The sequence below is a fragment of the Poromitra crassiceps genome (assembly GCF_964638095.1).
Source record: "Poromitra crassiceps genome assembly, chromosome: 13".
Classification (NCBI taxonomy): Eukaryota; Metazoa; Chordata; class Actinopteri; order Beryciformes; family Melamphaidae; genus Poromitra; species Poromitra crassiceps.
Genome location: NC_139644.1, coordinates 18,602,791 through 18,668,904, shown reverse-complemented (window position 1 = coordinate 18,668,904; position 66,114 = coordinate 18,602,791). Strand labels below are relative to the sequence as shown.

The 66,114-nt window shown below is 42.9% G+C and overlaps 4 protein-coding genes across 5 annotated transcripts in view; 2 read left to right on the top strand and 2 right to left on the bottom strand.

The window, feature by feature from the left end:
* The first annotated feature begins 20,923 nt into the window (after positions 1 to 20,923).
* Positions 20,924 to 36,053, top strand: adgre5a (adhesion G protein-coupled receptor E5a). Of its 2 annotated transcripts, XM_083649817.1 has the most exons (19): positions 20,924 to 21,280; positions 24,015 to 24,110; positions 24,815 to 24,982; positions 25,089 to 25,238; positions 26,117 to 26,260; positions 26,674 to 26,784; positions 26,935 to 27,065; positions 27,194 to 27,298; positions 27,557 to 27,710; positions 29,915 to 30,037; positions 30,591 to 30,751; positions 30,883 to 31,050; positions 31,495 to 31,689; positions 32,301 to 32,518; positions 32,639 to 32,705; positions 32,791 to 32,888; positions 32,981 to 33,149; positions 33,266 to 33,361; positions 34,925 to 36,053. In XM_083649817.1, the coding sequence occupies exons 1-19, from the start codon at positions 21,250 to 21,252 to the stop codon at positions 34,967 to 34,969; spliced, it is 2,430 nt and encodes an 809-aa protein (XP_083505943.1). In that variant the 5' UTR covers positions 20,924 to 21,249; the 3' UTR covers positions 34,970 to 36,053. The 2 variants fall into 2 exon arrangements, with proteins under 2 accessions (XP_083505943.1, XP_083505944.1); XM_083649818.1 differs by lacking the exons at positions 25,089 to 25,238; positions 26,117 to 26,260; positions 26,674 to 26,784 and having other exon boundaries at positions 27,022 to 27,065.
* Positions 36,054 to 41,906: 5,853 nt separating this feature from the next.
* Positions 41,907 to 51,217, top strand: slc27a1a (solute carrier family 27 member 1a). The gene is made up of 13 exons (XM_083649820.1): positions 41,907 to 42,319; positions 42,646 to 42,813; positions 42,913 to 43,307; positions 44,273 to 44,440; positions 45,352 to 45,421; positions 45,573 to 45,664; positions 46,213 to 46,322; positions 46,447 to 46,656; positions 46,741 to 46,867; positions 46,970 to 47,107; positions 47,564 to 47,728; positions 49,843 to 49,989; positions 50,116 to 51,217. The coding sequence occupies exons 2-13, from the start codon at positions 42,647 to 42,649 to the stop codon at positions 50,271 to 50,273; spliced, it is 1,947 nt and encodes a 648-aa protein (XP_083505946.1). The 5' UTR covers positions 41,907 to 42,319; position 42,646; the 3' UTR covers positions 50,274 to 51,217.
* Positions 51,218 to 51,389: 172 nt separating this feature from the next.
* Positions 51,390 to 54,281, bottom strand: trim35-13 (tripartite motif containing 35-13; the record flags this gene model as incomplete). Its single annotated transcript, XM_083649823.1, has 6 exons — positions 51,390 to 51,988; positions 52,082 to 52,200; positions 52,323 to 52,345; positions 52,452 to 52,682; positions 52,773 to 52,868; positions 53,889 to 54,281. 6 exons carry the CDS (start codon positions 54,279 to 54,281, stop codon positions 51,447 to 51,449), a joined length of 1,404 nt encoding a protein of 467 aa, XP_083505949.1. The 3' UTR covers positions 51,390 to 51,446.
* Positions 54,282 to 65,164: 10,883 nt separating this feature from the next.
* vac14 (vac14 homolog) overlaps positions 65,165 to 66,114 on the bottom strand; it is a 4,082-nt gene continuing 3,132 nt past the window's right edge. The window contains exon 1 of the mRNA XM_083649819.1: positions 65,165 to 66,114. This exon is cut by the window's right edge and continues 3,132 nt beyond it. The gene's annotated coding sequence lies outside the window, so the exon portion shown is untranslated.

Here is a 66,114-nt window from a genome sequence, read left to right as displayed (position 1 = left end):
CTGTGACAAGAGGACAGAGATTAACATTTGTCATAATGCAGTAGCTTTAAATTCATTTCTAGGAGCCACATTCTGCTCTTCTCACCGTTTTGAAAAGTTTTTAGAAATCTCGAATTGTTCCCTAAGTTGGATGATAATAGCCAAGCTAATTAGAAGCTGGCTTCAATTAAGCATTAAGCAACAAGATAATCTCAGCCATTTCTCCAACCTATAATTTGACCGCAGATATTCATTTATGTGACAAATGGTATTCATTTTCCCACATACATAAATATTCATCTCTGCAGCCTCATGGAAATGGTGTTTTTCCAGCATAATGGTTTTCATGACGTTGAGCTTGGTGCGTGATGGCGCTGCAGTGCATCCTGCTGGCTGAGGGGCAGCACAACACTGTGGGCTGGACTGGGACTCGGCAAAGACGGGCAAACATGAAGATGATGGACTGTGTGGATTGGAACGCGCAGAAAACGACAAACTGTGAAACACGCACTCATGGAATGTAACTGTTACACGCTGCTAACATGCTGCTGTATTAAGCCTGCAGGGCACAAAGACTGTCTCAATGAAGAGCTGCTGAATCCCACTGAGAATCAGGCAAAGACTGTGAAAGCACTGCTTAGATTCATCACCGCCACAGGATCACTCCTGTAGAAATAGAAACAATAAGAACAGCTATTCCCGACCTGTGAGAGGCAGCAATGTGCCGCAAGGCATCCAGTCTGCAGGAAAGAAGAAGAAGAAGAAGAAGAAGAAGAAGAAGAAGAAGAAGAAGAAGAAGAAGAAGAAGAAGAAGAAGAAGAAGAAGAAGAAGAAGTGGTGTGCTTACCCCTTGTTCCATTTGCTTAGTCACTTCGTCACTTCACTACGTTCAGAGTATTGTAAGTCATATACATTGCAATCATTTATGTAATAAGAGATCATTTATGTTGCTATGCCAAGTCATTTGCATCTGTATATGACACCAATTTAAATCTTGTATTTGATTTCTGCTTTTCTTTCTGTAGAACCACACATAACAATAGGCCTAGTTGTAACGGAAAGAAAAGAGAACAGTAAATAATGGTTCACTAACGTAGTGGACATTGTCTTGTGGTGTTCTTGCCGGACATGCTGTAGTGTAGTGGATGCCAGTCAGCATCAGAGATCATTTTATAATCTAGAAGTCACACTTCAAAACACAGTCAGTGTTTCTTGATCATGTCTATAGTTGAACAGGCTGTGGGCCTATAGTCTATTTCAACACAGGAAATAAATCAGATAGGCCTGGCTTCCTCCTGCCTGTCCCTGACTCGTTCCTCTGCAGCTGCTGAACTGGGCCTAATGTTAACCTGGACATGAATGGCACAAATCAATTTCTAATAATACTCCACTACAGGGAAATATTGTACTTTCTACTCCACTACATTTATTTCACAGCTTTGGTTAGGCTACTTTTCAGATGAATTTTTGACATAAAATAATGTACTTTAATATTCTAACTGTTGTTTAAATTCTCTGCTTTTTTTCTTATTTGTTATGTACTTTGTGTGAAAGGTGCTATATAAATAAAGTGTGGTGTTATGACGATGATGATGATGATGATGATTATTATTATTACTATGGTATTATTATTATTATTGTGTTCCCTGTCTTACCAAGTGTCTCTGTTTGATTATGTCAGAGCTAAAGAGGCAGGAAGAGATCTGGTGGAGGAGGAGAGCAAGAGAGAAAGATGAATTCTTCAGAAGAGGTGACAAAATTTCAATCTGTCGGTAAAATTAACCTGTTATATTCATGTGTGTGTGTGTGTGTGTGTGTGTGTGTATAAATATATGTATATGTATGTATGTATGTATGTATGCATGTATATATATATATATACACATATACTAGGATCCCCGTCCTGCAGCTCGCCGAGCTGGCCCTGCAGGCCTCGCCCACAGCTCGGCTGCTGCGTGGCCTCGCCTGCCCTGTGTGTGTGTGTGTGTGTGTGTGTGTGTGTGTGTGTGTGTGTGTGTGTTGCTCACAAAATGTGATATATATATATAACGAGATATATGTTTGTATGCTAGCATATGTTTTCACATCATAAAATACTTGTCAGAGATAGTAATTACTTTATATTCTTTAGATCTTTCTCTATGAAACAGAAAAACACCAACAGACCAAAACGCCACCACTGTCTGCTGTGTGGGAAATCTTTCAGTGGGTCAGGTCAACTAACAACTCATCAACGTATTCACACTGGAGAAAAGCCCAACACCTGCGACCAGTGTGGAAGCAGCTTCAGTCAGTCACATCACCTAACAAAGCATCAACGTATTCACACTGGAGTGAAGCCATACTCCTGTGGCCAAAGTGGAAGCAGCTTCAGTCAGTCAAGTTCCCTAACAAATCATCAACATATTCACAGTGGAGAGAAGCCATACTGGTGTGAACAATGTGGAAGCAGCTTCAGTCAGTCACATCACCTAACAACACATCAACGCATTCACACTGGAGAGAAGCCATACTGGTGTGAACAATGTGGGAGCAGGTTCAGGCGCTCAAGTGAGCTAATACAACATCAACGCATTCACACTGGAGAGAAGCCATACTGGTGTGAACTATGTCCAAAAAGGTTCAGTAAGTCAAGTGCCCTAACAAGACATCAACGCATTCACATTGCAAAAAAGCAATACTCCTGTGACCAATGTGGGGGCAGCTTCAGTCGCTCAAGTGACCTATCAGTACATAAACGCATTCACAGCCAAGTGGTGTAGCCTCAACGTCCGTTCTATTTGACACCTAACAAGACATGAACGCATTCACAGTGGAGAGAAGCCAACCAAACAACAATTACACCCATTAGATCATTATAACAGGCATTGAAAGTAATGGATAAGAAACACCATCGCCAAATTCTACAGAAACACAAGCTACTACGTTTTGACAGTTTTGTAGACTTTTCATTTAGAAAACTTATTTTCAAGTGTGTAAACAACCTTGCCCCAGATATATTCTGTCAATTTGGTAAGCAAGCAAGCTGTTGCAATATTTTATTTTTCCTTGGAATACAAAGCATTTAAGTGGTAACCTTTGGTGCATATTGTTTATGGATAATATTCTTACATTATCCAACTGTGTTTGTGTTGCTTTGACCCTTATAAGTTGTTTTAGACGCTTTCAATCAACTTTCTAACTGCTATTTTGCCATCACGGGATGCTGCCCTGTGACCGATGTAGCAGATATCTTCCAAGTGTAATTGCTGTTATTTTGAATGTTTAGGAAGCTGATGTGCAGACACAAAGGCCAGACGACAACTTGTGTGTGTGTGTGTTGTCTTCTGCAGTTATGCATTTTCATGTTACATGTTATAATTTGGGTTATTTCTGTTTATCATCCCACCCCACGCACCATTTTATTTTGCCGACAGGGGGATGGTGTTCTTACTTTTGTATAATGTTTTTCATGGTTCAATTTAAGCTTTGAAGACGAACAGTTTAAAACCGTTGTGAGAATTTAGGAAGAAGAAAAAAAGAAATCCTCCTGTATTATGTAAATAGCTCTTAGTGAAATATTTCCTGTATTAGAAATATTGTTAGCCTGTGTAAATACTCTTATAGCTCTTGGTAATGTAAATATATACTGTACTGTAAGGGGGGGAGAACAAAACACTGTGCTTTCTTACAAGGATGCAATTTGGCGGGTGGGGGGGGTGCGGGGTACAGGCGGGACAAGTATTGGACCCACCCCTGCATAATTTATATTAAAACTTACCCTCAAAACACTTTTTTCAGCTTTTAACCAATATGTATGACTTTGGGGGTGGTGTGTGAAGAATTCTGGTCAAAATTTCCACATTTGAGACCAAACTGTTACCATTGTACCATTTGTATCATTTTCAGCAGCATAATTCCCTCTATGGGTTGAACACTGCTTTTTCTTGTGCCCTCAAATGAATGGGATATTTGGTACATCCTGACATCCCGGTGGGTTTAGCACACGCCCCACTCATGTGAAAAATTGTTTTTTTCCCCATTGATTATTACTGTAGTTCACGCGGCGCGAGCCCTTTAAGACCAATGCATCTCTGGGTAATGCCTACTGTGGCTAATATTAGCTGCTAGTTAGTTATGTTATATGGCAGTAAAATGCCACTGAATGACCAAATTGATATAACTTTTAACCATTTTGAGTAACACTGTTTCCATACAGATCACCAGCGTTAGTTTGTTGTTTATAACGTGGCTATATTCATAACGTTTTATATCTCGGATGCGTTATTTCGAATCCCACATAGGTTACACCAAAACCCACATAAGTTATGCCTCGAATCCCACATAGGTTATGCTAAAACCACCACCGCAAAGCGTGTGGGTTTCAGGCCGAAACAGTCTCGAGCCACTAACGTCATCTTTAGAGCACAATATTCCTGGAATGCAAGTTTAACTAAACAGTTACATGTCCTCTGCATTCTACATAAAATTAAGATATTACGGGTTGTTTTATTTTGTATGTTACATACTTATTGGCCAAGATATGTTAGTTTATGGGGGATGGAATTCTGCCAGGTAAGGAGGGGAGTGTGGGCGGCCATCTTGCCTGCGGGGTTTTCGGATCGAGTGGAGAGCCGTTTTGCCGGAAATCTGGGGGGGTAAGTCCCGCTTTAAGAAAAAAAAAGAATAAAGAATACGGCAGGCACTAGGACCATGCAGCCACTCAAGCTTCCAGCGACCGCCCTATAAGCAGCAGAGGAAGTGGCCCATTGGTTCATTTTCTATACGGAGTGACACTGGGCTGGTCGGTCACATCTCTTACTATGCCCAGCCCTCCCCCTCTGTGTCTGGGCTGGCCCAATCACATCTCTCACTCGGCTCGGTCCAACCGGTCCATTTGACCAGCTGCTTCTCTATGCCTTGAAAGATGCTCTTTTACTTTTGTACTTTTTCCCAGCTCAGCCACTCCCCCCCCCACCACTCTGGGGAGAATTGTAGACTGGCACATGCCTCCTCCGATACACGTGCAGTCGCCGCTTCTTTTCACCTGACAGCGAGGAGTTTCACCAGCAGAACGTAGCACGCGGGAGAATCCACTATTCCCCCAGTTCCACCCCCACTCCCCGAACAGGCGCTCCAACCGAGCAGAGGAGGCACTAGTGCAGCGAGCAGGACACATAGCCTTAATCCAGCTTCCCACCTGCAGACATGGCCAATTGTGCCTGTATGGACGTCCGACCAAGCCAGAGGGTAATACGGGGGCTCGAACCTGGGACCCTCGTGCTGGTATGGGCAGGGAATCTAGCCTTTGATTTTTTTTTAGTCACCCGGCATTGTTATCCCATGACTAAACTACAGTACAGTGAACTGCTGTCACTAAGATGAGCTGCCTACTTAGATAAAACATACAGATCTACTACAGTGCTGTTGTTGTTTCTATGGCTGGACAGAGAGGAGCCTTCAGGCAAACTCCAACAAATCTTCTGACTAATGTTTATGTCCGGATGAATTAGTCTCTGTTAAATACAAACAAGTGCTTATCAGTGCTTATACAGTGCTTATCAGTGCTTTGCACATCGGCTGTTGTGATGAGGGAGACAAACGGTACAAAGCTGTATTTTGTCCTCAATATAAGAACATCACGAAATCTTCATGTCTCAATTTTAAAGTGCTTACACTAGCACATTTCACAAACAGCTCCCAAACCGGTGCCAGGGATTTTAATGTAATCCCTTCACATATTAGAAGTACATTTCTGGTCAGAATGGTTACTTGGCACTCCTTTAAATTGTGTTAGTAATTCACATAAGCTTGAAAACTAATAGTCTTCAAAGTGAGGTTTTGTAGTGCAACTACATAATGGAAAAGATTCACCTATACACCTAAAACTTTAGCTTCAATAAATGTATAAACAAATCGATCCAATATTATGTGTGGAAGGGTGATACGTTTTTGACATTGCTACAATTTCTGGACCATTCCACCTTATAGCATTGTTTTGGCTATGACTTGTACTTCAAAAGTACCTCAGGTTTTCATGCCGTAAGCAGAATCTAAGCCAAAGCGCTCTAGTGGCACTGAGGTCTTTTGGCTAATGACCCCTGAAAAACAATGGCTGCAGCTTTGTGATTTCCCAATGCATACGTGCACACACAAGATTCACTTTGGGAGCTGATGATATGAAGCTATAAACGATATTGAGGATACTGCAATTCAAGAAATATCTTACTGTTAACATGTACAATGAAGGGTTTGACCGTGGCGTGTGCATGTTTACTCTGTACCTCCTCTCTCTCTCGACTCTTGTGGCCTACAAATATACAGTACTGTGTGGTCTTGTGATGAAATGCTGAAATCATCCAATTCATATTAGTTGCATACAGCACCAAGTAGGCTACATTTCCCTCAACATCTCATTAACTTAGTGATGTTGAATGGTTGTGGAGGGGCTCACCTTAAGACAAATGGGCTATCTTAGAGGTTTGTTGCTGACAATACTGAACACTTAAATACACATTAACCACAGACATCAGCACTCGGCATTGTGCAATGGCTGTGCTGCTGGTGGATCACTTCATCTGCAAATACAGTGCTTCTTTGCAAACCTCCCTATCATATTAGTATATACTAATGGCTATATAATTAATTTTATATAAAAAAAATTTATAGGTCAAGGACATTGACTTTTTCTACTTCTCATGTTGTAATGCTAACATTTGTTTTATATATATATAACATTTTGATCTACAAATCCATAGTTTCAGGTCGGTATCATCCCAATTTTGAACAGCTTCCCTTCCCCAGTATAGAGATGTGTACACGTCTGCTTCCTGCTATGAGGTGGTCTGATGTAACTGCGGGGGAAGAAGGTGACGCTGGCACCGCACTTCCTCTTCCAGTTGAAGAACTTGTGTTTGGCCAGAGTCTGAGGCCGGGAGAAGACAAGTCAGCCACATGGGGAAAGGGACAAACTTCTAGTTTTCTCTATAAGGCCCGAGCACCACAGAGACAGAGTCAAACCTCAGAGGCGTATAGACTTTCTGTAGCACTCCTAGTGGATGGAGTTCTCAAAGGCCAGGGAGAATTTGCTAACTCATTACCGCCCCATCTGGCGGAGTCAGGTTAAGAATTTGCAGCTGGCCACTATCATTCTCTTGCATTCGCTGACTTGGCAGTACAGTGGAATGGACTCCCGTCCCGTGTGGATGAAGATAAGCCAGCATAGAAAATTAGCAAGGGCTCGGGGCAAAATCACCGTAAAAAAAATAATCTAAAACTGTCCATGGAATTGGAATGACAGGCGCTTTTAAATGCCCCCCTAAAATAAAGTTAACTTTCTGTATTTTAACGTTACTCTGTCTTTTCAAAGGGTGTCCGGATTTTGGCCTGTATTTGAAAAGTGCGGTCTACCCTGATGAAGGCTCTGCGGAGCTGAAATGCGTAGGTCCCTGTTTTAACTTGGTTAGCCATGCCACAATAAAGGTGTTTTAATTATTACTTCTGAAACAGTTGCTGCCTTGGATTTTTTCAAGTTCTCCTGCTCTCCACTCCTTTTTTTCTTTTTTGTTACCTCGGCAAGGATCCCACTTGAACTTTTACTCATGCTTCTCTGCAGCCTCACCAAAGAGCACCTGTTTCAGTGATTTGACCAAGGGCCCACGCAGCGCTTCCTCTTCCATTCTCTCAATTAATGCTTGGATAAGAGTTGTTGAATATTGGTCTGTGCAGCAATAGAGGAACTAAGGTATTTCCCAACATTTGAGGAAATTGCCCTGGAAATGATCCAAAATGCCCTTGAAACGTATTTCACAAGGACAAAAAAAGAGCCCTTGTTTAAAAAAAAAGTTAATATCCTACCCTGAGATGAGCATGTGCAGATCCTTGTAGTACCAGTCTCTCTCATCTTCCCAGGCTCCAGTCGCTAACAATCCAGCAGACCTGTTTGTTTTTGTGAGGGCCAAAAGCCATCCTCTCTCTGGTCCTCCTGATGATGGCACTGTATGGCAGGCTGATACCTACATCTTGTCTGTAATTCAGTCTGAGATTGAACTGATTATTCAGACCAGAGAGTGTCTTTGTGTTGGAGGCCGATTCCAAATTCATCCACACATTTCTTAGAAGGTGGCTGTGGGGGCCTTGGGGCAAATTAAGACAAGTCCAGTTCAATCTCTGTGTGGTGGACGAGGAGGGCATCTGCCACATCAAACAGCTCAGTGTTAGCAGTCAGGTGACAGGCTTTGAGTGTTGACTCACAGGAGTTCAGGTCAAAGGGTTGTCCAAAGGGCCAGCCAGTGCCAGTGCCATATCAGCACTGTGACCTCTTCTTGCTCAGTCCTCAGTTGGTCGGTGAGGCCTCCGAGCCAATTTGATGCTGATATGCAAAGCAGCCAGGAAGGCCAGCAGGAGAAGCCAAGTGAAGCAGCAATGCAAATACCTCAGGCTGCAACCTTGATGGAGCCCACACCATCCATCCACCCTAGGAAAGACAGAAAGATCACACCAGTTTAGATACTTGGTTTAGTTGATGATTCCAATGTCTACAGGAGAACCCCAACTGATACATAACAAGTTAACAATTACCATCAAAGATTACGGTAAGGGTATGAATAGGTTGATGATTAACATGCATATTAGCGGTGGTGTTTTGGTTCATTATTATTAGTCATTACAAACGATTTATTAGCAACTTATTCTGCACTATTTTATTCTACAAGTATATCCCATACACTATGGGGGTTTCCCTCAATAGCATCCTAATTAGTGCGCATAGCAGTGAGTAAGGAAGTTGTTGCAAATGACTGTAATTGGGCTTTTAGCAGGCTATGCTTTGCTCAGTATGGGGCTTATGGTGCTAGTATCACATAATTATTGAGAGAATTATAATGAAATATTACACTTTGTTGCTGAATCGCTCCCTTGCAAGTCAACAAAGCCCGGGAAGAGTGCAAAAGGAAGCAGTGTAAATTATAGGTTTCCATATGCGATCACAACAAATGATTATTAGCGGTTTACAAAGACTTTCACAAGAGCCTAATTCAAGTGATAAAGCCACTTGAATTAGAGTGTGTATCTACCATTACTGTAATCATACTTGTGAGGCAGATTTCACAGTCTGTTATCAAGTAGAATGATTACAATTATTATAGCAGTATTTTTGCATGAGGGTGCATTGGTTCTACAAAGATCTTACTGCAAAGAGAGAGCACATGGGCACCCTGCTCAGTTCCTTTATATTAAAGTATAGAATGATCCTCCAGTCCATTATTTTTTATTCTATATAAATAACTTAAAGCAGCCGCCTCATGCAATCTTTTTTTTTTATATCCTGACGATTCTGTTTTATTGGTAGCACATAAAGATAAGACAGTGGTTGAGAACCCTCAGTGAGGAACTTTAAAATGTAAGTACGTAGATCCTATTAGATCATAGATTATCCAGACGCACTCTTTTGGGTTCTAAAATAAAATTAGCAAGGGCATCAAAGTCGGAGAGTTGCATATAACTGCTAAAGGCAATGTGAATTATCTTGGCTCCATTCTAGACAGGTTTTTTTTTATCAGGTGAAAATGTGGCTTTAAAAGCCCTCACCAAGATAAATCGAAGAATTCAGTTGCTAGCCAGAAAAACGTGTCTGGACAGCTCAATTCTTCACACGGTATAGCTGGAGCTCTAGTTCAAAGTCATTTTGATGACGCTGCCATTTCCTGGTATACCGGATAGTCACACCACCTCATAAACAACAAACTACTAAATAAATTGATAGGGGTTATATTAAAGGTTCATTCACGTATTGTAGCCAACACATCTTGATCTTACACATTTCAAAAAGCTTAACTGGTTGACAGTGGTGGTGGTGGGGTGGGGGGACATCTGCAGGGCCCCTATCGTTGCATCGGCGCAGTTTCTAGGCCGAGCGGCAGGCGCAGATCAAAGCAGTGGGCGTGGAAAGGCGCACTTGATATCGTCGTGCTGGCGCTAGATGCAGCCCAAAGCATTACAACCACGCCTTTTAGGCGTAAAATTATGCACCGTCATGCTCATTGGATAAGTGCAATAAACGAATCGCACGCTTGCCTTTTTAGCTCCAATTCCAGTGATCCCGCAAAACCAGACGAAAGCCAAACGCTCTGCCCCCCCCCCCCCTCCCTTCATCCAGCCTGTCTGTCTGCATTATAGGCTATTATTCCATATTATTATGCTTCTCAAACCAATCTAACTGCAGTTTCAATACTGCAAGCATGTAAATACGCTACACTATAGCAAGATCAAAGTGAAAATAATGTTCTATGCATCAGCTAGAAAAATATAGCCTATTAGATTGGTGAAAGTTTGTCCAGAAAGATATAATTTTCTCTCGCCTGCTGCAGGAAGGATGATGCACATAAATATACCCTACATTATGTCAAGTCATTGCATAAATGTGTTTTTATTGTAAAACTAAATGTGAAATAGGGCCAAGTTATTGGAGGAACATCACAGTATAGCAGATGCCATTAGAAGCGCGTTCCGAAGCGCGTTCCGCTGTTACTTCTCTAAATCACGTTAACTCGACAAGGGGTATATATATGCCCAGGAGGACATATATGTTTCACATAGGGTGGTGTTTTCATTTCGAGGTTTTATTTGGTCCAATATTGAAATGTTGACAATGGCAGGCTGTGTTACCATTACACATTAATTTAGAACTACCTTTTATATCTATTTTGGCTCATTTGGTGGCTATTTAGTAGCGAAATGAAGAAACACAATGCATGCTGGGAACTCAGAGAGAGAGAGAGAGAAGGGTGACAGAGAAGAAGCAGTGAAGGCAAAGAATAGGCCTGCTTTTCAAAAGCGCAAAGCGCTAAATGTAGGCCAGCTCCCAAGATATAACTAGGCTGGTATTTAGCGCCGACACGCCCACTTTGGGACTGCGCCACGCCCATTCGGCCTAAAGCGCATTTGGCAGCCTAAAGCCTATTGCTATCTTGCCGAAACAGGCGCAAGGCACGTTTTTTTGCGGTTAAGGCCCGTAATAGCGCCGATGGCCTGTGGGAGAATAGAGCCCCGGTGCTCACTTACACTTAGCCTACAAAATCGTTCAAAATAATGTAGCAAAGTACTTAATTATCACCTTTTCCATTCAATAGCCCAAACAGCAAAAACACATTTCTCTACAGTGCAGCAGTAGGTCGACGGTGGAAGAATCTGCCCACGAATTGAAATTGAGTTCATACAGAGCACGTTTAAAGTGGCCATAAAGAAATGGTTACAAAATACAATGTAGCATACCGCTATTCAATTATTCTAACTTTCTTATGAGCAAGAAAAGGTGAGCATGTGGACATATCTAGCCTGCCGCCTGCTATTTAAATGTTGATTGTATTGTCTTTGCTTGCTGTCTTGTTGTTTTGCTTGTACAGTACCTTGTGGTGCGTTAAGTAGGGATGGGTAATGTAAGTGTTACACTAAAGCAGTGGTTCTCAAATGGGGGTCCGGGGACCCCCACTTTTTCCCAGCACGTTACCGTGGAAACAATTAAGCTTAGCCCAAAATCACAAATCAGAATGATGGGGTCCCCGGTATATTTTCTATCTTGTAAGGGGTCCTTGGCTGAAAAACATTTGAGAACCTCTGCACTAAAGGACCGCAAAGGAAATCAGCCTTCAGCCTTCATTGTGTTTTCATGTGATTTTTAATGGAGCCTTGCCTATGTGACTACAGTGCAGCATTTATACTACAGTATAGGTGTTCTTTAATAATCAAATACATTTGTTCATCATTCAATCAACTTTTCTATCAAGTCAGAACATCTAAAGCAGGTTAATTCCCTCGCGATAAGTGAAATAAACCTATTATGGCGTTGCATCTGCTGTACACTCCGAACAAATTGAATGATGTCTCGATTTTTAATCCCAGACCTTCTTACCTTGATTCTAGAATCTAGATCTTCTTCCACTGATAGAGTTTTGAGAAATAGAGGAAAATGATCTAACCTGGCCACTTTTCTTTCTTTCAATTCCCACCTGTCAACTCCTTGATGGAAGAGCAGCTCAGTATGACTGCTGAGGGACCTGCATGTCTTTAACCTTCGTGCCTTTGAGAGAGGCAATGACCTCTCACATAAGATGTGATTCACTACACTCACTGAGGTGCTGTTAGGTGAGATATTAAAAACAAATCCACAGAAAATAGTATTTGTACCATCCACTGTGTGATAATTTCATACTAATCCAGATTAATATGATCCAAATGTATCAAATTAACTTCTAAGCTAGGATGCTCAGGTTTAGAGAGTATTGCAGTATATTTCTGTTGACATTAAATCAGGGTTTGATCATTTGGCCTGGAGCGGCCCTCTGGCTTTGGAAACATGTAAACTGGCATCTTGCTCGAATGGCTGCAGTCAGCATCTTTCAAAGTTTGCCTTAAACTGGTTGAATTTGCTGAGTTAGCTGTTAATTTCCAACCCAATAACATGAGGTAAAATTGTTGTTCCACAATATTCTACCTGATGGTAATAATGTGACACTCATCCTACACACTGTCTACAGAGAAAATGGCTGAAGTGATTAACAGTGAAGATTTAGGGCCATTTATAAGCATCGAAAAATAATGTGATATAGATATATAATGTACAGTATCCCATAGGGAGTAATATACAGTGACTGGTGCAATATTATCCAATCACTGGACAACCAATGTAATTTCCAGTTTAGATTTTAGGAGGATGCCTTTGGTTAATGGTGTAATACCCCATTTCCTCCACTAGATGCTAATATTTCACTATGACAAAAACTTCATAGTAAGTCAGCAGCACTCCTTTTTAATTTGACACCATCTCAAGTGAAATGTGTATTGCTTTGAGACATTTTAGATTATTTTTATTTAGGTTATTGGCACAACTACAATCATTCTCCATTATTTACAGAAAGAAATTATAAAAATGTTTTTGACTTTATTTTCTAAAAATTATCCTATAATTAATAATAATATAATTATATAATATAATTATCCTATCCTATTGCTAGAAATAAACAACAGCAAAACATAAACTTCACTCCGATGGATTGCTGAGACTGAGAATATGGAGGAAATTGTCTCCAGCCAGACACTAAAAATCTGTCATGACAATGTTAAAAGAATTCTTAATATGTTTCTAGCAAAGCAATGGAAAGTCCCGAGCAAGTGTGAAAAATGTTGCACCTGCATGTTACTTGGAAGGACTTCTTTCTATTCACACTTTCTATTCACACAAAGTGCACACTTGTCATCGCTTCCTCTGTAACCAATTCAGCCTCCTATAAAGGTTCAACTTCCCCTCATTTTGCATGTAGCAAAAATGTCCTCAGACTGTATCGGCACAGTTTCTCTATACTGTAAGCTTGTGAACAAATATGTTCTCATGGTTTTGATAGGGAAATGTCCTTTTGCACATATTGTGACCAAATTTAGCACATGGGGCAGAGTAGGCTACAGTGCATTCAAATTGATTGTGTGTGTGTGTGTGTGTGTGTGTGTGTGTGTGTGTGTGTGTGTGTGTGTGTGTGTGTGTGTGTGTGTGTGTGTGTGTGTGTGTGTGTGTGTGTGTGTGTGTGTGTGTGTGTGTCTGTGTGTATCTGTCAATCAGCGCGTTATCTATTTGAATCTGTCGTCTATACAAGCGTGCCAACTCTCTGGCCCCGTGCCATTTACATACAGTACACACACACACACACAACACACATACACATATATATAATTTATTTATTTATTTACTTATTTTTATTTTTACATTTTTCTTATTCTTATTAGATTTGATGTTGACACCTGGCTTCAGTACTCTTTCAATTTGCATGGTGATTCATTATGAATAGGGGCTGGACATCAGTTGACATCTGCACCAAGAGAAATTCTCTGTGTATGTGATTGTGCTTCTGATTCTAAACCAGTGTTGTTTCAACAGTGATAGGCCCTTTTTCACGTTCCGTTTCTCAATGCTTCTGCATGACTTGCCCGCTCCGTCCTTCACTAACTCCCTCCACAACCTGCCCCAAATGTTTCATTTGTTGCATTATGCATCTGCTATAGGCTAACCATTACAATTTTGTTGTTTTATGTTATTTTTGTTGAATTTGTATAAAAAGAAACTTGACAATTTGAAACTTTACAACTGTTGCAACACTGGAATTTCCCTTTGGGGATAAAATAAAGTACTCTATCTATCTATCTATCTATCTATCTATCTATCTATCTATCTATCTATCTATCTATATATCTATTGCCACAGGAAGTTGTAATACAGTGTTTAGCTGTTGCCATGTCATAGCAACAGCTAAACACGGCGGTTTACGTCTAATTCACTCCACAGTCTATCAACAAATTCTCATTGATTGAAAAGCACTAATGAATGGCAATTGATATTATGACCTCTTGCCCTCCAAAGGAATATAATAATCCTGTCTGGGCTGAGATGCCAGGAGGAGATGTGGTTCAGTCAATTAGGTTTAAAGTGGAAAATTACACTTTATTTCCAATCTGGGCTCGGAAATGAAAACAAGGAAACAGAGGAGATGAACGGGAAACTGAAAAGAGGCTCACACAGCAGCGCTTCACTAAAAGTACTTCTATAGTTTCCGAAAGAAAAACATGTAGGAGAGATGCAGCAAATGGACATTTGAAATTTGACATTTCACGTTTACTTTATTATGATGTACTTTATATTATGATTTAGTCCATCTCGCTCCAGCCACAGCAAAATAAGAGCTACACAACAGGACCTAAAAGGTACTTTTTCCTCCATGCGTCATGTGGTTTGTGAGCTTCAAAGGCCAGCAGCTTCAACAGCTAAGCACCCACAGCAAGAATTTCACACACGGCGCAGTAAAATATAAAAAGAGACTTCCCAGTGTGTGCAGTCCTGGTTGTTTTAGACATTTTTCAAACAGCATGTTAAATAACACTGGTGGATCTTGTAAGCTCATATTATGGTAAGTCAGTTATTGCTTAGAAAACGTAAAGTCCAAACGTCTGCTTTTTATTATGCTATTCTTATTTTGTTGTGAAGCAACCGTGTGGTTACCATCAGAGGATGTGGTTATGAACATGGGTTGGGCTAAATTTATCTGCTCTATAAAGGCAGAGTAAGTAAGACTACGCACTCGCAGTACGACTATGTAGGCAAAGTAGGTACAATAAGTGGGGCAACGATGTTTCTGTGTTGTCACAATATAAATGAATGTTTGAGTTAATTAATAAAGTTCCAGAATTTTAAGGGTTGCATTCAAATTCATGAGATTATCCACATCTGAAATCATGTCACTTCACATAGAATATGATTGCTGCTGGCATAAACTAGAAATTAGATTAGAAAAGTCTTAATAAATACAATAATCTGGAAGTCATCAGAATAAATTGTATTGGCCAAGTAAGTCTGCATATGCAAGGACTTTGACTTGGTGGTGGGTTGCTTCCATACGTCACATTAAACTTAACACAACCCAAAATGAATGAAAAATTATATAAAACATTTTAAAGGAGAAATGTAGGTAATAGGTCCCACAAAACAGCAACATTTTTTGTATCATTAAATATGTGTTCATGAACATCAGGCAACACCTTTCTTTGAAAATGGAAAGAGTATTTTCAATATTTAGATTTAGCATTTTGAAATGACGCCCTTCATATTGAGGTTCACTTCAATGCATGTCACCACAGGGGTAAAGCAGGACCTCCTCCAAGGCCAATCTGCAGTTTATAGTACAGCCATTTATGGTGGTTGCGACCGATCATGATCATATATTCCATCGTTGGTGGCAACGATATAATGTTTATATTTCCGGCGACGCGCGATATCGCATAATAATAATAATAATAATAATACATTTATTTTATATAGTCGCTTTACAGAATACATGGGTCAAACATAAAACATAACAGAGACATACATAAAACACAGACAAACAACAAAAGGAAAGGAAGGGGGGGGGGGGTTGCGGGGGGGGGGGGGGGGGGGTTGGCCATAGCAACCAGAGAGCAGCGGCATGGTGGAGGCCCCAAGCCACAGCTAGCAGAGCAGGGTTGGTGGATGGTGAAAAGCCCCAGGCCACAGCTAGCAGAGCAGGGTTGGTGGATGGTGAAAAGCCCCAGGCCACAGCTAGCAGAGCTGGATGGTGGATGGTGAAAAGCCCCAGGCCACAGCTAGCAGAGCTGGATGATAGATGGTAAAAGCCCAGGCCCAGGCTGAAGCTAGCAGATGATGGTCTGCAGCCTGCTACAGGCTTAGGCTGGATCCAGTGCAGCAGAAAGAGTAGGCCGGGGTAGAGAGAATCTACCAAAATATCAAGGATTACAAACACCATCCATAGCTTTTGGTTGTTTGTCAGTTGCTGTTGCAATAAAAGTCAGGTAATGCAACAAGTTAAAACTTGCAAAAATTAAAAACATAGAATAATGGTTTAAAAAGGTTGGAGAGTCAGGAGCCCAGAACACATGCTGTCTCACTCTCACCTTCCATCGCATCTTTGCGATGATGGTTGCGCCCATCGCCAGGACTTCCTTTGGATTGAACTTTGACCTCATCGCTGGCTCAAGAAAGTACTGCTAGCTCTTGTTTTTCGCCTAGTATCGCCTAGTATTTATACTTTTTATGAGCGACAGCGTCCAAAATCAGTGTCCAGCAGTATTGGAACGTAACGTGACGTTCAGCGATGCTCCTCAGGCGATCATGAATCGCTGTACTCTAAACTGCCATTAACCCTGACCCACCCACCTCCCCCTAGCCACTCCCCCTAGCCACCTCCCGTCGAATCCCGACCGTCCTATCCTTCGCTATGGCCCCGTTTCCCTAGCGCCGCCTCCTTCCCCAAATCAGATCCACACCAAAATGTAATGGGTTCTTCCTTGGCCTTGCTACACCGTTCCACCAAGTTTCATGAAAAGCCGCCCAGTAGTTTTTCTGTAATCCTGCGAACAAACAAAAGACAAAAGACACCGAAAACAGACAAACAGTACTGAAAACATAACCTCCTTGGTGGGAGTAGTGAGAGGCATGTGTTTTGCGCTGGCCAGTGTAAACCTGACGCTGGTATTATTTTAGTCCTTTACCTCATGTCATTCATCAAGACCCGGAGCTTCGACCAGACTACCAGGTCTCCAGCCATGACCTCTGCGCTCAGGGGTTGTCAGGAAGTTGTTGAGACAGCTGGGCCACACTGAGGTCCCTCCTCATTGTTTGAGTATTCAGAAAGAAATCGAATGAAAACAAACAGCCAACACAAAACATCCAAAACTATATACATGTACAGTATATCTGTTTGGGCAGGAAGAGGCCTGGGGGAGATAACAGGATAAGCCCTGGATGCCTGCCAGGCTAGCTTTCTGTCTATTGGCTGACCTGGAAATCACTCTAAAGAGCTGGGTACTATAACACACCGTGGTGAAACACTCATCTTTCAAAATAGTTATTCTTTGTTACTCCCTTCTCAAAAATTCCTTATTACAAATATATCTGGAGTGAAATGATGAACTATGAGAGGAAAGAGAGAAGTAACATTGCGCGTTTCATTTGTGATACTGAACACCTGGCGTACATTGGATTTAGATTATGTATTTGGCACTTTTCATGCCGGACTGTAGTAAACCATAGAAGGTTGTATAATGCTACACAGCGAAAAGTCCCCATACTGTGTCACCATATTTCCGCTTTTTGCTCTTTGCACGGTACAAGATGGTGATAGATAGAGAGAGAGAGAGAGAGAGAGAGAGAGAGAGAGAGCGCACACAGCTGTGTTCGGAATGGTTCACTCATTCACTCACTCAATATTCCCCATGTAGAGTTTATCATACTGTGAACTATATGGGGCATGATCAAATAGAGTTTCGGACACTACCTCACTCTTGGTAAACTCGACCGCATTGCATTGTGGACTATAGTGAATCGAATTAACAGTTGAGAATTGGGACACTAGTAAAAAAACAATGCAACACACTATATAGTCCACTATTTCTGTAATACGGACCGGTTTCGAACAGGGCTCAGGTTTCATGTTATTGTTCATCCCCACCTATTAAAATAACTGTCCTTTGAACACTTTGTTAGTCACAGGAATAATGTTGTGTCATCTCCCAATGTCTGCCCTCTGTCTGAGCTGCACTGGACTGTATGAAATAAAATGTTACAATAGCGTTCGTCACCAACCGATGACCTCTACATTACATTTGACAGTTCATTTAGATAGACAGAAAGCTCAAAGTGTTGAATAAAAGCGACTTCCCTGGCACAACAGGGAACGCTTCCTGTTCAAACAGCCACTCCCGACAGTTCATATTTAGCCTGCTGCAGTGTGACAGTTACTCAGTTCGTGCTCAGTCATCAAAAACGATCAAATCAGTAAAGCAGAAGACAGCGCTCCATCCATGAAGAGACACTTCAAGGCTTCCCTTCACTTGATTTGAATCCAGGGTAGAAAGAAAGAAAGAAAGAACAAATTAAATGAATGAATAAAATCATTTAGCAAACATGCTGACAGGCTATTAACAGCCTAATTAACTGACAGCTTTCATCAGAGCAGCTGACTGGATTTTGACTGCCAGGATTTTGTTAGGTGATGCCTGTGTCAATAATACCACTCAAGGCCTAGTCTAGTCATGTTTACTTATATAGCCCTTTATCACAAGCACGTCTCAAAGGCCATACATTCATCACTATGTACCATACTATGTATCATAAATAATATATGAAGACAACAGATTGTCCTACTGTGGAATACAGAGAGTTATATGGCGGTGATGATGGGCTTATTCAGCATTGTGGGAACTTGTTTGGCAATGGCTTGAATGTAACGGATGTTCTGTATGTAACAGCTACATATTATAGCTCATTCCATTAAAAGAGCTATAAATAAGAGCTAAATAAGCGTTTCGTGGATGCGATATTACATGTTAGCTAATATGACACATTGCATGTTTCATTTATATGTCTTTCTTCTTTTTTTGATAATTTTTTGGGGCATTTTGCCTTCATTAGATAGGACAATAGGCAGACAGGAAAGGTGGGGAGAGAGAGAGAGGGGATGACATGCGGCATAGGACTACGCCGGATTCGAACCCGGGTCGGCCGCCTGAAGGACGAAAGCCTTTACGCGCTCTACCAGTGAGCCACCGGGAAGGGGATGTACATTTCTTGTAAGTGTATGCATGCTACATCATATGCCATACCACTGCACACACACACACCGCAAACACACACACACCCACCCACACACACACACACACAAACACACACCGCAAACACACACACCACACACACACACACACACACACACACACACACACACACACACACACACACACACACACACACACACCTACGTGTGACTTCTGGACTGTGGGAGGAAACCACAGCAGCCAGTGACGCAGGCAATAATACTTCACCACAGTGTGCCTGCCTCTGTAACACCAGTCCCCAATGCCTGTCACCATGTTCCCAGACCAAACACAGCACCAAGACCACCTCATTGTTCTAAAAAGTGCAGAATGGCCTACTTCAATAATAACTAACTCTACCCGCCAATGACGACCCCGGCGTTGGACAAAAGCCGCGGCAACATTTCACGGGCAGACCAGAAAATGACCTTGCAAGAAAAGTTGATGAAAACACAACAATTGTTTTGTTCTGTGAGGTGCTGCTGCTGTTGCAAACAACGTACAGCATATCAATGCTTCATCACATGCTTCAGAACCGGGTCCAGCTAGTGTGTCCAGGTGCATTGTGGGTTGCACCCATATGTGACCCAAGCACAGTGATAACTACAAAAGGTGAGGAGAAGAAGAAGAAAAGAACATTCTGTCTCTAATGCACTGTAGCTGTCAGCAGTTGTATTTCCTTTCACTTCCCTCTAGTATAGCGTCTTTTCAACGTTGCACAATATTATGCTATAGCTCTCATAGCCCAGGAGGATTTGTGGTTATATAGCCCAGCTGTAAGCAGTAAATACATGATTACATATTTAAACAATGCATCAACAAAGCTGTAAAAGTCCAAAGTATGCACCAGTGCAGTCCATTATGTGATCATGCTTTATTTTTGTCATATTCCCCAGAAAACTTTGAAACCCTATGTAGCCTCATTTTAGCCTGACGTCTTTAAATATTTAATGTCGTCTATTAAACGGCTAATGAGTGTCAAATTGCTCAGTCATGGCATCCGTTGTAGAATTTCTGAAGAAAGCAACAAGAAGAAGATAGCCTAATAACCACAACCTGCGTCATTATATGTGCTATCTTCTGTAGTTCCCCGTGTCTGGTTTTTCAGCAAACTAACAGCAATCTAATCTTAAAATTAATCTAATCTCTAATCTTTCTGTGCTTGCTCAAGCTCACATATCCCCGAAATAATCAGTCAATCAGTCAGTTTATGTCTCAACTCACTTTTGAAAAACCAACTCACTCTCAGAAGACTTAATTTATACATCGATGTGAGAGCGGAGAGAAAATCTATTTTCTCCATAGACCAACGGAGGTGTGAATATATTTATAAGCCCTGCATGTGGGCTTTCCAAATGAAGCTTAACATTGTTACCATTGTTATATTGTTATGGGCAGAAGCAGTCAAAGGGGAGTAAGTCAATGAAGCCATATACATGTCATCATCATCATCAGACAGCGCTCTCTAAAACAATGGCCTCTGTGTGTGTGTGTGTGTGTGTGTGTGCGTGCATGCGTGTGTGTGAGTGTGCGTGCGTGCGTGTGTGTGTGTGTGTGTGCGTGCGTGTGTGTGTGTGTGTGCGCATGCGTGCATGTGTGAGTGTGCATGTGTGTCTGTGTGCGTGCGTGCGTGCGTGTGTGTGTGCGCGCGTGCGTGTGTGTGTGTGTGTGTGTATGTGTGTGTGTACACCGCCATCACCACTACCCCTTAGAGGCGTGACTCAGAGAGAGAGTGAAACCCTGGCCCACACCATACAGCATGTCAGTTACAGACAGAGATTCAAAAAGCCAGAGAGGGAGAGAGAGGCAGGGAGTGTGGGAGAGCTCCAGGCATGAGATGAGAGCGCCCGTTTGGGGTTTTTGTTGATCTTTTATTTTGGTGATATATCAGCACTTTGCTACGTCTCCCACTCAGTGAGTCGAACTTGACCGGTGGATGCAGATGCCATTCCTTCCTTCACGGGGTCTCACTGCAGTGAAAACATCTGGGAAAACTTTTGGGGTGAAAAAGAACTCGACAAGGAAAGAAGAGAGCAGCGGGATCTACATAGTTTGAAAGCATTGAACGTTTTAGGCTCTGGTGTTTTTGTGTTTTTAACTGATCGGGACAGCGGGTCTCTCGTCACCATGACGGCCAGAGGGAACCTCGTGATGCTGGGTGAGTCACATCTGCCATCCATTTACACAGAAGCCCCGACGACACTGTGGAAAAACCTCTGTGCTGACAGGGGGGGGGGGGGGGGTAGTCTGCGGTTGGAGCTTAATTGGGTAGAGATCTGTTGCTCTTGGTCAACACGGCACGCTTAAGACATTTAGACGGAAATGTTACAAAATCAGGGGAAAATGTACAGTATGGAACTTTTTTGTATTCAATTAAATGATATGTCAGTTCAGAAGCATACTGTATCATCATATTAGTGACACATGATCTCTGATCTGTCTCACTGAAGTCTTAGCGGAGAATGGCTTCTCTCTTCCTCTATTTCTCCCTCAATCTCTGAATATGTTCGTACGCATTTACTATCTGACCATTTTAGCAAACAATATGAAAACCACAATTCACAAACAGCTCACGTATGTATGTACGTGTACGGTTAGTTTTAAGTCACTTTCCAGTGAGACCAAAATCCACCAGCAATCTTGGGAAAAGTCACAGTTGGGGGGGGTGGGGGAGTCACAATTCAGAATTCAGCTTTCCCTTTACAGGCACTTGGAGGCTGGAGCCTGAGTGAGGGAAGGAATGAGAATAAATTGTGAGCAAAAAGAACCAGAGTGATGCTGAACACAGCAGCTTTTCTCCACAGAGGACCTCTGTTCCTCTGCCTTTGAAGAGATATTTTTACACCATGAGCTCATCTCACAGCTCATCACCCGCTTTGCCTGACGCCGGGCTGATAGTGTCTGCAATAACACACACACACACACACGCACACACACACACACACGCGCGCGCACGCACGCACGCACGCACGCACGCACGCACACACACACACACACACACACACACACACACACACACACACACACACACACACACACACACACACACACAGATACACACACACATTTGTACAGCTATCTTAGTGAGGACATTCATTGACATGATGCTTTCCAACTAACTATCACAACTAAATGTCACCCTTACTCTAGCCTAACGCTAAACCCAATTCTAACCTAAAGCTTAAAAGCCAAGTCTTAACCTTCAAACAGCCCTTTGAAGGTGTGTGAGGAAGTGAGGACTGGCCAAAATGTCCTCACTATAAAACTCAAAATGGTTCTCACGAAGATACAAGAACACGCACGCCACGCACGTCTGCCTTCAGACAAAGAAACATTGACTGTGTGTTGCCATGCAATCACAACAAGGTGACAACACCGAGAGATTCGTACTACTGTGATGAGTAAAAACACTCCACAATGGTCATGGTGATTTGACGAGAGTGATTATGGTCGTTCTGCCGCTGGTTCTGCATTTTGCTCAGTCTACTCTACAGCATGATGCCAGCTGTCCACAGGGACAGAAGTTATCTGAAAAGTCTTTGGAGAGGGAGGCCACTGGAAAGTTCCTGTCACACTCACAGATGCAGTGGAACTGAACAGAACCAGTTCTGCCTCAACAACAGTGCTTAATTCAAACACCTGAATTAATTATTAGCTATTTATTTTAAGAATCAAAACGGATTCAACGTAAATACAGAGAAGAGGTGGAAAAAAGTGTAACCTGAGTCCCTCTTCCCGTTATCTGCCCATCTGGTGTCACTTAAGAGAACTACAGCAGCAGACTGCCTCTGTATAGCCTCACAGCAGCCTGAGGCTTAGAGAACCACAGCAGCAGACTGCCTCTGTATAGCCTCACAGCAGCCTGATGCTTAGAGAACCACAGCAGCAGACTGTCTCTGTATAGCCTCACAGCAGCCTGAGGCTTAGAGAACCACAGCAGCAGACTGTCTCTGTATAGCCTCACAGCAGCCTGAGGCTTAGAGAACCACAGCAGCAGACTGTCTCTGTATAGCCTCACAGCCTGAAGCTAGGAGGTATATTGTCTGCTTGTGCCATGCCAGCTGATGCTGCTTCCTCTGAGGAAGCAGAGTTCTCTGGACACCAGCGTACAGCTCGGGGGGGAAGCAGAGCTCTCTGGACACCAGCGTACAGCTCGGGGGGGGAAGCAGAGCTCTCTGGACACCAGCGTACAGCTCGGGGGGGAAGCAGAGCTCTCTGGACACCAGTGTACAGCTCGGGGGGGAAGCAGAGCTCTCTGGACACCAGTGTACAGCTCAGGGGGGGAAGCAGAGCTCTCTGGACACCAGTGTACAGCTCGGGGGGGGGAAGCAGAGCTCTCTGGACACCAGCGTACAGCTCAGGGGGGGAAGCAGAGCTCTCTGGACACCAGCGTACAGCTCAGGGGGGGAAGCAGAGCTCTCTGGACACCAGCGTACAGCTCAGGGGGGGAAGCAGAGCTCTCTGGACACCAGCGTACAGCTCAGGGGGGGAAGCAGAGCTCTCTGGACACCAGCGTACAGCTCAGGGGGGGAAGCAGAGCTCTCTGGACACCAGCGTACAGCTCAGGGGGGGAAGCAGAGCTCTCTGGACACCAGCGTACAGCTCGGGGGGGAAGCAGAGCTCTCTGGACACCAGCGTACAGCTCGGGGGGGAATACTGGGCGAGACCTGTGTGTGCAGATGCTGTAGGAACAATGTGAGGAAATGAGGACAGAGAATGAGGGCATTTAGCTGTTTCTGCAGGGCTTTGTTTCTGCAGGGCTTTGTTCAAACGTGCAACATGTCTGATGTCATTCACATGGTCAAATTGATGCTTTAATGTGTCTGTATGTATCTTGACTGAAATATGAAATGCTACAACTGTAGACTGACAGGCTGCTGCTTGCCTTGCAGCTCTCCACCTGTCCCTGGCCATGGTGTCGTCTAACACAACCTCGTCATCCTGCCCTCAAGGATATGAAACGACGGTGGAAAACGAAGGCTGTGTTGGTATGAAAAATAAACTGCTTTCATTCTAACCTGGGATATCTTACTCATGGCAAAGCAGGCATGTTGTGGGAGTATACTGTAGTTGTTGGTGTTGTTGTTGTTGTTGTTGGTGGTGGTGGGTGGTGATGGCTTTCATGAAATATTCATCTTTGGATTCAGAGGTTTATAATGGCATGAATTGTTTTGTTTGCATTATTAATGATTGACAAGACGATTTTCACCAAACTCTTTCTGATGTGAAATTTAAATGAGCTCAGTTTAATGGTGCTTGGTCACATTTAGATTTAGATTGATCTCCAAGGCTTTTTTTGTAAAGAACCCCCCCCCCCCCCCTCCACCCACCCCAAGGCCTCAGTGGGGAAAATACCAAAAAAAAGGGGGAACGAAAAATCAACGGTATTGTTACAAGAAGTATAGTCGACATACATGTACAGTACGTACATTATTTAAGTGTTAGAATAGGAACATTAAACATTATACATCAATGAATCCAACTGGCTATGTAATCGTGTAAGAATAAATTTTATCAAGAGAGGGATTATGTTCAACAAATTCTATAAAAGGGGCCCAGGTTTTGATATATTTATCTCGGGATGTCGGGAGTTACTTTGATTATTCTCCAAAGTATTTTCATTCAAACATTCATTTCTGTGTTGCTTGCTTACTTTCTTTCCACATCCCTCTTTCTGTGCTTTTGGTCTTAGATGTTGATGAATGTGCTTTTGAGGACTATGGTGAGGATAACCCATGTGGGGAGAATACAGTCTGTAAAAACACGGTGGGCAGCTTCTACTGCAAGTGTGAAGACGGTTCCATATCATCATCATTAGAGAGTGTGACTTTTTCAGCCGTCAAACCTGCAACATGTCAAGGTAACTGACCGTGTCGTTTTGCATCACTGCCTGCAGAGACTGTTCAATACATTTGATCTGTGTTTCTTCCAAATATGAAATGCTCCTCCTTATCTTTTGCATTAAGATATCAATGAGTGCATTTCCGGAGACATCTGTGGACCTAATGCCGGGTGTCACAACACAATCCCAGGCTACTCCTGCATTTGTGAAGCTGGCTTCAGGTCCAGTAATGGAAAAGAGAAATTTCGCAGGAGTGACAATGTTACATGTAAAGGTAAGACGCCCACTCAAACAGCCTCACTATAAGCAGCACATGTGGTGGTGAGCTTGATTCACTAGTGATGGTTCTTTCCAAGAGCAGCAGTGACATGTTGTTTGTGATCTTGATATGTGTTCAAAGAAGATGCATTATTAATGATTGACAAGATGATTTTCACCAAACTTTTTCTGATGTGAAATTTAAATGAGCTCAGTTTAATGGTGCTTGGTCACATTTAGATTTAGATTGATCACCAAGGATTTTTTTTTGTAAAGAACCCCCCCCACCCCCACCCCAAGGCCTCAGTGGGGAAAAGACCCCAAAAAAGGGGGAACGAAAAAATAATGGTATTGTTGTTGCAACAATTATAGTCGACATACATGTACAGTACATCAGTACATTATTTAAGTGTTAGAATAGGAACATTAAACATTATACATCAATGAATCCAACTGGCTATGTAATCGTGTAAGAATAAATTTTATCAAGAGAGGGATTATGTTCAACAAATTCTATAAAAGGGGCCCAGGTTTTGATATATTTATCTCGATGTCGGGAGTTACTTCGATTATTCTCCAAAGTATTTTCATTCAAACATTAATTTCTGTGTTGCTTGCTTACTTTCTTTCCACATCCCTCTTTCTGTGCTTTTGATCTTAGATGTTGATGAATGTGCTTTTGATGAGGACCATGGTGAGCCTAACCCATGTGGGAAGAATACAGTCTGTAAAAACACAGTGGGCAGCTTCTACTGCAAGTGTCAAGATGGTTACAAATCATCATTAGGGAATGTGACTTTTTCAGCCGGCACATCTGCAACATGTCTGTCTCTGTGTGGTTTCCTCTCTCAGACACACTCATCTACACTAAATGTCGTTCTCCTCCTCGTATAGATATCGATGAATGTGAAGAAAACCGCTGTGGGCAGAATGCTACGTGCAACAACACCATGGGCAGTTACTACTGCGTCTGCAACAACGGCTTTGGATTGAAATCTGGCAATTCTACTTTCTCGGGGAAGCCGGAGCAATGTGAAGGTAAGACGCCCACTCAAACAGCCTCACTATAAGCAGCACGTGTGGTGGTGAGCTTGATTCACTAGTGAAGGTTCTTTCCAAGAGCAGCAGTGACATGTTGTTTGTGATCTTGATGTGTTCAAAGAAGATGAACATCATGGGGGGGGGGGGGGGGGGGGGGGGGGGTTGAGCTGATCCATGAGATGTTGGGACCCAACACAGGACCAAGTAAAATTTCTTACTACGAAAATGACTATTTTTGCCATGTAGTTTAGTGCCAATGCACTCACAGGATTTTATGAGTGGTAAGAAATGCCAAGGACCATTTTGGATATGAACATTTGAGTTGGACAGGTGACATGTATTGTTCTCTTAGTAATGATTGAAACACACAATGAAACCATTTTCCTCTCATTGCTTCACATCCATTTTAGACACGTGTGTGATTGATAAGACAATCTGTGGAAATGGAACCTGCCACCATGGAGACTGTGCGTGCCATGCAGGGTTCACTAACTATGGCAACAAGAAGGCCCGCTGTACTGGTGAGAATCACACTGCAACTCATCTTTTTTCCAAATATTCATTGTGTTACCAATTTTGTTTCCAAGTATCACATTTTAGTTAGTTAGTTAGTTAGTTTAGTTTGAGTTATGTGCTGTAGCATCCTCATAATATGTTTCTGGTATGGCCAGTTCTCTCCCCTCCTGTTCCAGAGTCCGCGGACCACGATTCACCTGCACCTCTGCATCAGCCTCTTCATCGCCAACCTGTTTCCTCAGTGTTCAACTGTGATGTGTTCAAGCTTGAGGACAATCTGAAAGAGGTATACACTCACTATTCATATATTCAGAATATCCACTATACAAATAAAATCTCTGCCTCATACCTCTCTCTCTCTCTCTCTCTCTCTCTCTCTCTCTCTCTCTCTCTCTCTTATTCGCCGATTCCTAGAAACTTCCAGGTGTTCATGGCTTTGTGAGCCAGTTGGCGCACAGCTGTCTGAACCTTACTAAGAGTGAAACTCCCACAGAGCTGGATGGAGATGCCCTTCTCGAGGTATTTCTGCACAAAAAATAAACTGAAATGCAATTTAAAATATATAAAAATCTGTCAGTGGTCCACAGCCGGCACGGAAATAGGAGGTGTGGACTCCTCCTCCTCTGTCACATGCCTGTGCACAACACTTCTTCGTCTGTTTAGGCTGAACCGAGATGGTATGCAGCCTGGACGTTTCTGTCTCTCTGACTCGGTCTCCGTTTCTTTTGCCCACATGCTGCCCCTCCCCTCTCCCTCCTCCCTTGTCTGCGGCTGTAGAGAATTCTGACTCTGATAGATGGGCTCTTGTCCAAGGGGACCTTGGACGATAAGAAGACCCTCTCCGCCTTCCTGGACGTGGTGGAGAACGTTCTGAGGTTCATCGGGCCGCTCATCAAGCCCAACGGGACCAAAAAATACAACACTCACACAGGTTAACAACAACTCAACACACAGAAGCAGAAGAGTTTATCTTTGCTTTCTTTGATTTTTTCGCCCTTTAGTATTAGCTTTCCTGTTCTCTGAGAGGCATACAACTCATACAAGTCATAACTATGTGTTCCATTACAAAGAGAATTTGTTACCGGCCCCTGTTCCACTGAGGGCCAAACCTGGTGCTTGGCAGAGTTCCTGACCCCTTTCCACTGGCTTGGCCTGGGCCAGAACAGGGCTATGAACTCAAGTCCCACTACTTGACCATTCCAGATACTCAGGTCCAAATCTGTTAGCCATGATAGTAATAATACTATAATGAGTATCATTGTTAGAAACTAGGTATGTTAATTCTTAAATCTGCACTACTTTCAGCTGCTATCTTAAAAAGATATGTGTTGCTAAACAGAAAAAATATACTGTTACTGTAAGAGTTGGAAACAACTTTTTAGCCTGATAGTGTAAAACCAACATTGGCCTCATTTAGCCTAGCTGTAATTACCACAATTAGGCTACTATCACTTGCTGCCCAAGTTTGACACTTAAAGTCGAACTGAACCTGTTCGTCACGCGCATAATGAGTCCGTTTCAGACTGAAAACATAGTTTGTCTAAGATGACAGGTGGAGAGGCGGGTCATAGTATCATGTCGATGATTTTATTTGACAATTCTGGGGACTGGATTGGGCTTTGGCCAATCCTGGCGTGTTCCGCCTCCAAATCAAGTGCGATTCAGTGTGTTGTGGCGCTCCCCTCGGGAAGAGCCTTTTGACGGGAGGCGGAGTGGAGCTCAGCGACCCGCAGGCAGCTGCCTTCGTGTTGCCGAGCGGAGAGTGCAGCACGTCGGCCTGGAATCTCCGAAGTGCGACCCCTGACAACCAAGCTCTCGGATGCGTGCGCCATTATCGCTGCTATAACGATCCGATATCCCTGGAATGCGCGTTTTAACGAGCCAGTTACATTTCTTTGCATTCTTAGAGATTATAGTTTTTGTTTTTTATCCATGTTTCTAACAATTGGCCAAGTTAGTAGTTAGTTTATGGGATAGGAATTCTGCCAGATGACAGGCACTAGGCGCCATTTTCGACTTCATTTGGAACAGAAAATTATCCAGAAATGAAGATTTGATTGACAGCTGCATGTCGTGATATGATTGGTTGACTTGAAATGGGTTAGAAATTTGATAGTACTGGGTGACATCAGCAAACTGTAAATTACTCTTATCAATGAAATCTTGAAAAACTAACTTTTGATGTGAAAAAGTGTGAAAAACTAAAGAAATTAGATTGTTGTGATTTGTTTTGCATACATTATTAAATAGGTGCACTGCATACCCAGGTATTTGAACTAAAAGAAAAGAAAAGTCATTCTTGGGTTCAGCTCGACTTTAAAGGGCTAGGCTAATAATAAAGGAACAAACGTTAAAAGTAAAAAAAGAAATAGAGAACTGCCTTTGCCTACGCAGGCAGGCAAGGGAGTTTTTTTTTACTTAACACCTTCAGCGGTTTGCATCACTGCTCAGCAATGACACTTTGTTTTTTCATGTGAATGATGTTAGCCACATCTTGCAAACTTCTTTTTTTTTAACTTCCCACAAAGTCGTTAAAACCGATGTTAACGTTTATACTGTACTGTACACTGGACCGCAGCATTGTCTGCCATGTTTGACAAGCAGTTGTGTAAGTTAGTTGTCATTGTTACGCATGGACCAGGTTGCAAGAGGTTTAGCCCGGCGCTTAAGTTCCAGGCTAGAGTTCCTGGCCCAAAGTCCTTGGCCTTTGGGCCAAGGACTTTGGGTCAGTGGAAAGGGGGGTAATTTGTTCTTCCAATAGACCCTTTTCATGGGGGGCATTTTGTGTCGAAAAGGCAGGGTAAACACAGGTGCAAGCAAGACACTAATGAGGGTTTCCAACTGCCAATCATGGAAGTTGGAAACCCTCATTAGTGTTTTGCTTGCACCTGTGTTTACCCTGCCTTTTCGACACAAAATGGCCCCCATGAAAAGGATGTATTGATCAGTTGTTCACATCAAGGTATATTTCACATTTGTTGAAGTAATCTATGTGCTGCCAGGCATGTTTGTAAAGCCTGTGTGTGTGTGTGTGTGTGTGTGTGTGTGTGTGTGTGTGTGTGTGTGTGTGTGTGTGTGTGTGTGTGTGTGTGTGCGTGCGCGCGTGTGTGTGTGTGTGTGTGTGCGTGTGTCCAGATTTGGATCTCTGGGTACGCAGGGGGGCGGTCTTACCCCAGGAAAGCGTGATTTTATCCTCCGACTATACCCAGCTGGACATCCGGTCAGAGACAGCCGCTGGAGAGGCCTCCTTCTACCCAGGTCATGATCATCAACATAATTCATTATCACACATGTAACCACGTTCATAACCTCATTTAATGCAGCTACAAGGAACTTTTAACTGCGTATGAAACAGTCTCAATAATAATAATAATAATAATAATAATAATAATAATAATACTGATGCCTCAGATCTTACCTATCAGCGAGGAGATCAGCAATTTCTATATTGTTTTTCTAAATGCCTGTGCGCTGGTTCGTGCACTCGTCCGTCCTTTGTTACGTCCGTGTGAAACTGGTTTGGAATTTTTGTTCCCGCCAGCGAATTAACCAATAACATTATGGAGTGAATAAAACAGCAGGAAAGGCTCGCTGACTGGAGAAGCCCTGTCTGGCTCGGACACCCCGGTGGAGACTCGGTTTTCAGAAATTGCAATCTTTGTTCCAAGAGGACACTACCGATTTTGCCCACAGAGGGTGCTAAAGTCAACACAAAATGAAAGTTCCTCATAGCTGCTTGAAGCCATAGATGTCCATAAAAGGGAATGAATGTCCACTTGACCTAGTGTGTCCGTGTGATTGATTGTTACAGACTTTACAACAGTGTCCCTGTTGACCTATAAGAAGAACCTCACATCATCCTTCAACAACACCTTCAAGATCAACTCCAAGGTGGTGACAGCCACCGTTAGTAACAGAAACACAAGTCACCTCGATGAGCCAGTCTTTTTAACGTTCTACCACCTGAAAGAGGTAGGGAAGAAAGCAAAGTCCCCACGTTTGCAATTTCAGATTCTGTCATCAATCGGAATGAACGTTATACATCTATAATGAGATAACTATCGCAGTCTGTGTTCATACTGGTGCCTTCATCTGCTTCACAGACCGACAAAAGCGACCACACCTGTGTATACTGGGATTCCACGCAGGAGGATGGTGGGGCGTGGTCACCTCGTGGCTGCAGCGTGGTGAAGACCAACGCTCAATATACCGTGTGCTCCTGCAACCATCTGAGCAGCTTTGCGGTGCTCATGGCCCTCTATGAAATTGAGGTAAAAACTCCATAAATTGAAAAATAATAATACTCAGATCCGGTATGTTTTTCATGAAACCACTTGCACACATGCAACTTTTATAATATTAATATACAACTTGGGAAAAATAAACATATAACTTGGAAATGTATATGTCACACTTATTCAAGCATGGTGGTATTTATCTGCAGAATGGTTTGACATTTATTCGGGTTGGGTGACATTTGTTTGTGGATGGGAAAATACATTTGTGATCATCCGTCTTTATTTACGAGTCGTGATATACATTTGTGAGATTTGTTTTGTTTTGAGTTTTGAGACAAATCTGACTCCATACAGATGATAGCACTCACAAGCTCAAAGTTCAGTCCTTGTCGTTGTGCTGTTATAACCCTTCTCTCTTTCTTTCTTTCTCTCTCTCCCTCTCTCTCTCTCTCTCCCACCCATCCTCTCTCCTAACAGGACACGTTTGAGCTGCAGCTGATCACCTGGGTGGGCCTCTCCCTGTCTCTACTGTGCCTCTTCCTCTGCATCCTCACCTTCTGGCTGGTCCGCTCCATCCAGAGTCCGCGGACCACCATTCACCTGCACCTCTGCATCAGCCTCTTCATCGCCAACCTCGTCTTCCTCGCAGGCATCTCCCGCACAGAGAACCGGGTAAATACAAATGCAGCGGCAAATCCTATTTCTGTGACAGCCTGCTCCTCCAATGTAGAGTGCACTGCAAAAAAAATCACCATCTTAACAAGTCAATTAGTCTATTATTGAGTATTAAAATCATAATTTTCTTAAAATATTTGTAACAATCTGCCAGTGTGGTTAGATAACTTCACTTGTTTATTTCCAATGCAAATCAACTTGTTTCAAAAATTTCGTAGAATCAAGTGTCCTTTTCTTGATAGTAGTGCAGTGATGGGCCTTATTCTGACATGAATATTCTGATTATATTGACAAACATTTCTAGAAAATTATTTTAATAATAAATTCAACTGCATTGGAAACAAGTGGAGTTATCTCACCTAACTAGCAGAATCTTTCTCTTGGTTTAAGAAAAATAAAATCTCAATGCTAAATATGACACTAATGGATCTTTTTTTTTGCAGTGTAGATGTTGGAAGTGCTGTATACAGTTGTAAACAACAGTGCAGTAAGTAGTTTCTCTCTCTCCCTGTGTTCTGATTCTCTCTCTCTCTCTCTCTCTCTCTCTCTCTCTCTCTCTCTCTCTCTCTCTCTCTCTCTCTCTCTCTCTCTCTCTCCTGCTACCTCAGACCGGCTGTGCAGTGGTAGCAGGTCTGCTGCATTATTTCTACCTGGCATCGTTCTGCTGGATGTGTCTGGAGGGCGTACAGCTCTTCAGGATGGTAGTGCTGGTCTTCAACACTAGCTTCAACAGCCTCTACATGATGGGAGGCGGCTACGGAGTCCCAGCTGTAATTGTCGCTATCTCTGCCATAGCCAATGCCCAGGGATACGGCACCAAGAGACAGTGAGTTCCCATTACGGCCATTTGTCTTATTTCTAATTCATGATGCCTCAATAGCCTTAAACATAAATGTTGAAAGACTCTGCTGTGCTCAATAACGTGTTGATACTGTATGTATTCTAGTTGCTGGTTGAACTTGGAAAGTGCTTTCATCTGGAGTTTCTTTGGTCCTGCCTGTATCATCATCATTGTAAGTAAAGAAATAAGAGTTGAGTGATACCTCTAAAATGGACTTCAGTTTTTGTTTTTGACTCATAATCTCCACTGTCTTTCAGGTAAACATCTTCTTCTTTGTGATCACTGTGTGGAAGTTGGCACAGAAGTTCTCAAGTCTGAACCCCGACCTAGACCTCAACAAGTTGCGGAAAATTAAGTGAGTTCCTCAAAATCAAGCCAAGCGCATGTCACGCTGATACTTGCAGTGCCTCAGATTTGACCCCTGTGTGTCTTTGCTGCCCCCTGCAGGGTGTTCACCATCACTGCAGTGGCTCAGCTGTGTGTGCTGGGCACCATGTGGATCTTTGGTTGCTTCCAGTTCGAGAAGGGCACAGTGGCCATGTCGTACCTGTTCACCATCTTCAGCAGTCTGCAGGGGGTCCTGCTATTTGTCATGCACTGTCTGCTTACTAAGCAGGTTTGTCGCACTCCCAAACATCAGCAGAGCACAGGAGGCAAATTAGCATAAGCTGTACAATTATGAATTCAATCAATGAATTCATCAATTAATATTCTTCTCCTTTCCCCCTGCAGGTGAGGGAAGAGTATGGAAGCTTCCTGTCCCGTTTCAGTGCACCGCAGAAGAAGAAGTTCTCCGACTTCAGTTCCTCGCAGTCAAGCAAACCACCGGTGAGCAGTCTGACAAACTCAATATTTCACTCTAGTGACTCTGATGCAGGCAGAACGACATGTCACCAGAATGCAACATACTCTTAGAGATTTGCTGCATTCATGATGATATATAATATATAATTTATTGGGTTATCATTTCATTCTCACAAGTATTTAATCTATACCCTAAACCTATGTTCATCATCTGCAGATATATTACAAAGACGTTTAGAAACTAAAGATCTCCAACCACAAAGCACAACAACAACGTCAGAACAGACCCAGGCTACTTGAAGCAACGTTTTTCATTTGTCGTTGTTGAAAGATGCCTGCATTGTCGACCAAGCAACAGTATTTTTAAATCAGTCCATTAATTTAAGCAATTAATGTGGGCGTGGGAAGCACAGTGTGAGATGTGATCTTTCTCACTAGGGTTGGCACGATGGACGATGGCATCGACCATCGTCGATGGGCCGACCCCCATCGACCTCTGAGCCTTCTACAGCGGACCATGATTAATTATCTGTTCGAATTGCATTTGCATTTTGTTCGAATCTGCAATGCATTTTGCAGATTTGATCATAAAAAATGCCAACTCCACTCAACCGCGATGTGTGGGGGACGCACAGGCGGCAGTGCACCCAGTACAGAGAAGCGGTAGAGCGGAGAGGGGGAGGGGGAGGAGGAGGGGAGGATAAGCAGAAGTCGGTTGTGTTGTTGTGAAAATGTCAAGACAAAGGAGAAACTTGACGTTCTTTCCTGTTTTCAACCCAATGTGAGTAATGTTACAAGTCTTCAACTGTGAATTCAGCTCGCCTGTTTCCATGAAGTCGCTCCATTACATACTGTAGGCTGCGGCGCTGCTGCTGTGTTTCTATTTCTCCATAACGTCATGTTAGGTTCAACACTGAGCCCACACGAATCTAACGTTATCCGCCAGTAATTCTGTCCGTTTTCTGCCAGCCAGCTAAATTCAACACACACACGTTGTTGGTCAGGATCTGTAATGTTAACGTTATTTCCGTTCAATATTGCTGGTAGTGATAGCCTACTGCTTCAGTCACCTGGCTCTGTGCTGTAGTAGTAGCCTATCCAAGCCCACTGGCCTCTCATGACATGTAGAGCTCAGCTGTACTGTTGTAAACGTGAACGTGCATTGCGGCACCACAGCGACTTCATAAATAATTCATTAACCCCTAATCCCCCTCCCACCCCCACCCCGGTCAACGACGATGCCATCGTCCATCTCGATGTTTCGCTGTGAAACAATCACGATGGCTGTTTGGTTGACATCGCCCAACCCTATTTCTCACCATTTCCTCTGGAATTGGATTAGATTTCTTAAGAGACATTTGCGACATAATGGATGCAGGACTTTGTGAAAGTCTAATTTTGGAGCTACTGTATTTCAAAAGCGAAACTTATAATTATTTTCCAGATCTCGGAGATAAGGAGGGAGAGTAGTTGGTGTGAACTAGTGAAGCATGTTCTATCTTGGTGATTGAGCAGAGCCAATCTGCATAATGACACAGCACTGAAGCTAAGATGATTGATCGGTAACACCTCCTCTGTCATCCTCAGACGTCCAAGACCGTCCAGCACACAGGAGAGTCTCATGTTGTCTGAGGAGCGAAGGAACGACCTGGGAACAATGTCTTCCATCCCCTGGAAGATTTACAGTGAATGTTGTAAATCATGTTTTAGCCAGTGGACACGTTTGGCTTGCTGCCAACATATTGTGAATAATAGTACTATTCTTTACTGTAGCATTAGTTGGCCTTTACATTTTAAGCTGGTCTAAGAGAACTGTAATATTTTGTATATGAAGGACTTTATTCCAAAATGCTATATATTCACCAGCCAATATTTCAAAAAACACAGATCATTATATCCTTTCAAGTCTGCATTATGCTAATATTTAAGTAAAGGTGTTAAGATGATCCAAGACTTAAACAGTAAGACATAATGTGCTTTACTTTCATGCTAGACATGAACATTTGTTTGTTTGTTTGTTTGTTTCAAATGGAGGATATTGCATTTTGGGACAAAACTCCAAATGTTTTCTATGTATTTCTGTGTGTGTGTGTGTGTGTGTGTGTGTGTGTGTGTGTGTGTGTGTGTGTGTGTGTGTGTGTGTGTGTGTGTGTGTGTGTGTGTGTGTGTAAAATATTTATATGACTGATTTTGCATGAAGGAAATCCAAAAAAACTGTTATTATCAAGACCTGGTTTAACAGGTTCGCCGAACCCAGGTACTTTATCGGACCAACGACAATCTGAAAGACAATCTGAAAGATTTTCTAACAAAGGCGAGCACTTTTTTTGTTATTGTTTGTGTTTTTGTTTGTTGCTTTTTCTCTTTTGTATATTTTTTCCACTGTATTTAAAATATTGTTTAAATAGACAAAGACGGGTTTGAAATGTATATTTGTGAAATATATTGCTGTACATTTTTCAGTGAGCAGGTTACAGCATTTTAATGTATGGATTTAAATGTATGAATGTGGTGTATTATAGATAATCAGTTTCTTAAACTTTGAATGTTTAATATTGTTATTATTGTCTGTCAGAATATTGGCTCTGTCGGAACCACTGGTATGTGGACAGAACAAATTGTGTTTTTTTGCTTAAAATAATTATCTTTTTCTTTTGTATTCTGTATTAACATTTTCTATGTTTCACACTGTACATTATTATAATAAAGGTTTTAAGTGTTAATTGTTCTCGGTTTTGATTCCTAACCCCACGCTCCTGTATAGCCCAGTGATTTTCTAACCCTTCTGCTGTCTTGTCTTCTATCAGTAATCCATTGTCTATCACTCGTCCCATAGCTCTTTGCTTACGTGCTACAATGCTCATCCAGCTCGCAAATCAAAGGCCAGAGACGAGCACGACGGTCTCAAAGACAACTCTGAATCTCAAAACATGTACTTGACTTTTAGAGCAAAATCAAACTCAAGTAGCCCCAGGCTACTTAATATTGGCACACATTAGATGTGTCAGGTAAGATGAGACAGTCAACTCAAACAGGAGATTATTAGTGAGGTGGTCTGACTCTGGATTGAGCCAACAGAGGCTTGTTGTTGTGTGGGAAAGGATACAGTAGCCGGCAGCACTCGTCCATCTGAACATTTGCATGGCAAATGACATGGTGGGTTTGACTTTGACATGTTTTTTTTCTCATTGGTCACATTCCGCCTGTCTTGAACAGAGCCCTGAAATCCTTTTCATCACGCAGAGCCCTTGTTATTTATTATGCACGCTCCCCGCCTGGGAAAATTGCTGCTTGTTAGCTGCCTGTTCTCTCTGCTGGTACACTGACTGTTGATAAGGCAAATGGGGAGAGATCGTAAGTGGAAAAAGTACAAATTAAACGTATTAATACTTCGGTACAATAGTATGGACATAATAAAGGAGGTAGTGGAGGTAGTTAATATTCACTGAAGCACCAGCAGCCTTCTGCACCCATCAGGGGGTCTGTGACTTTAAATTGCACATTTTATAAATTAGTGGGAAAGTATTTATTTATTTATCCCCTTAATTTATTTGGGCTGAATTGCTTGCGGAGTAAAAACGTTCTCTCATGAAACATGGCTCTTGGGGTGTTGAAGAGTATAGGTTGAACTTTCTGCTAGAATAATAAAGCCCACTGTGGTTCATTTTGGGATGGTAATTGGCCAATTGGGTTAATTCATTTTCTAGTCACTGTGTATTATTGGGAAAAGGCAAGATGAAATTCAATAGATATTGGACCAGAAGCCAAATAAACACAATAAAAAGTGCAGCATCTTAAGTTTCCACATAAAGATCAACAGGGTGATACATATTTTATTTTCACTTTGAAACTCCAGAAACTAGACTCAAATGCCAACTCTAAGGAAAATGTAATCAGAAGCAAAGTCCATCAAAGAAACCACGCCAAGGAAATTGTTCCACATCACAATGCAAAGAAACTGTATACTTTTAAAAACTCATCAATAGTACTATAACTTTGCGTAATGGGCCCAGTTGCACAAAGCACCTTAGGCTAAGATTTCCCTTAGAGTCAGAGTTAAGGTGTCCATAAAATACCCTTAAATCTTGTGCTTATGTTTTCCTTAAAATGTTTAACCTTGTGGAGAAGATTTAAGGGTGTTTTGTGCAGCCGATTCTATTTTATGGACACCTTAATTCTGACTCTAAGGGAAATCTTAACCTAAGGTGCGTTGTGCAACTGGGCCCAGACCTTCAAATTCGCCCACTCCACCGAGTTGACTGAAGAAGGAAATGGAGTGTGTACTGTGCCCCTGTGGACGGGCTAAGATTCAAATCATTCTGCAGAATGAGACTTCATTAACATCTTGCAGACGTTTGGTCTGATGTCTGTTGCCTGTATCACACTGGATGGAAGGTCTGGTGTCTGTTGCCTCTGTCACACTGGAGTGGAAACTGCCAACACAAACTGGCAACCCCTAGTTGTAATGAAGCCAAACGTCGAGTAGAGAGGCGGAGGCAAGGCTGTTGTTGGCAGATTCCCTCAAACTGATCATTCTCATAATTCTCCACGAGTTTGGTTTCAATATCTTGCCCACAAAGCATCAGAGAGGGAAATGTGAGGTACCCAACTCAAGAAGAGGATATTTATTGTGATGTGTTTTTGTATACCCATCTCTCTCTCTCACACACACACACACACACACACACACACACACACACACACACACACACACACACACACACACACACACACACACACACACACACACACACACACACACACACACACACACACAAAGAGTTGAGGAAATTGTCAAAGAAAGCAGCTGTGGAGCTGGTACTGTATGGTGGGGTTCCAGAAAGGATAAGAGATAAATGAGCAAGGTGTGTTTGTGGCAGGTGGAAGATGTTAAGCAGCTGCAAGAAATGTGCTGAAAAGGAGAAGTATTTTCACACACAGAGTCTAGTCTGCTCAGAGGATATGTTGTTGTGCAAACAAATCACACGAAAGCAGCAAGAGACACACATTGCACAAGTTTCCTTCATTGCCACACTGCAGGGCTGCTAGAAATTGTTGAACAATTTGTTAAAAATCCTCCAGTGGCACGGTCCTGGTGGCTCAACTGGCCATGGCGCCTATCATTTAATTTAATCTTAGGTTTTTAATCTGGTTTAGGACCTTTTTTCTGCATGTCTACCCCCCACAGTCTCTGTCCAAATGTCTCTACTGTGACTGTCTAATAATAAAGGCAGAAATGCCAACACAATCGTCTTGTCCTTTAAACATCCTCTGAACAAGAGATACAAAAATGACCCCATTGTTAGAGGCTCAGCTTTCACAGATCATTACCATGATTATTCATGTTTCTGAGAGTCTGCTTGTGTGAGAGTGCCTGCAGACATTCAGTCCAATCAATCACTATGTGCCCATGCCATGGACGAGCGAAAACAGTGGGCAGACCTTCAGAAGAAGAACGAGGCTCTGGCTTCATCACTGCCTGTGCAAAAGCAGCTCTCCTAATGGTGCAAATCCTTGTGAGCCATTGACAGACCAAACTTACTTTAATAATCAAAAGTCTATGAATGACTTAGGATGGCTTGAAATTAGTGCAGAATGAGGTCAAGATTAGTTAGACGTTATGGTTCAATAGAGTGCCAAAGTCACGCCCTCTTCCGCGTTCAGCATACGAACCAAGGGATCTCATCCGCCATTGCTCCAAAAATAAAAAGTAAAATAAAAAATAAAATAAACGTTTTTTACTTTTTTGTTTTGGCCCGAGTGAAATGTTATATGGTCTCTCTTGATTCTAAATACAGCTGAATCGCTTGGTTTGACCAAGTAATGAGCATTTTACGAAATGTAGATGGAAAAATGAATGGCGGATGAAATCCCTTGGTGCGTATGCTGAATGCGGAAAAGGGTGTGTCTTTGCACTCTATATAGCTTTGAATCAGGTGTTTGATTGTGAGAAATATTTATTGAAAGTAGTTTTAACTTTGCCTGTAATCTGAGATCATAGCTTACACTGAAGCTGAGAACACCCAGGGGCCCCTGGGAACTGACCCCTCCTTATGTCATCGAAATCACGTGGTTGCTAACAAGCTATTAAACCACACCTTAATTATTTTGAGCTTCCAGACAAGCTGGCATGTCAAACATACCAGACCATAACCACACATAATTGGTCAAAGGCTGAGTAACCAGTCCAGCCAGCTGAGCAACTATGCCTCAAGACGGTTCAAAAGACCAGACCAAGTAGGCCTACTGCCATTTAACTCACAAATCACAAGGCAAGGAAACAATAGATTAAATCATCCCAAAACAGTGTATGACTCCAAACTATGGCAATATCTGTGTTCACTGAATACCCAAGCATAGGCTAATGTGACTGACAAGGAATATACAACAAGGACATCCAAAGATAATCACACAGCAGAGCTGAATGCAGATTTCAAAGGTTCACCAAAGTGAGCTAACTTTAGGCAACTTCACACAGAACTGCAAAAGCCTAATGAACTTAATTGACAAACGGACTCCAACACAGCAGCAGCACCACACAAGTGATGCAATACACATATTATGCAAACAGCATCAATAAACTTTCGCACAAAATATACAGCAACACACAATGCCAACAGATTATACTGCTCAATGCAAAGACAGGATTTATAATCAAATGGTTCTTACCTTTAGTAGTTCTTTATTTACTTTTTCTTTGCAAACATGTGGTCCTCCTCAAAATCCAGCTCCGCAACTAGCTAGTTAGTTACTAGCTAGCTCGACACATGGCATCTTCTTCACTTTGTTTATTTTTTAAGATAGCCTACTAATTAGCTGTTTTTTGTTTTTGTTTTTGTTTTTTACTTTTTCTCTCTTTTTCCCTTTTGTTTCTTCCTTTTTGCAGCACCGCTGGGCTTTTTCGAGTCGTCCATCATTTTCTGTCCTGCACACTTGACCTGAAGACCTCCTGACCTCAGATGCTGCATTCAGGTGTTGTCGGAATAATCGGAAAAATCAGCTCACCAATCACCACTTGCCCAGCCATCTGATAACAATCTATCAGACGCTTAATCTTCTTGGAAACATGTTTCTTTTAATTCTGATTGGTCATAGCTTTGTGTGATATTTCTGTGGAGTCCCACATGTTTTTTTCCCCTCCTCCCTTCTTCTCCTCCTCCTCCTCCTCCTCCTCCTCCTTCTTCTTCTTCTTCTTCTTCTTCTTCTTCTTCTTCTTCTTCTTCTTCTTCTTCTTCTTCTTCTTCTTCTTCTTCTTCTTCTTCTTCTGGGCATCCTTATCCAAACCCCACGTCCAATTTCGCCTGCTGTTGGCAGGGGCATTGCTATTGGCTGATATTGAAGGTCACGTGATCGTCTGTGCCTTTGCTATGTATGTGCACATGGGGTACAGTGCAATCTAGCTCTGTGTGGGTATCACCCAGCCACTGCTCCATCCGCCACCATCACAGTGACTCTCATCCGCCGAGTTGTGCTGCTTCTGTCCTGTGTCCTCTCTCGCCCTCCTGGTGTCCCCCCCCCCCCCCCCCCCTCCATCTACAGCGGACACAACCCTGGCCTGGGTGTCTGGGCCCCACAGCACTCACACTCTCCCTGCATGCTCTGTAACATCAGAAGTGGTGCCTGGCATTGCTCCAGGCCAAGGTTAGCTCCCAGAGTGTGAAGCCAAAGTCAGCAGCTCAGTGTCACTGTCATTCAACGTCCTCATCCTCATCATCTTCCTCCTCTCTGCTCACTGGATGTGGAGATCTCTTATATTAACAGATCCACATTCTTGTGTCAGTGATGCAGTTTTACAAGTGTCTGAGACCCTCAACCAGAGGGGTTAACTGTACTGCTTTACGTATAGGCTCCTGGAATCAGATCCTGGACCCCTTGGTTTACATCTGACTAAAAGAGCGGTGCTGCACAGTTTGCTGTGCCCTCCACATAGAGGGATCCACTACAACAGCACAGCAGACTCACAAAGGCATGCAGATCCCCAGTCTACACCCACTGACCATGGCACTCTTGAACATTTGCCTTATGGATTACAAAAAATATGTACTTAGTTGGGAATAAGACTATTATTTCCAAACAGGCTAAATAAACAACATCTGGACTCTGTCCAAGACTATGTGGCCACCTACTGGACACCTGAATTTCCCAAAGGGGATGAATAAAGTATCTATCTATCTATCTATCTATCTATCTATCTATCTATCTATCTATCTATCTATCTATCTATCTATCTATCTATCTATCTATCTATCTATCTCAGCCAAAAGTATACTGTACTCCAGTGTACGATCAGAGCATAAAAGGGGCTTTAATGGGTTGAACCCATCTCACATTTATTTTGTACTAGTTTATCTATCTACCAGTTTCCCACTATCGATTCGACATAACGGGCACCTTAAAATTCAATTGCAATTGGACGGGGTGAATGTGGTCCAATCCAATTCGAGAACACCTTGACCAGCGTCTAGCTCATCAAATGGCTGAGCTCGCTGCGGAGACCCCCACCCATGGTAGGGCGGTGCTCCAGTTGCAATGACACATTCAATATGGAGTAGTACAGCAAATAGCCGGATTCACTCACACATTTCCCCAATTCTCATTCAGATTTCGAACAAATTTCCTAGTCGTTCAGACATTCTCAACGCTCTCCCTCGGACGCCAGGCTGCGGGACTCGCTCACGTATGTTTGACACGTTCTCAAATGTCGTTTGTATGTGAAGCGGTTACTGAACGACAACAACCGCGTTGACAAGCAGCGAGCTATGAAACTATTATTGTAGCGTTTAGTTATAATACTTTGTTCGAAACGGATCGTTTACTGTTAACACGCTACGGTCTCCGTACAACGCTCTCGACAACCGGAGGTGGATTTGAATACAGGACTATACTTTAATTAATTAAACCACAACTTTTTCGGGGGGTTAGTGGGTGAAAGGTGACCGTGTGCCATCACTCCAGTTCGCTGGCATCGCTGCTGATTGGTAGGTAAGTTGTTGGCTACATCGCATGCATATAGATTTTGCGCAGTACGTGTTCATACACAATTAGACCTTTTCTGTGGCATTTATGGCGTGTACACGTTGCCCACATGTGAGATAGTCTGTCAGCCATTGCCTGCATGTTGATACATGTTTATTGGCGGTTTTTCTGGGTGTTTGATGTCATTCTTTAAGATATTACATTGAGCTAAATTGCTTGTCTATAATACAGTATACCATTCAACCTCCTGAATAAAACCATGTTTGTCTCACTCTCAACTTTACGTCCATCCCGCACCAAAACCCCCATCTTTCCCCCATGTCCATGACAAGAATGCACAATGCGGCGAATGTCTCAGTCTCTCTGGGTTCCCTGGGTCTGCTCCGTCTCTTCGGGGTCTCCTGGCCCTGGAGTCTGGCAGCAGGCTTTGGGGTCTACCTGGGCACCAGCAGCTGGAAATACTTCTACATCGCAGCGCGCACTGCGAAGAGAGACCTCAAGTAAGTTAACTCGACCGAATCAAATTTTGATCATGCTAGGGGCGCTACAGCTTTACTGACCTAACCTCTGTCCCCGTTTCCTCCCGTCACCCTCTCCAGTGGCCTCTATGTGCTCTTGAGAGTGAAGCTGGCTTTGTGGCATCACATGCGTCGTGGGAGCACCATTCCTTCCATCTTTGCCCAGACAGTAAAACTCCACCCAAACAAACCGGCTCTGATCTACGAGGCCACCGGGGAGACGTTGACCTTCACCCAGCTGGACCAGCTGTCTAATGCTGTTGCCCAGTGGGCGCGGGGTCAGGGGTGGGTCTCCGGGGACGTGGTGGCCCTCTTCATGGAGAGCAGGCCGTTACAGGTGGCCCTTTGGCTGGGGTTCGCCAAGGTGGGGGTGGAAGCCGCACTCATTAACTTCAACCTCCGCCGTGATTCCCTGCTACATTGTATCGGAGTGTCAGCATCGCGGGGCATTGTGTTTGGAGCTGAGCTTGCTGAAGGTAAGACAGTATGACAAGCATTGGTGAGAGAAGCTACTTGAGGAGTTAATGTCATGCCTGTAGTATTATTCAGTAGTTGATAAAAATACAGATGATCACACTTTATTTATATTATTATTATTATATACATTTCCTACACAAGGCAAATACAATGTGCTCCACAGAGCAGAGGTGTCATCACCAGTGTGACTAGTCTCGCTGGACAGCCTCCCCATCCCTTCCGTGAGAGGAATCTGGCTGCACGGAAACAGGCTACTGGGATAAGGCCTCCCCTGCTCTACAGCTTCTCCCCATTGGAGCGACTGTTTCAGTCACTGCCGGATGTCCGCTCCCCGCTTATTACAAGCTCTGTCATTGGCTCCGACCATGTCCATGTCCATGTCAATCAGAGCGGCTTCCGCTCCCTCCTCTCTGTGTGTCGCTGTAAATAGTGCCCTGCCGCCTCAGTGAAAACAACAACGCTAACTAGCTAGCAAGCTAACAGCAGAAACCTACACGCTAGCTCGTTGCCAAACGCTGAAAATGGCAAGTTGGATTGTTGGAAACTATTTTCCAAGGGCACTGCTGCTAAGTGCTGCCCATCACAATTCCACAATGGAGACCTGGCTGCGCCGCCAGATTCCTCTCACGGAAGGGAAGGGAGGGAGGCCAGCGAGAGCCAGCCACTCTCACACTGCTGACACCTCTGGTCAGCCAGTAGAACTTCTCTGAGAGTGACTCCCTCAAAAGGAAATCAAGTTAGATTAGATCTTAATGGATTTTCCGAAGGATTCTTCGAAGCAGCATAGAGTCCAGTGGTCTTACCCCACAGAAAAAAGCAAACATGTTGTTTGAGGGTCATTTTTCATTTTGAAAAAAGAAAAAAAGATTAGATTCTGTCTGTAACATTATGTTATATAAACTGTAGCACTTGAACTGGCTTGACTGATGTCTTCTCTCCCTTCTCTCCTTTTACTGAATGTCAGCCATGTTGGAGGTGAGTTCCTCCCTGGGCCAGTCCATGGTACGGTTCTGTACAGGGGATCTCAGTGCAGAACATCTGGCGTGTCTGGCTGCCCAACCTCTGGACCCCATCTTAGCCTCTGCATCGACACTCCCCCTTCCCCCCTGCCTTCTCCCCAAAGGCTTCAATGGTGAGTGCCCCATCTCCCACTGAGCTGAACTCTGACTCTCATCAGGACGTCATCTGTAAACATGTTGAGGGCGAGTCTGCTTTTAAACAACTCTTACACAACTGTGTCCTTATACTATGCTTGACTGATCACCATTTTTGCTTGTTCTATTGGAATGTCGTTTTTTAATTCCGAAAGTGTAGAAAAAATGAATCTGTGTAACCGAGTGAATGTGAGTCCCGAGTGGTAGTGAGTAAGTTGGTTAAACTCTCACTCCCCAGTATAAAGGCCCGTTACGTTACCCAGCTCCGCCAAGGGAGCTAGCTCTCTTGGGGTTGCGGTTAGCGTGTGCACTTTGCAAGCAGGAGATTGTGGGATAGAATCCCGCCTCCGTCCCTGGGCGAGCCCTTAACATGGCTTCCTGCAAGAACTGTCAACACAACGCAGCAGCCTACACATACTCGTTTGTGCCTGGCCAAGTGATTGGTTGGCTGTGCAGAATTGATGAGATTGACAGATTGACAATTCATTTTGTATTCAGGACAGTTCTTGACATTTTTCTGTGCACAGCAAGAGCCGTCTAGATATGACTGACTGGTTGAGGTGTCTGAATCACAAATGGCCAGTTACTGTTTAGTTCTACCTGATCAGCATGCCACAAAAATGTGTGCATCCCATTTGAAATAACAAAATGTTCACCAGGAAAACAAACGCTACATTTTCTGTTCGGACTTTCTTTCAAAACAACATATGATATGTTATTGCTAGCACTATTGAATGCATGCCTGACTTCACTGGCAGTGATGGATAGACAACGGTAACGAGAGTTCAGGTTCTTATGTTGATTGTAAACTGTGAAGACACAAGTATGTACCTACTGTCTTACCATTTCAGCTTGCCGTTTTAATGCTGTACTGTATTCTCTTCTACAGATCGCCTATTTTATATTTACACGTCTGGGACCACAGGACTGCCCAAGGCTGCCATTGTGGTACAGAGCCGGTACGTTTTCTTGAACTACCACTAGGACCACTCTGTAGAGTTGTTACAGTTGCCGCACAGCTAATTTGAGATAAATTGAGATTTGGGTATATTGGCTGTTTTTAATATTCGGGTGGTATTGAATGTTTTTTACATTTTGTTTCCCCAACAGTTACTACCGGATTGCTGCTTTTGGGTATTTTGCCTTCTGCATGCGCCCTGATGACATCATCTATGACTGCCTGCCTCTCTATCACTCTGCAGGTATGTGACGTTAGCGTTGAGGCCTGTGGAGAGGTAACACAAACTTCATTTTGTACTGGTTGACCGGGTCACCATGGAGCGTGACTACTCAAATACATTCTTTTACTAACCTGTTTTGAGAAGTGAAGGCTTGCTTGAAGTTTTTAATTGTAATTGCTTGTAGCAGATCCATGTATTGTTCTGTGGGAGCATTTGGCAAGTCCCGCGCAGCGGGGTAAGACCACCGGATAGAATCTGCACTCCTAAGGATCTTTCCTGAGCTCATCTAAATTGAGGGAGTTCACTCTACCATAAACTCATACCTGGCGCCATGCATATTTTTGTGCGGTGATGTCGGCAAACAGACCAGAGGCAATGCACACTTAATTTACAGTGTCATCAGTAGGAGAGTGACTAATAAATACATATTTTTCGTTTGTTTATGAAATGTGCTATACAAATAAACTTGTCTTGCCTGACATTGCTGTGACTTGTCTTGCCATGCCTTGATACATGCCAATCTTTCCAGCTAGGCCTGTTTATCCTAAATATGAGCTCTTTCTTGCCAGGTAATATCATGGGAGTTGGCCAGTGTCTGATGCATGGCCTCACTGTGGTAGTGAAGAAGAAATTCTCTGCCAGCCGCTTCTGGGAAGACTGTATCAAGTACAACTGCACTGTAAGCACTTAAATATCGACCAAATATCGAGAGGTGATGCGGTTTGTCGAATATGAGTTAGTATGAACTGTACATTTTGAACTAGTAGTCGTGGCCTCGTAACAAAACTGCATTCTCCCTGTAGGTGGTGCAGTACATCGGGGAAATCTGCCGCTACCTCCTGTCCCAGCCGGTGCGTCCAGCAGAGAAGGGTCACCGGGTTCGGCTGGCGGTGGGGAACGGGTTGCGCCCCAGCGTGTGGGAAGCCTTCACGGAGCGCTTTAGGGTGGCGCAGGTCGGCGAGTTCTACGGAGCGACTGAGTGTAACTGTAGCATCGCCAACATGGACGGCAAGGTCAGCAAACACAGTGTGTTACTTCCATCTCCACTGATACCAAATGAATAGGATGGGAGTGTAGTTAATGTTCTGTCTCGCCAGGTGGGGGCCTGTGGATTCAACAGCCGCATTCTCCCCAATGTGTACCCCATCCGTCTGGTGAAGGTTGACGAGGAAACCATGGAGCTGGTTCGGGACAGCAAGGGTCTCTGTGTGTCTTGTCGTCCAGGTAATGCCTACACAGATGTTGTTGGTTTTGATCATTAACCTGGTCTATGTCGCTCTTTCGGTCTCCTGAAAACATCGCATGAACCTCCTCTCTTTCTCGCAGGGGAGCCAGGGCTTCTGGTGGGTCGGATCAACCAGCAGGACCCATTACGGCGCTTCGATGGCTACGCAAGTCAGGATGCTACAAGGAAGAAGATAGCCCACAATGTCTTCAAGAAAAACGACTCTGCGTATTTATCAGGTTACCAGTCAAGTTTGGTCACAATAGATATTGCAATACACGATAGCTCACAACAGCGGTCATAAATGTTAACACATATGCGTTCAAAGCTGTTGTCTTTATATAATTTATAACTTGAAAGTTGAGACAAGACAAATGCAGATTGTGTTAAAATAGCCAGGCTGCCTTTGTCAGCGTTCATTAGGGGTGATGAGTTATGAGTGTCCAGTCACTTCTTTGACTATTAAGTAGTTAACTCAAAGTCAAACTGAAGTTCATCAGCACAGACGGGTGTTTTTGCCCCTCAACTTCTTAGCCATCATAAACCTTCTGTGCCCGTCAGAAAGGCAAACACGTTGATGTTAGATGATCTATTACAAACTTAATGGCCGTTGATTCCCTGTCAGCATTTTATTTTTCCCTCAGCCTTTTGATCCAAGGTTGAAAATCAATCTCCTTTCCGTGTGGCGACCTCAGGTGACGTGCTGGTGATGGACGATCTGGGCTACATGTACTTCAGGGACCGCAGCGGGGACACGTTCCGCTGGAGAGGGGAGAATGTTTCCACCACCGAGGTGGAGGGCACACTCAGCGGTCTCCTGGATCAGACGGATGTGGCCGTCTATGGGGTGGCAGTGCCAGGTGACGCATAACTTTTGTATTAAGCACTATGTCTACTTTTAGGAGCATGTTTGGAACACAGTTGCCTTTTCCCTTTGGGGGTTTTGTCGCTTGTTTCCATGGGCTTAACCATGCATTTTTTGGGGGGGAGGTAATGTCCCCCCCAATACTGAGAAAATACCAATCTGCCCGCCCCCCTCCCAATATACAGGCGTCCGGATCGCATTGCGGTCTTTCAGATCCTGTAGCAGGTTCCTTTTTAAAGCTAGAGTGAAGATACTGGTATCATATGAAACTAGAAGACCTAAGGCAGCCATGTGATGCTAGTTGGGAAGGGGGCGAAATAACACTCCAAAGTTAGGCTCGATTTTGGCGAGGGGAAAAACTGGCATTGCAGTTTTCTAAGGGGTCCCTTGACCTCTCACCTCAAGATATCTGAATGAGAATGGGTTCTATGGGTTCTATGGGTACCTGCGAGTCTCCCCTTTACAGACATGCCCACTTTATTCGAATCCTATGCAGTTTTAGGCAAAAACCATGATTTTTTTTGCATGCTGTACAAATGTTTTGTTTTCGCCTTTTTTTTCTTTGCTTGCATATTTATTTCAGAGTCCCTTTTTTTCCCAACATTAATGCATTCATGTTTTATTTTGGAGGGATTCTTGACCATTTTTATCAATTCTTGAGTGGTCAAAAATGGTTAAATCTTGCGGCAAATCTGTGTAACAAATGGTCTCAACCCAAATATTGCAGCAACTTATGAGACATAATTGAGCATGGGGATGTCCATCATATATTTCTCATTATAAAACGGCTCTCTCAAATCAAGCAATCTGATTGGTTCACAGCCATTGTATAATTCCAGTAACCGAGTTCAATAACCCATGGCCATGGGTTATTGGTTGCCATGGCAACTCTCTTACTAAAAGGCTCGAGCTCCGTGTTGGGCTTTCCAGAAAGCTCTCAGCTTCTCATCAAGCGCCAGGATTGGCCAATGTCAACTTCAGTCTCCAGAAAGATCCAATCAAATCACCCGCACGTCTATCTTCTTGCTAGAGGTCCCACCTTACAGTAGTGTCAAAACAAAAAGCTACTCGCTTGCAGCCAGACGCATGATGGCGCAACTCTCTAGGCTTTGGTTACCTCAAAAACAAAATGGCGGAGACAACTTTCAGATCCTTGTGAATCGATCTTCGCTTATAACTTTACTAATACTTTGCAGAAAATCATGTTTTGTACAAGAATAGACGCGGGCTAATGTCTTAACCCCTCTCTCGCGCGCCCTCACTCTTAACCCCGCATTTCTAAATAAGACGTAACGTTACTTGGTGTCGGCATAAGGCTCTGGTGTCGGGCTATGCAAAACCTCTCAGCAAGCGCCAGGATTGGCCAATGTCGACTTCAGTCTCCAGAACGATCCAATCAAATCACCCGCACGTCTATCTTCTTGCTAGAGGTCCCGCCTTACAGTAGTGTTTCAACTGACTCTATCAGAATAAAATGCCAGTCGGACTTATAGTATTATTATTATTATATTATTATACTTGGAAACCGTTTTATAAAAGCAATATAGCACTCGAGCTGCGTGGTGTTGTGGAATATATCCCGCTGATAAGCTTATCAGCGGGATATATTCACCACAACACACTTGCTCTCGTGATATATTGCTTAATCATAATGTTCTAAGCCCATTATACCCTAAACTTTCAACATTTGAAAACGCCTAACCAAAACACATTTTTTATTACTGATTCATGGCTAGAAAATCTTGACACACTTGAGCTGCATCTCAAATCTAATCTTAAGCTTCCCGGCTTTCAGATGATGTGTACCACTTCTATGTGGTGTATACTGTTAATCTCCTATCTCACCCTAAAGATCCCCCATTCCTCTAAAAAAAAAAGTGTAAAAAAAAAAAGTGTCTGGAAGGGAGGGGGTGTGAATTCAAATGGTCAATGTAGTCCTCAAAACTATCTTCTAATTTAGAATCTAAATGTTTGAATTTGCATATATATAAATCATAGAATTGTGGAAAAATGCACTTAAAAAAATCTGGGGGAGGGCTCTCATTTGGACCCCGCCTTGCTTGTTTCTGCCCTACTTGCCAAGGATTAATCTGAATGTCTCATACCCAGGTGTGGAGGGGAAGGCAGGCATGGCCGCCATCGCAGACGCCACGGGAAGTTTTGACTGCAACGTTTTCTTGCAAGAGGTTCAACGAGTCCTTCCTCCATACGCCCGACCTGTGTTTCTACGAATCTCCCCACATGTCGACACCACGGGTAAATTGGCACAGGACTAATATCCATAATATCCCTCCTAAGTTAATAAAAAAAAATCAAACATCACCAATGATTTCACGTCAAGAAATCACAATCTATCTTCTGTGCATCTCCATTCCCCTTCAGGCACATTTAAAATCCAGAAGACCAGGCTGCAGAGGGAGGGATTCGACCCGCGGCACGCGACTGACCAGATCTACTTTCTAAACTCCAGAGCTGGGCGTTACGAGGCCGTAGATGAGGAGCTATACAGTGCCATAGTGGAGGGAAGAATGTCTCTATGAGATGGAAGCGCTGGTGGGGCAGTCAGGGTGCCTCAGCTGGACAGATGCTGTAGAAGGAGAGCATACATTTCTATGCTGGTGTCGGCATCAGTCGGCACCTCCTCCCCTGGATTCAACCATTCAGGGACCCTAGATGAAAGGGCTACTTAAATAGGCAGCCGCAGCACTGTTGCAGGTAATGTTCTAACACTGTATGAATAACACACCAGGAGATAGTCTGAGGGCGTTTTTATTCCCTTGTACTGTAAACATTTCCTTCTCTATAGTTTAGCCAAATGAACACCTCAAAAGCCTTTGAGCTTCACCGACATGAAGTGAGCGTCCTGCGGATCCCACTTGAAAAATAGGATACATGATGTTACAATATGAAGATTTGCTTTGTGTTAGAGGGAATGCTCCCTTGAATGAAATATTCTGAAAGAATAATCATGTCTGTGTGGGTTCAAGCAATACTTGAGCGTGAAGTTCTGGAGTTACTGCTGTGTGTCAGGATGTGAAGAGTGCCATGCAACATGCAGTACGTGTGGCCACTAGGACATCACTAACCTTAGAGGTTTTTTTAATGCAATGTTACATATTGATGGAAAAAACTAAACCCACTTATAGTACTTATCATGTTTGAAGTAATGAACAGATTGCACTGGCACTGGTTTGCAAATATAGCCTACACACTCATCGTTCCTGTACTGTATGTGCCTTATATGGATTTTTACATCAGTGTTCTAAAGTATTTGTGTTTAATGCTTTTCCTGGAAAAGAGGTTAAAAAAAATGTAGGAATCACAGAAATAAACCTTTAGACTGAAGTCTTACAAAGCTCAGTCACACACACATCCTATCTAACTGATACCTTATTAGTACATTAATGTACAAAATGTAGGTATGAATAATTGTGAGCCTAAGCATAATTTCAGATCTCATACATTTGTTTGGCTGTAACCCAAATTAAATATTTTAAAACATGTTTGATTAATGTCATTCATAAAACGTGAGAGATCTTGCACTCATTTGTTCTTACTTTATTAGCTTGCCCTTTGTACTGACATAATCATCTCTCATGGGAAACAGAAATGACTTCTTCACAAGCTTAATAAATAGCAGCCCTTGATTTCTGTATTGCAGTGATGGAAACATTGCTTGCATGCATGGTGATCTGCGACTCAAAAGTCCTAATTCACCATTCATCCACTGATAAGGATATCCTTGCGGGCAGGATTTTCAGTGGATGCTCTTTGCAGGCAGTGCAGAAGTATGGAAAGGCTCTGGGTGTGATGATATCTGTGAAGGTGTAGAGGGGCGTTCTCACTCCAGGATCGAAGAAGGTCACCTTGCCTCGGTCCATGTCCAGCACCACTCTGACCACGTGTGGCTCCTTGGTCATGGTCAGCGGGCCCCATGGCGCGGTGCAAGCCTTATGCTCTCCGTTGCGGTACCTTATAGTCCAGAAGCCCTCTGCCGGCGTCAGAACGTGCTTGCCCTTCCTGTTGATGGACTCGCTGGCCACACCCACCACCCAGTAGGTGTTGTCCTTCACCTCCACGTCCCAACTGTGGCGCCCGGTGCGAAAGCCCTCGGAGGCCAGCATCTCAGCACTGATGTCGAAGCGTTCCGGATTGTCCGGCAGCTTGAAGGTTTGACTGCAGCTCTGTACAACGGTCAGGTCCTCTGACAGGATGAAGCAGCTAGCGGCTGTGTTGGGATCCAGAACCACGGGAGCTTGAGGAGCAGAAGAGGGGAAAGTGATTGAGCATAAGGGAAGGAGCTGACCAATATGAGATGATGAGCGATGTTGCTGCTGAACGGACTCACTGTATTTAATGATGCTCTTCATCTTCTCCCACACTTGATATCTCAGAGAGCCCAAGTGCTTCGGCACATCAATCAGAGCACCGGACATCATTTGAGGGTCCAAGGGTTTTCGCCAGGTTCTGAAATGATACTGTGGAATTAGTTCTCTGAATTGTTTAATCGAAGCTATGTTATAATCCTAAAAGAAATATGGCTGTAGATAGGTCTTAAAATACTGTAAATGTAACTATAATGCACATACCTCTTTATTGTGTCCTTGTAGTTCTGAAAACCAAATGGCAGAGAACAACTTTCAGCATGTGATCTGTACACGTAAGTATAATGACCTAGTTCAATTTTACTTGTATTTCCAACCATCTGTCTTATTTACCTTTAGAAAAGGGACGTCTTGAGATCTCATCTCCTGCTCCGCCAATGCGATGGTGTTGGTGAGAGACGTGACCTCATTGCTCATCTCCTCAATCTTCTGGTTGATGGTGTGATTCTTCAGATCCATCTCAGCCTTTAAAACAGAAAGTCTGGCCCCCTCTTCTTCTTTCAGGAAGTTGTGAAGGGCTTCAAAACCCTCTTTGATCTGTGTCTCAGTATGCTCGGCTTGGGTCTGGAAGGAGACATGATTGAAACTGGTCATCACTACCCTCTCTCTCTCTAGTATCTTTAAAGCATTTGGTGCTGATGGAACTGACAATACCTTGACATGCTCTGCCGTTTGCTCGCAGACCATTTTCGCCTTCTTGTACACCTGCAACTTCTCTTTCAAAGGCAGCAGTGCGCTCTTCAGTTCCTCCTAGAAGGTCGGTGAGAAGGCATCTAAGGTCAGCGAGAGGGCATCTACACTTAAACACGGGTCAAACTGGTAAGGCCACCAAGCTGTCAGCACAATGTGGGGCTTCCAGCTGCCACACGCCATGGAAGCATTCCCCCTCAAATGCAAAGCTGCACGTCTATCAAATCTATAGGACTGGATCAAATGCCCTGGCAACATTACAGAGCTGGATTCACGCAGCTGTGAGAATCCAGAGAGGGACACAAGGTGGCGGCCAATAAATTAATTTCACATTAGCCTTGATGCGCTCAATGCATTCCCTGTCTTAAGAAGAAGACAAGGAGGACAGGTGGAGAGAGCAGAATGATGAATACAGTGTCACACATTGGAGAAACCTTATGGGAGTCTAGTTTCTAACTCCCCAGGGGCACTGGCACTGGCTTTTGGTCAGCAATGCCTGACCCAAAATATAAATCTATTATTAGAATGTGAATGAACCCTGCCAAACACCTTCGCATAGCCATGTGTTTGAGTAGATCAGGTTCAGAGAAGCACAAAGCTGCAATAAAAAAATAAAACACAATATGCAGTGCATTTTCTTAAAAGATGATAAGTTGTACAAAATGTTTATATTCATGATGAATATACTAATATATACAGTGTGTATATATAATCATAATCTTTAGCATGCCACTTCATTTTAATTCCAAGGGCTGGCCAGTATTATTGTAGACCACAGCCCCCCCACACCCCAATTTTGAAAATCTGGTCTAAAAAGTCATACGTAGCACAAAAGACCAACTGCAACAGCGCAAGATACACTGAAGTTTATAATAGATTTCTTTTCCATTTGCAAGTATCAGCAAGAAAGAGGCTTCAGCTTGACTTCCAGTTGTAGCCAAAGATTTCCAGAGCAGCTGATGTCAGAGGTTGCCCCTTGATGAATCATCTCAAGGGATACATTTCAAAGGATCTAAATGCTCTACCAAAGTGAAAACCCACTTTGAGGTGACTTCAGCCATGTGTCTTTTTCTCGCCTACCTTACAGTCGTCAGCCCCTTCCCGAATGGGGTATAGCCTGTGCCCGATGTGCGTAGCTGCTCTCTCACACACAGCACAGATGGGCTCCAGGTCTTGCAGACAGAAGAGGTTGAGTCGTTCCCCATGCTGGGAACAAGCCTCTGGGTCATTCTTGCTCCTGTCCTGCTTGTAGGATTGGCAGGCCTTCTCCAGCACACTGCTCACCACTATGTGCTCCATGGATGACCGGCGCCAGCACAGAGGACAACAGCGCTCCCCACAGCCCTGTGTGTCCCAGCTGCCCTTAAGACAGGCTTTACAGAACCGGTGTTTGCAAGTGAGCAGCACCGGCTGACTGAGAATATTCCCACAAATCGGACAAGAAAGGTCGTCTTCAGCGCGTCTGGTGGCCATTCTTCTCTAGAGGGCTTTAAGGACAAGGCAGGAGGGTCTGATATGGTTACCACACCCCTGCACTGGCCCCTCCCACGCTGCAGGGCGGCTCCCTCATCTAAAGCTCAGTAATGCTCGGAAACAAGTGTCAATACCTCAGCCCCCCCACAGGAATATCCTGTGATGTGCTGTGTTATGCTGAGCATGCACATCACACATATTCAAGTAAACATCGCCCTCAGAATCAAATGCATCAAGAGATTGCATCTGACTAGACATGAGCCAGCAGTGGCTTGAATTACACAAGGATGATCACTGAGAAGTGGGTGATGGTAAGATGCAGTGTCTCCACTCAGATGACCCTCTGATAGCAGCTATGTTATGGTCGCCTCTTAAGTTACACGAGAAGTGTTGAAGCGACATGTCACAGTGAAATTAGAAGGTTTGTTAATGAGTTTCACGTCAGATAATATCCAAAATAACTCTGCGAGGATATAAATAGAGGGCGTCCATTTGGGTTGAGGTTGGGTGAGGAAATACTCTGCTGACCATTGGAAGAATTTTTTATTTTATTTTATTTTATTTTACTTTCTTTTATTTTTTCATTTGACTTTATTCAAAATCCCATATAGTCAAACCCATAGTATTATAGAACAGTATACACAGCTCGCATACTGTATGTGACCTGCTGTGACAAAATCAGTCTGATGTTTACTATCAATGGTCTGATGTCACACTGGCCCGTTTGTGAGAGAATATTGATTTGAGCTGTTTTGGGGTTTCACCAGATTTGAGTAAAATAAAGCATTGGCTTTCATTCTGTGTAAAGATTATTGTAAAATTCCAAACCGAAATATAGTTTTGAAGCTCATGCGTGACAAGCAGGACTAGCTTACTTTTGTCATACTTTTTCCTCAAAAACAGTTTGGAAACAGTTAAGACATACAGGGGTGTATCTCACTCAAGCTTTGGAGTACACGGATCATTTTGATATCACCGCAAAGCTTACACTCTCCTCTTTCCAACAGTCTATAAAACTCCAAATGTGTTTCAGGGGGTCAATGTGATTGATTTTGATAGGTCACATATGGTTCCAGAGTAACACTTGACTACAACTGAGATTTATTTCTTCTCCCTATTAGTCCGCACAGTCTGCAGACTCTACTTATTGGTTAACAGCTACAAGTTGTGTGCTCAGTATAAACACATTAATTTGTTAACTTTAGGGGCAATTAACACTTAGTAATCATGTTTGTACTGTAATTCAATCTTTTGTAGTGGGAATAAGTTCACAAGGATCAACGCTACACCAAAAATAGGGCAAGGGAGGGGCGGGGGGGGGGGGGGGGGGGTGGGGTGTAGCTCTAGGAATACAACTCTAACATGAGCTAACTGTGCAGGCCAGTATGCCTCAGCTATAGGGGAGGCTAACGTTTACCCTATAGCTGAGGCTAAATTCTAGGTGGGTTTGTTTTTGTGCCCTCGCCTCTCACACATTCTAATCTATATTAAGGTTCAAAGTCTATTTACAAATTAGGCAGGACAGTCTTTAGAGCCCGTCTGCTGCCAGAACTACTTTCAGCTGTTGAGTACTCATCCACAATAACAATAGATCAGAATCAGGCTTTAGGCTGCTGGCCAAGTATGCAACACACAGTACAAGGGATTTGACTTCGGTAAAAAAAGAAAAGAAAAGAAAAGCGCTCCCGTACTTTACATAACACTCAAACCTACCCCATATATATAAACTTCCATACCATGCCAGGACATAGGACGTGGCCTATGTACTGGCTAAATACATTCATATTTTATGCATAATACCACAGCAATCAGTGCAGGGTGCTGAGTGGAAAGAGTGCAAATCTATGCAGTGGTGGAAAATAGGTATTAGTTATAAACAAATATACAGCTATATAACAAAGAGGCCTAGACATCAAGTGTCCAATTGATTTGTTCATGACTTCATGTGATGACATGTGGAAAGAAACTGTTAAGGTGTCTAGTTGTTTTGGCCTTCAATGACCTGAGGCGCCTGCCAGAGGGGAGGAGTTTGAATAATGTGGTATCCAGGGTGCGAGGGGTCGGCATTAATCTTCCCTGTACGGTGGGCAGGTCAGCTTCTATGATCCATCCTATGACTGGTGAAGTGCATCCTCTGTTGGGCTTTTGTTTGTTTGTTTGTTTGTTTGTTTTAATTTAAATACAATGGAGTTCATGTTGGCTGCCCATTTTCGGGTCCTGGTTAGTGGTCCCCATCATTGTTTTGTCCAGTATTGGAAGAGGGGGCAATGGTGGCTGAGCTCCTCATGAAGGCCACCGTCATCTCCACTGTTATGAGTGTGTTACGCTCCAAGTTGTTGTCTTGTCACCATCTTGGACGAGACCAATGACTGTTGTATCGTCTGTGAACTTCAGGAGTAGATAGTATGTGAAAATGTCCATTATTCTCTCTGAGAGCTAACGTGTATCTGGAGGAGGCTTGTCTGTGGTTACACATTCAGTGATCTGGTCAGAGCTTTTTCCCAATAGATGATCAATTATTCAATAATACTGTTGTAACTACTATTGTGTCTGTTTCACTGAGATGATAGGTGAGTCCAATAACAGAATTTTGGCCATGACTACAATCGATGTAATTTATAGTTATATGTGTGTCTTTGCATCAGTTTGTCTTCTACCACACCTCCTCTCCACCTCCAGCACTCCTGACCAAATAAGTGCTAGCCTTGTGTCCATGCCATTGTTGGCACCAGTTCAGGGCTACTGATAGCAACAGCCGGCTAGACGAGTTTGACGAGTCAAGCCCCTCATGGACACACACACACACACACACACACACACACACACACACACACATACATACACACACACACACACACACACACACACACACACACACACACACACACACTTATGCTGTCACAATTTTAGTTGCTCATGCAGTCTCTGGGCAGACATAAACTTGCATGTTTCTTGGTTTCTGTATAACTTAAACATTTAAATATCTGACATTGTTTTATTTATATGATATACCATACTACATACAGTAATAGGCTAATCATTTTCCATGATTTAGTTTGAACTTATGTTTGTTTATTGTATAGTTGTTCTATTTGACCTAGTTGAATCAGACTATTGACAGCCATTTCAATTTGACAAGATGTTTTTATGCCTCCGCCGGCGATAGCCAGGCTGGAGGCATTATGGATCTGGGTTGTCCGTACGTACGTACATCCGTACATATGTCCGTCCGTACGATGTTCGTTAATGCGATATCTGAGGAATGCCTTGACGGAATTTCATCAAATTTGCCTCAAACATCGACTCAAGGATGATCTGATTAGATTTTGGTGGTCAAAGGTCAAGGTCACTGTGACCTCTCGAACGCCATTTTCAAGCTTGTTAATGCGATATCTCAGGAATGCCTTGACAGAATTTAATCAAACTTGTCTCAAACATCGACTTGGACTCAAGGATGAACTGATTAGATTTTGGTGGTCAAAGGTCAAGGTCACTGTGACCTCTCAAACGCCATTTTCCAGCTTGTTAACGCGATATCTCACGAATGCCTTGACGGAATTTCATCAAATTTGCCTCAAACATCAACTTGGACTCAAGGATGAACTAATTAGATTTTAGTGGTCAAAGGTCAAAGGCCAAGGTCACTGTGACCTCTCAAACGCCATTTTCAAGCTTGTTAGCGCAACATCTCAGGAATGCCTTGACGGAATTTAATCAAACTTGTCTCAAACATCGACTTGGACTCAAGGATGAACTGATTAGATTTTGGTGGTCAAAGGTCAAGCTCACTGTGACCTCTCAAACGCCATTTTCCAGCTTGTTAACGCGATATCTCACGAATGCCTTGACGGAATTTCATCAAATTTGCCTCAAACATCGACTTGGACTCAAGGATGAACTGATTAGATTTTAGTGGTCAAAGGCCAAGGTCACTGTGACCTCTCGAATGCCATTTTCAAGCTTGTTAGCACAACATCTCAGGAATGCCTTGACGGAATTTAATCAAACTTGTCTCAAACATTGACTTGGACTCAAGGATGAACTGATTAGATTTTGGTGGTCAAAGGTCAAGGTCGCTGTGACCTCTCAAACACCATTTCCCAGCTTGTTAAAGCGATATCTCATGAATGCCTTGACGGAATTTCATTAAATTTGCCTCAAACATCGACTTGGACTCAAGGATGAACAGATTAGATTTTCGTGGTCAAAGGTCAAGGTCACTGTGACCTCACGAATGCCATTCCCAAGTTCGTTAAAGCGATATCTCAAGAACAGCTTGATGGAATTTCTGCCAATTTGGCTCAAACGTCGACTTGGGCGCAAGGATGAAAGGATTACAATTTGGTGATCAAAGGTCAAGGTCACTGTGACCTCTCCAACGCCATTTTCAAGCTTGTTAACGCCATATCTCAGGAATGCCTTGAGGGAATGTCATCAAATTTGCCTCAAACATTAACTTGGCCTCAAGGATGAACTGATTACATTTTGGTAGTCAAACTTCAAGGTCACTGTGACCTCACGAACGCCATTCTCAATTTGGTTAACGCAATATCTCAAGAACGGCTTGATAGAATTTCTTCTAATTTGGCTCAAACATCGACTTGGACACAAGGATGAACTGATTCCATTTTGGTTATCAAAGGTCAAGGTCACTGTGACCTCTCGAATGCCATTTTCAAGCTTGTTCACACGATATCTCAGGAATGTCTTGATGGAATTTCTTCGAATTTGCCTCAAATGTCCACTTGGACTCAAGGATGAACTGATTACATTTTGGTGGTCAAAGTTCAAGGTCACTGTGACCTCACACACCCAATATCCAAGCTCTGTAACCCAACATCTCAGGAGCGCCTTGACGGAATTTCTTCCAATTGGCCTCAAATGGCGACTTGGACTCAAGAATGAACTAACGGCGGAGGCATAAGTCCGCGTTGCGGTCGTTCTAGTTAACAGTATTTCGGTTTTAAAATAACTTTCATTGTGAAACTTTTTTTGTAATAAAATTGGCATCTATGATTGAGGTGGAAAAGAATGGAGGACTAATGGGTCACTGTGTGTTTGCCTTATTACACCATAGCCCAGGCTTCCCCAAGTGGGGTCGCATGGAATTCAAATGTGGTCGCCTAAAATTTATACTTTTTTTTTTTTTTCTCAGAACAACATGAACAAACAAATGAACAGGCACAAAGAAAAAGTATACATACATCATCAACATTCGATATTACAATGTAGTGCTACCAGTCGCATAAGGTACTAATGTGCTTGTAGAGATGTTGTGCATATGATCCCACGCAAGAGGTCTATGACAAACCAGCCAGGGGGTGTCATCCGTCGCGCCTATCCTCATCGAGGTAGGCTAGAAACAGGTCCCAAATAGTCAAATTTTTTAAAAGTGAGTTGGAACCCGAGTCTTTCCATCCGTATAACAGAGATCATGTATAACAGAGATCGTGTCCGTCAACCACAGTTAAAATGAAGGTGAAGAGGGGGACTTCCATTCCAACAGAATGAGTTTTGTGTTGTTGCAACAATTGTCCACTGTGTCAGAGACTAGGGAAGTTCAGATGGAATTTCTACTAATTGATCAATACAAATAATAATTCTAATAATAAAAACAGACCACACACAATTTAAAAAAACAACTGACTACTAACTACAACTACTAACGTATCCTACATTACTTCCCCTCGTAAAAATCAAGTTCATATAAAGTGCAGGATACCGTTAGTGTTGTAGCTTGGCATATCTTGATTCACATGATCACACGTGACCAGGCAAAAGATTGTGTGTGTTTTGAATGCCCGGGGGTCAGTAGAGTTGTGTGACGTCAAAGTGGGGTCACGAGCCAAACGTTTGGGAAACACTGCCTAAGGAGGGAGAGCAGGGAGTCTCTGTGCAAGTTTTCAGCAGAATATCTTTACAACATAAAATGTCCCTCATCTGTATCTGGATAGAGCAATATTCCATACTTTATGTGTAATTCCCAAACTTTATTCCCCACAATATAAATCTTACCTTACAATCTCCAAAGGCCTCTCTTATCCGATACACTCTGTGATTCTTATGCAGGCCTGACTTGCGGCACAGAGAGCACACGGGCTCCAAATCCACCACGCAGAACAGAGACAGTTTCTCTCCATGGTCTTCACATGTTCTCTGTGGAAGTCCATGGTTCTCTTTGAAGCAGAGAGGACACTCTTTCCTGCCATGCTGTACCCAGAAGGCCTCTAAACAGGAGCTGCAGAAGCTGCATCCACAGCAGATGCAGCTGAGCACCACTGGAGCCAGGAAGATCTCCCCACACACCGCACAGGAGGACTCGTCCACACCCTTACATGAGCCGTCCTCCACATCGGCCTCCATCTTTGAAAGCTAATGCAAGACTGGAGGTTCTCTGCCAGGCAGCATGTTCCCTATGTGTGTACACTATGTCCAGTATCATGGGTGTTCAACTACTTATAGTCATGCAATGGGGTCAGGGGGTCTGTAAGGCATAACTCAGCCCAGCTCCTCTGGTTGCATCATAAATCAATGTGCACATAAAAGAACACTGACACAGCTTTTAAGTTCAAAGTATGCAATAATTAAAAAAAATGGTGAGGGCACAGAAATGTTCAGAAAGCCATAGCTTCTCTTCAGTGGAGTATGGTGGAAAATTAATGAGTATTTGGTTAAGCTACAATAATATTTTGCAATTCATTGAGACTTTTAATATGATCAAATTATTCATATGTTGAAGATCGAGTTTAAAAAAAAATCAGTTTCCTACGGTAGTATAATACCTTAAATACAAAATAAACACTGTTTTATACACTTTTACTATTGTAAATGGCATTTGGTACAATCCCTAAAATGTCTCAAACTCAGTGAGTTGAAAAAGTATTTGACATTTTGGCACCCTTATCTCTCTGGATTTCAAATGATGAAGAGATTACTTTTCATTTATGGGTATTTTCTTCATTATTAATTATACATATATCTTTTTTTCTATTCATTAAAAAGACGTCATATTCTTGATAACAAACCTTTACCAGCACTGTAGACAATGCTATGCTACTGTTCATTCAGTGAGGTGAACTGTGTACTTCAACCTCATGGTCATTGTATAAATGTAAAGCCAAAGTAGAAATATATTATGCCAGATGCCAGAGGAGTAGGGCAGCACCACCCTGCCTGCCAGCTGGATAAACTCTCTCATCCAGGTCATGGTGGTCAGCTGGATCATTGGTGAGCTTGGTCTCATCTTCGACCTGGCAGTGGATGACCAGGATGTTGGCCATTTTGGCAAACTTCACGCTGGAGGGTGTCTTCTTGATCTCCTTCAGGAACTCCCCCAGCACCACCTCGCATGTCCTGCGGATCTCTTTGCTGTTGTCTCCCAGGATCTGGAAGAGTCCGTCCAGGATCTCGGGGAGGTAGTCGAGCAGATTGATGTCTGGACCCGACTCCAGAACCAGGATCCAGGAAATTATGAACTGTCGAGCATACTGAGTAAATTCTCTCTCTCAGCAGGGGGACAAATGCCACCAGGTCAAACTTGTTACTCTCAGTCACTATATCCTTCAGGGATTTGACTTTGGTAAAAAAAAAAAAAAAATCCCGTACTGTACATAACACTCAAACCTACCCCACATATATAAACTTCCATGGCATCATTGTAGGACATACAGTACATAGGCAACATACATTCATATTTTATGCATAATACAACAGCAATCAGTGCAGGATGCTGAGTGGAAAGAGTGCAAATCTTTGCAGTGGTGGAAAATAGGTATTATTTACAGTTATAAACAAATATACAGCTATGCAAGTGTCCAATTGATTTGTTCATGACTTCATGTGATGACATGTGGAAAGAAACTGTTAAGGTGTCTAGTTGTTTTGGCCTTCAATGACCTAAGGCGCCTGCCAGAGGGGAGGAGTTTGAATAATGTGGTATCCAGGGTGCGAGGGGTCGGCATTAATCTTCCCTGTACGGTGGGCAGGTCAGCTTCTATGATCCATCCTATGACTGGTGAAGTGCATCCCCTGTTGGGCTTTTGTTTGTTTGTTTGTTTTCATTTAAATACAATGGAGTTCATGTTGGCTGCCCATTTTCGGGTCCTGGTTACTGGTCCCCATCATTGTTTTGTCCAGTATTGGAAGAGGGGGCAATGGTGGCTGAGCTCCTCATGAAGGCCACCATCATCTCCACTGTTATGAATGTGTTACGCTCCAAGTTGTTGTGGCCACAACATCGGACCAGCTGTCCAACTTCCCGTCTGTAAGCAGTCTTGTCACCATCTTGGACGAGACCAATGACTGTTGTATCGTCTGTGAACTTCAGGAGTAGATAGTATATGAAAATGTCCATTATTCTCTCTGAGAGCTAACGTGTATCTGGAGGAGGCTTGTCTGTGGTTACACATTCAGTGATCTGGTCAGAGCTTTTTCCCAATAGATGATCAATTCAATAATGCTGCAATTCAAAGTTGATACATCCAAATGCATTTCTACCTTCCTCCTCAAATGATTTGAATTATCATTATAAGGGATAACTGTATGTCAAGATAATATACTAAATCAAATAATGTCCATCAGCTACAGAGCCAGTTGATTGTGTCTGTTTCACTGAGATGATAGGTGAGTCCAATAACAGAATTTTGGCCATGACTACAATCAATGTAATTTAGAGTTATATGTGTGTCTTTGCATCAGTTTGTCTTCTACCACACCTCCTCTCCACATTGAGCACTCCTGACCAAATAAGTGCTAGCCTTGTGTCCATGCCATTGTTGGCACCAGTTCAGGGCTACTGATAGCAACAGCCGGCTAGACGAGTTTGACGAGTCAAGCCCCTCATGGACACACACGCACACGCACACGCACACGCACACGCACACACACACACACACACACACACTTATGCTGTCATCATTTTTAGTTGCTCATGCAGTCTCTGGGCAGACATAAACAACCTTTTGATTGCATGTTTCTTGGTTTCTGTATAACTTAAACATTTAAATATCTGACATTGTTTTATTTATATGATATACCATACTACATACAGTAATAGGCTAATCATTTTCCATGATTTAGTTTGAACTTATTTCTGTTTATTTTATAGTTGTTCTATTTGACCTAGTTGAATCAGACTATTGACAGCCATTTCAATTTGACAAGATGGTTTTAACAGTATTTACACAATTTAAAACAACTAAACACATTCTACATTACTTCCCCTCGTAAAAATCAAGTTCATATAAAGTGCAGGATACCGTTAGTGTTGTAGCTTGGCATATCTTGATTCACATGATCACACGTGACCAGGCAAAAGATTGTGTGTGTTTTGAATGCCCGGGGTCAGTAGAGTTGTGTGACGTCAAAGTGGGGTCACGAGCCAAACGTTTGGGAAACACTGCCTAAGGAGCCGTTGAGGGAGAGCAGGGAGTCTCTGTGAAAGATCTCAGCAGAATATCTTTACAACATAAAATGTCCCTCATCTGTATCTGGATAGAGCAATATTCCATACTTTATGTGTAATTCCCAAACTTTATTCCCCACAATATAAAGCTTACCTTATAATCTCCAAAGGCTTCTCTTATCCGATACACTCTGTGATTCTTATGCAGGCCTGACTTGCGGCACAGAGAGCACACGGGCTCCAAATCCACCACGCAGAGCAGAGACAGTTTCTCTCCGTGGTCTTCACATGTTCTCTGTGGAAGTCCATGGTTCGCTTTGAAGCAGAGAGGACACTCTTTCCTGCAATGCTGTACCCAGACGCCCTCAGGCCTGTGGCTGCAGAAGCTGCATCCACAGCAGATGCAGCTGAGCACCACTGGAGCCAGGAAGATCTCCCCACACACCGCACAGGAGGACTCGTCCACACCCTTACATGATGAGCCGTCCTCCACATCGGCCTCCATCTGTGAAAGCTAATGCAAGACTGGAGGTTCTCTGCCAGGCAGCATGTTCCCTATGTGTGTACACTATGTTCAGTATCATGGGTGTTCAACTACTTATAGTCATGCAATGGGGTCAGGGGGTCTGTAAGGCATAACTCAGCCCAGCTCCTCTGGTGGCATCTTAAATCAACCTGCACATGAAAGCACACTGGCACAGCTTTTAAGTTCAAAGGATGCAATAATAAAAGAAAATGGTGAGGGCACAGAAATGCTCAGAAATCCATAGCTTCTCTTCAGTGGAGTATGGTGGAAAAAGAATGAGTATTTGGTTGAGCTACAATAATATTACAATTCATTGCGACTTGTAATATTATAAAATTATTCATATGTTGAAGATCGAGTTAAAATTCAGTTCCCTACAGTAGTATAATACCTTAAATACAAAATAAACACTGCTTAAACACTTTTACTATTGTAAATGACCTGTATATATATATATATATATATATATACATACATATATCTATATTTTTTCTATTCAGTAAAAATATGTCATATTCTTGATAAACCTTTACCAGCACTGTAGACAATGCTATGCTACTGTTCATTCAGTGAGGTGAACTGTCTGTACTTCAACCTCATGGTCATTGTATAAATGTAAAGCCAAAGTAGAAATAGAAAGTAGTATATATATATATATATTATATATATATAATATGACAAAGAGTGCATTAACACAATGTAATTTGGAGCTCAGTGTATAATTAGCCTAATCTGAGAGATTAGTCAAGAGTAAAACCTTGACTAGATGATTTTAAAAGGCTGTAGGCGATGTAGTGTATAACATCATGTGACAGGGAAACACTTGCCATTGGTTGCTCCCCCCGCACTCTTCTCCAACATTTCTATGAGCACATAATATATCGTTATATAATATATAGTTATAATATATCATATTATGAACACTGGAACAATAGGCTTAATCACATGGTCCACTTTATTGATTTTTTTACACAGGAATGACAAAAGTGCTAGTCTTCAAAATGCAAGACAAACATAAAGAAGAAAGAGGGGAATACATATATATTAGTTGAGAAATTACCTAAGAAATAAGAAATGTAATCACAAGCTGGAGGTGGATGAGGTGGAGTTTCTGACCAACAAGGCTTTAAATAAAAACAGCAAAGAAGAATGAGAAGAGGTGTAACAACCCAGAATACAGTAGGTGTAACAATCCAGAATATACCCAGAAATGTATGCCAAGAGTTCGGCCATCTACAGTATGCCTTCCAGAGTTTACAATATCACTTAAGCTACTTAAATACTCCACATGTGACATATTTCTTTTGTAGCTGAAACCAGATTAAGACAACTCAATGTAAATGCTCTTCTTATCAAGTACACCGTTACAAAATACTTCACATGGAAATTAAATGGCAACAGTGACAGACTTGTTTGACTTGAAGCGGTGTGAAGATTTAATTTAGTGAAAAACATCTAAGGTAGTGACCGGCCATAATAGAGAGGCAAAGTGACTGCCTACTTCCTGCTTCAGCACTGTACCAGAGATTTTCATCCGCCATTTATTTTCCCATAGACATTTAGTAAAATGCGTATACAAATAGTTTTACTTGTTCAAACCAAACGGTTCAGATATATTTAGAAACAGGAGAGACCACATAACATTTCACTCGGACCAAAACTTAAAAGAAGTGCGAATTTAAAGAACATATTTTTTTTCCTAATGTAGTTTTTTTTAAGTTTTGGTCCGAGTGAAATGTTCTATGGTCTCTCCCGATTCTAAATATAGCTGAACTGTTTGGCTTGACGAAGTAAAACTATTTTTTATAAACATTTTATGAAATGTGTATGGGAAAATAAATGGCGGAAGAAAATCTCTGGTACAGTGCTGAAGCAGGAAGTAGAAGGTCACTTTGCCACTCTAT

Excerpts from the sequence above, each read along its gene's own strand:
- adgre5a (XM_083649817.1), top strand. The coding sequence starts at position 21,250 with ATGACGGCCAGAGGGAACCTCGTGATGCTGG. Across the intron at positions 21,281-24,014 it reads AGGGAACCTCGTGATGCTGG|CTCTCCACCTGTCCCTGGCC; the intron begins GTGAGTCACATC and ends CTTGCCTTGCAG. Across the intron at positions 27,066-27,193 it reads TTGAGGACAATCTGAAAGAG|AAACTTCCAGGTGTTCATGG; the intron begins GTATACACTCAC and ends GCCGATTCCTAG.
- slc27a1a (XM_083649820.1), top strand. The coding sequence starts at position 42,647 with ATGCACAATGCGGCGAATGTCTCAGTCTCTCTGGGTTCCCTGGGTCTG. Across the intron at positions 42,814-42,912 it reads ACTGCGAAGAGAGACCTCAA|TGGCCTCTATGTGCTCTTGA; the intron begins GTAAGTTAACTC and ends CACCCTCTCCAG. Across the intron at positions 46,657-46,740 it reads TCGCCAACATGGACGGCAAG|GTGGGGGCCTGTGGATTCAA; the intron begins GTCAGCAAACAC and ends CTGTCTCGCCAG.